The sequence below is a fragment of the Prunus avium genome, chromosome 2, assembly GCF_965620075.1.
Source record: "Prunus avium chromosome 2, drPruAviu1.hap1.1, whole genome shotgun sequence".
NCBI classification, from domain to species: domain Eukaryota; kingdom Viridiplantae; phylum Streptophyta; class Magnoliopsida; order Rosales; family Rosaceae; genus Prunus; species Prunus avium.
The window spans coordinates 38,297,923-38,367,661 of NC_142285.1; the positions used below are offsets into that span (position 1 = coordinate 38,297,923).

Below are 69,739 nucleotides of genomic sequence, written 5' to 3' on the forward strand. Positions count from 1 at the left end.
ACCTACATAGCTCGGATAAGGCCACATTCTTCATGAAAGTTGTTCCAATGGGTGTATACTATAACATATCCGAAATTCAGCCCCATTGGATAATTGTGGAGTCTGTTACCTAGCAAACACAGAGCCATGCTCAGGATGGATTTTATCAGCGCGCAAAATGAGTTAGCAATTTGTTTTGGCCTTAACTTCCTCCTCCGACCTTGGATTGGCCCAAATGATATATGGCTGGAAAGAAGACATTCTGAACTTCAAGTTTGAGTGCTTAAAGTCTTAATTTGCTTAAGGGAAGCCCAATTCGTAAGCCCTTGAAGTTGCTGGTCATGCTGACCTCAGGATGAGCTATTATTTCTGGTTGGAAGCTTGGTCATGGTGACATGAAGATGAGCTAGGGCTGCTGGTGGGATTTATTAGTGAAGTGCATCAACCATTTCAGATTTTATAATGGAAGTGTTGTATTTATTAGTGAAGTGCATCAACCATTTCAGATTTTATAATGGAAGTGTTGTATGCATTAGTGAAGTGCATCAACCATTTCAGATTTTATAAAACAAGTGTTGTATGCATTAGCCATACTTAATTCAGATTTTCAGCTTCCTTAGGCCTATATATAGTGAGGTTTCCCAAGCTTGTAAACACACCCCAAGGGGGGGGAGCTCTCAAACACTTCTCTAGAGCTCCCTTCCCTTCTCTCCCTCAAATTCTCTTAGTTTCTCTTTCTAGTTTTCAATTGTTATAATGAGATCTTTGTGCTGAAATTCTCCTTAAGTTTTTCCAAGTTCTACTTAATTTTCATTGTTATGTAAATTCTTTTCTTTAGTTTCAAGTTTGATTAGTTTCCAAGTTTCAATTATGATTTTTGTTCTTATTCATTATGCTTATAAGTTAATATGCTAGTTTGAATGATTGATCACCATTTAGGCTTGCATGTTAGCTATCTTGGTTTGAATTAAGAGTAGACACCATGCTTTAATTCGAATTGAACTATGAATAGGAAGAGTATGTATGGACATTCGACAACAGGGATTAGATACATGCTTGGTTGTTTAAATTGTTCTTCTATGCTTAATGGGTTCCTAATGCTTAATTTTAGGTTAGACAACAAATGATCAAATTAGGGAATTAGGAACACAAGATTATGACCAAACACCATGGCTTAATCATACTTTAGCTAGAATCAATCCGTTAATCTAATTGAACTTGGGAATTTATCTGCTTGAGTTAGTTATTTCTTTCTTCCTTGTTTTATTTATTTCCTTTCTTTTTCATTTCTGTTTTGTGTAGGGAAAATGAATTGAATCATTCAATCACCAATCCTCGTGGGATCGACCTCGCACTTACATACGCTATACTACCGAACGGCTCGTGCACTTGCGAGTATCACAAGTTGAGGATGCAACTGAATCCATTTTGGTGCAGCTGTATTTACGCAACAAGTTTTTGGCGCCGTTGCCGGGGATTGGCAACATAGTTTGGTTCTATTTCTTTTCCCTACTTGTTTTATTTTTATTTTTCATTTTCATGTTTTTCTAGACAATTTCAAGTTTTAAAGTTAATAACGTTAATGGACCAGTTGTGTTTGTAGTCCAACAGAAAAGGACAATTGCCCAACAAGCAAGAGAACTGGGTTTAAGTCCCAGCTTACACAACCCATTGGTGCTTGTTGCTTTGAAGCATGGAATTGGATGTGTGTTGATTTTCCTTTTCATTTTAGTTTTTATTTCCTAATCCTTTTAATTCCATTTCAAGTTTTCTATGTTTGTTTTAGCAATTTATTATAGCTCAATAATAAATGGAGAGAGATGGCAACCTCAATCATAAGAATGGGAAGTGTGGAGCAATGGGAGAAGTCGCGACCTCCAAGTGCATCCATGCTCGACCTAATCGCTTCAAGGGGGAGCATTTCAATCCTTTCTCTTCTTTGAATTATGTTTATTTCCGTCATTGTTTTTACCTTTTGGTCCGCGTTGAGTTCTTTGTTTTTCTATGCTGAATCCAACCATATAAAGAACGTAAAATTTGGACTTACGGTTGGAAAGTTATAGCCTAAAAACTGAACAGAGGTCGAAGCTGAAAAACATAGAAACGAATCTGTCCAAATGGTGATAAACGGGTGATAGAAAGTGCTGTTTGTTTTTTTTTTTTTTTTTTTTTCTTTGGTTTCTTGGTTTCTTGGTTTGTTTCTTTTAGTACAACATTTTATGTTGTTTGTTTGAATTTGTTTACACTACTTAGTTCATTTTTGTTTATGGTTTGTTGTTTCATTTTATCTTAATTTGTTTTTATTTCTTATCTTAAAAATTTTTTAAAAAAATATATAAAAAAAAAAAAAAGATTTTTCATATGAGCCGACTTATGGTAACCCCAGTGAGCACTTCCGTTAATACAGTGTCTAGGAGTTCTTTAGGCGACACCTTCGGTGTCTAAGAAGTTTGGGTTTTAAGCGGGACCATTGTGACCCCTCCAACCTTCCCGGATCCCCTGGCTGTGTTTTCTGAGGCCCTTAACTGGTCATCCGTGAGTTGCTTGTATATTCGTGTGTTTTTAAATTAAGTTTTATTTATTTATTTATTTTCTTTGTTTTCTTTTCTGTATAGTCTTTGTTTTTGTTTTGTTAAGTTAGTTTATTTATTTATTTACGTGGTATGGTTAGTTAGTTTATTTCTGAGTGTTAAAACACATTTTTGTTTCAAACGCTGCATTAAAACAAAAACAAAAACAAACAAAAAATAAAAAAACAAAAAAAACAAAAAACAAAAAACAAAAAACTTCTTCTTCTTCTTCTTCTTCTTCATCTTCATCATCATCATGGCTTGCCTCTATTTTCTCTTACCTGCAGAATCTGCAGCAGCTCGACATGGTCCTCATTTTTCCTCTGCAGTGCTTCCACGTGCTGATTGGCACAGTAGAGCCGCTTCTGCAAGTCCGCCACCATAGCCTTCAAGGAAGCTATTTCCTCGCTCATCGCGGCACACTCCCTTGTCCTCGCCAGTAATCGCATGCCCAAATTGGTAGCGGAGACCGCGTGGAGCACAGTTAAATTGTGGGACTCCTCCACCGCTGCTTTGTCAGACCTCTGTGCCACATGCAGATGATCTGTCGGTGTGAGCTTGCTGCCGATCATGCCTCCCAGCAGCACTGCTCTGTTCGGCATTGCCTCAGAAAAGTTCGGTATTGCCTCAGCAAAGTTTGAGGCCGTGCCGTGATGATATGTGGAGTTTGGGAAGACAAGGTTTGGAGGAGCCCTTATCTGGGCATTCGGAGGTGCAAGGGACAGCTCAAGGTCGAGATCATCAAGGTGAGTGCATGAGGATGCCATTTTTTTGTTTCTAGATTTTTTGATGTTTTTCCTTGAGTTTGCAGGAAGAAATGCTGGGTATCATCCGCTTGTAGAGGCGTGCTTTAAATAGACATATGCTAATGAAGGTGCCAACACCATTTCGGATTTCCCGGGCATGCTCGACCTAATCGCTTCAAGGGGGAGCACCTTTACTTTCACTTTACTTTTCTTTTTTCCGTGTTTTCTGGTGTTTTATTGTTTTGCCCGTTACTTTCATTTTCTAGAGCTTTGTGTTTTTGCCTTTCCCTTTCGACTATCATCTTTATTTTATTTTAGTTAGGGAACTGTGCTTCCATTTCCGTTTGTCGTCTTCGTTTGATTTAAGTTTGGAAAGTGTGCTTTCTTTTCCGTTTTCTTTTTCCTTCTGCAAATTTACTCTTTTATTTCCGAAACAAAATAACGAAAATACAAAAACAACAAAATAAAATAAAAACAACAATAATGCAGTAGGAAATCATTTCTTCTCGGTGCTTGGTGTCTCGACCATTGGAGCTTTGAGTTTGGCCCTCTGGCTGTCCTCTTCCGGGGCTTCACGCACAGCTTCTTGGGGCTCACCACTTGAGCTCCCAAAGATAGCAATCTTAGCTTGAGCGTAACTACTCTCGCGATCTGCTTGCTTGCGTTTACCCGGTCGGTCTAGGTCCTCCAACTGTTTTCGCATGTCGCGAGAGTACAACTCTACCATTTTTGATAGGTTTTTATTCTCGTCCCGCAATACTTCTAGCTGGTGTCGATTCACCTCCACTATCCTTGACCTCTCCCTTTTCAAGCTTTTTATAGCAGTCTGACACTCTTCAACCATACTTCGCTCCGCCGCCAACTGACCCTTTAGCACCTCTACCTCATGGGACTTCGCAAGTAGGCGATGACCCAAACTTGCGACTGTTGCCGTACTCTGCACGCTCAGTGCCAGGGCATCGCTCACGACCCGGTTGTCATCCCTTGTCCCCAGAACACGTATATCTTTAGGAGTCACTAAATTTCTAGCCACTCCAATGGCAACATCGTTGTCCAGGAGTATTGAGTCAGTTACTGTCACAGGCCCCCGTGCGGAAGCAAAGTAAGGCATCCATACTGGTGCCGCTGCTTGGCCTCGTGTCTGAGTCGGTGGAGCTAGGTTGAGATCCAACGAAAATGGGTAGTTAGAGGCCATTTGATTTCTCACTTCTTATCTTCTTTCTTTCTTTTCTCTTTTTGTGTGTTTCTGAGTTTGTGTTTTTTTACCTTTTATAGACTTAGTTTTTGCTAACCCTAGCCATTGCAGTTCTGAGTTCTGTGCGACCCTTACCGCTTATCTCTATATGTCGCCGCACCCGTTTCCCAACCCCCTTAATTGCATTTTCACCTTTCACCACCTTCAAGTGAAAAAGTCGTCGCGCCTTCCTACGAGTCTAATAATTCTAGCTTGGGGGATGTGAAAGCGGCCTCTGCACGCCGACACGTCCCTCACCTATTTTCCCCGTGACTTCCCAGGAACCAAGGCATCAAGGACCACACTTTTTCTGTTTCGTAAATACCCGCCTTCGCACTCCTGATCGGTTCATAATTGTATATCATTTTGTACCCTTCTAGCTTATGATTTGGTTATGTTTTTGAGTTAAACTTGTGCTTTTAATCCTTTTTGTGTTTATCTTTCAGTTCATTGAGCTTTAGGTAATAATGAGGGCTTTGGATAGTAAATGATGGAATCCATGCATGTTAGGGCCTAATTTGGATGAATGGATGAAGAGCTTAAAGACAAACTCAATTTTGGCTACAGTCCCCTGCCAGCCCAGTTTCGTAGGTCATATTGCAAGCTTTGTTTCAGCAACCTACATAGCTCGGATGAGGCCACATTCTTCATGCAAGTTGTTCCAATGGGTGTATACTATAACATATCCAAAATTCAGCCCCATTGGATAAATATGGAGTCTGTTACCTAGCAAACACAGAACCATGCTCAGGATGGATTTTATCAGCGCGCAAAATGAGTTAGCAATTTGTTTTGGCCTTAACTTCCTCCTCCGACCTTGGATTGGCCCAAATGATATATGGCTGGAAAGAAGACATTCTGAACTTCAAGTTTGAGTGCTTAAAGTCTTAATTTGCTTAAGGGAAGCCCAATGCGTAAGCCCTTGAAGTTGCTGGTCATGCTGACCTCAGGATGAGCTATTATTTCTGGTTGGAAGCTTGGTCATGGTGACATGAAGATGAGCTAGGGCTGCTGGTGGGATTTATTAGTGAAGTGCATCAACCATTTCAGATTTTATAATGGAAGTGTTGTATGCATTAGTGAAGTGCATCAACCATTTCAGATTTTATAAAACAAGTGTTGTATGCATTAGCCATACTTAATTCAGATTTTCAGCTTCCTTAGGCCTATATATAGTGAGGTTTCCCAAGCTTGTAAACACACCCCAAGGGGGGGAGCTCTCAAACACTTCTCTAGAGCTCCCTTCCCTTCTCTCCCTCAAATTCTCTTAGTTTTGCTTTCTAGTTCTCAATTCTAGCTTTCTTTAATGTTTTCTTAGTTGTAATTTATTTTTCTTGTAATGTACATTCTTTCTTAAGTATTCAAGTTTAATTAGTTTCCAAGTTTCAATTATGGTTTTTGTTCTTATTCATTATGCTTATAAGTTAATATGCTAGTTTGAATGATTGATCACCATTTAGGCTTGCATGTTAGCTATCTTGGTTTGAATTAAGAGTATACACCATGCTTTAATTCGAATTGAACTATGAATAGGAAGAGTATGTATGGACATTCGACAACAGGGATTAGATACATGCTTGGTTGTTTAAATTGTTCTTCTATGCTTAATGGGTTCCTAATGCTTAATTTTAGGTTAGACAACAAATGATCAAATTAGGGAATTAGGAACACAAGGTTATGACCACACACCATGGCTTAATCATACTTTAGCTAGAATCAATCCATTAATCTAAATTGAACTTGGGAACTTATTTGCTTGAGTTACTTATTTCTTTCTTCCTTGTTTTATGTTCTTTGTTTTTGTTTCTATTTTGTGTAGGGAAAATGAATTGGATCATTCAATCACCAATCCTCGTGGGATCGACCTCGCACTTACATACGCTATACTACCGAACGGCTCGTGCACTTGCGAGTATCACAAGTTGAGGATGCAACTGAATCCATTTTGGTGCAGCTGTATCTACGCAACAAGAGCTCCCTTCCCTTCTCTCCCTCAAATTCTCTTAGTTTCATTTTCTAGTTTTCAATTGTTGTAATGAAATCTTTTGTGCTAAAATTTTCCTTAAGTTTTTCTTAGTTCCACTTTACTTTTCATTATGTAAATTCTTTTCTTTAGTTTTTCAAGTTTGATTAGTTTCCAAGTTTCAATTATGGTTCATGTTCTTATTCATTATGCTTATAAGTTAATATGCTAGTTTGAATGATTGATCACCATTTAGGCTTGCATGTTAGCTATCTTGGTTTGAATTAAGAGTATACACCATGCTTTAATTCGAATTGAACTATGAATAGGAAGAGTATGTATGGACATTCGACAACAGGGATTAGATACATACTTGGTTGTTTAAAATGTTCTTCTATGCTTAATGGGTTCCTAATGCTTAATTTTAGGTTAGACAACAAATGATCAAATTAGGGAATTAGGAACACAAGGTTATGACCACACACCATGGCTTAATCATACTTTAGCTAGAATCAATCCATTAATCTAAATTGAACTTGGGAACTTATCTGCTTGAGTTAGTTATTTCTTTCTTCCTTGTTTGAATTTGTTTACAGTACTTAGTTCATTTTCGTTTATGGTTTGTTGTTTCATTTTATCTTAATTTGTTTTTGTTTCTTATCTTAAAAATTTAAAAAAAAAAAAAAAAAAAAAAATTTTTTTTTTTCATATGAGCCGACTTATGGTAACCCCAGTGAGCACTTCCGTTAATACAGTGTCTAGGAGTTCTTTAGGCGACACCTTCGGTGTCTAAGAAGTTTGGGTTTTAAGCGGGACCATTGTGACCCCTCCAACCTTCCCGGATCCCCTGGCTGTGTTTTCTGAGGCCCTTAACTGGTCATCCGTGAGTTGCTTGTATATTGTGTGTTTTTAAATTAAGTTTTTTTTTATTTTCTTTGTTTTCTTTTCTGTTGAGTCTTTGTTTTTGTTTTGTTTCTGTTTTTGTGTTGTTATGTTAGTTTATTTATTTATTTACGTGGTATGGTTAGTTAGTTTATTTCTGAGTGTTAAAACACATTTTTATTTCAAACATTGCATAAAAAAAAACAAAACAAAAAAAAAAACAAAACAAAACAAAACAAAACAAAAAAAAAAAAAAAAAAAAAAACATCATCATCATCATCTTCATCATCATCTTCTTCATCTTCTTCATCTCCATCATCATCATGGCTTGCCTCTATTTTCTCGCACTTGTAGAATCTGCAGCAGCTCCACATGGTCCTCATTTTTTCTCTGCAGTGCTTCCACGTGCTGATTGGCACAGTAGAGCCGCTTCTGCAAGTCCGCCACCATAGCCTTCAAGGAAGCTATTTCCTCGCTCATCGCGGCACACTCCCTTGTCCTCGCTAGTAGGCGCATGCCCAAATTGGTAGCGGAGACCGCGTGGAGCACAGTTAAATTGTGGGACTCCTCTACCGCTGCCTTGTCAGACCTCTGTGCCACATGCAGATGATCTGTCGGAGTGAGCTTGCTGCTAATCATGCCTCCTAGCAGCACTGCTCTGTTCGGCAGTGCCTCAGAAAAGTTCGGTATTGCCTCAGCAAAGTTTGAGGCCGTACCGTGATGATATGTGGAGTTTGGGAAGACACGGTTTGGAGGAGCCCTTATCTGGGCATTCGGAGGTGCAAGGGACAGCTCAAGGTCGAGATCATCAAGGTGAGTGCATGAGGATGCCATTTTTTTGTTTCTGGATTTTTTTGATGTTTTTCCTTGAGTTTGCAGGAAGAAATGCTGGGTATCATCCGCTTGTAGAGGCGTGCTTTAAATAGACATATGCTGATGAAGGTGCCAACACCATTTCGGATTTCCCGGGCATGCTCGACCTAATCGCTTCAAGGGGGAGCACCTTTACTTTCACTTTACTTTTCTTTTTTCCGTGTTTTCTGGTGTTTTATTGTTTTGCCCGTTACTTTCATTTTCTAGAGCTTTGTGTTTTTGCCTTTCCCTTTCGGCTATCATCTTTATTTTATTTTAGTTAGGGAACTGTGCTTCCATTTCCGTTTGTCGTCTTCGTTTGATTTAAGTTTGGAAAGTGTGCTTTCTTTTCCGTTTTCTTTTTCCTTCTGCAAATTTACTCTTTTATTTCCAAAACAAAATAAAGACAAAAACAACCAAAAAAATAAAATAAATTAAAATAAAAACATCAATAATGCAGTAGAAGTCATTTCTTCACAGTGCTCGGTGTCTCGACCATTGGAGCTTTGAGTTTGGCCCTCTGGCTGTCCTCTTCCTGGGCTTCATGCACAGCCTCTTGGGGCTCACCACTTGAGCTCCCAAAGATCGCAATCTTAGCTTGAGCGTAACTACTCTCACGATCTGCTTGCTTGCGTTTACCCGGTCGGTCTAGGTCTTCCAGCTGTTTTCGCATGTCGCGAGAGTACAACTCTACCATCTTTGATAGGTTTCTATTCTCGTCCCGCAATACTTCTAGCTGGTGTCGATTCACCTCCACTATCCTTGACCTCTCCCTTTTCAAGCTTTTTATAGCAGTCTGACACTCCTCAACCATACTTCGCTCCGCCGCCAACTGACCTTTCAGCACCTCTACCTCATGGGACTTCGCAAGTAGGCGATGACCCAAACTTGCGACTGTTGCCGTACTCTGCACGCTCAGTGCCAGGGCATCGCTCACGACCCGGTTGTCATCTCTTGTCCCCAGAACACGTATATCTTTAGGAGTCACCAGATTTCTGCCCACTCCAATGGCAACATCGTTGTCCAGGAGTATTGAGTCAGTTACTGTCACAGGCCCCCGTGCGGAAGCAAAGTAGGGCATCCATACTGGTGCCGCTGCTTGGCCTCGTGTCTGAGTCGGTGGAGCTAGGTTGAGATCCAACGAAAAGGGGTAGGAAGAGGCCATTTGATTTCTCACTCTCTTTTCTTCTTTCTTTCTTTTCTCTTTTGTGTGTTTCTGAGTTTGTGTTTTTTTACCCTTTCTTTTTACCTTTTATAGACTTAGTCTGCTAAACCCTAGCCGCTGCGGTTCTGAGTTCTGTGCGGCCCTTACTGCTTATCTCTATATGTCGCCGCACCCGTTTCCCAACCCCTTTAATTGCATTTTCACCTTTCACCACCTTCAAGTGAAAAAGTCGTCGCGCCTTCCTACGAGTCTAATAATTCTAGCTTGGGGGATGTGAAAGCGGCCTCTGCACGCCGACACGTCCCTCACCTAGTTTCCCCGTGACTTCCCAGGAACCAAGGCATCAAGGACCACACTTTTTCTGTTTCGTAAATACCCGCCTTCGCACTCCCAATTCACGTTTCATTAAATTAAAATAAATAAATAAATAAAAATAAATTAATAACATTGTGGGCTTCGGGTTTTCACCGTTGTTAGGTTTCAAAGTTTGTTAACTTCTTTTGGGTTGGGCTTTCAATCGTTTGGGTTTTGGTTTGTGTAAGACTGTTTGTTTTCTGTTTCGAGTGTTTTACTGTTTCGTTATTTTTATTTTATTTTTTATTTTTTTTATTTTGTTTGTAATTTTTATTTTGTAATTATTTTATTTCAATTCTTGTGTGTTTTGTGATTTTATATTTACTTTAGTACCTTTCATTTCTTGTTATGACATTGCTTGTTCCTAATTTTTAAACATTGAGGACAATGTTCATATCTAGGTTTGGGGGTATTGGAGTTTACCAAGTAAATTTAGTTTCTCTTATTAAAAAAAAATATATATATATTTCTTGCTTTTTTTTTCTTTTTTTTTCTATATTTTGAGTCTTGTTTTGTTTTGAGTCACTTTCCGAACACATTTGATGAGATTGTGATAAATGTTTGCATGACTTAAATGAAAATTGAATTTTATTTATTTATTTATTTATTTATTTATTTATTTATTTTATTTATTTTTGTTCCTTGTAAATTCTTCTTGTAAAAAAAAATATATATATAAAATAATTCATTAATTAATTAATTTGGCATCGTTCTAGCATGGTATGTTCGAAACCTTCTTTGCACTTGCCATTTGTTTCATAATTTTCCAATTAAAGGATTTGCATGACCCAAAGAATTGTATCAAGCATAAATTAGACTTATATAACCATATAATGTGAGCTTTTGAGCCTTGTGCTTCATTTCATGAGTGTTATGCACATACTCTTATTTTCTTGTCATCAAAGTTGTTGTTTGATCTCATTATTCATTGATTTGGTTGAACACTTAAAAGTCATTCATTCTTATGCAATTTGATTTCATGACATTTAAGAAGTGATATTAAGGCCCTCTTTGGATCGTTTGTGCCTTTCAAGCTAACCTTATGCATGCTTAAGCATGATTTTCCATTGTTAACCATTTTGAGCCTACATGTAAACCTTTTCTTTCATTTTACCAATTATATTTCCTCGCCTTAGCCCGAAAAACAAGAATTTACCTTTCTAAGGAACTCATGAGCTCTAATTCGGTTGTGTTTTTCATGCTAAGTTTGGGAAGGGATATTACATAAAGAAAAAAAAAAAAAATTCACTCAATTGGTGAAAGAAAAGAGAAAAGTTGTGATTAAGTGGTGGTTGAATGAAATTTCATTTTTGGGTTTCATTTTTGGGCCTTCAAAATAAATTGGTGTTTAAGGAAAGGAGTATGAATCATTGTAAATGAAGGTATAAAGAGTTTTGATCGCGTAAAAGAAAAAATCTAATCGTGATGATTCGAAGTCTTGTAAACAATTGTTTTATGCTCTTATATTTTGAGTTTCTTGGACTTTGTTTTATCCATACCCTTCATTTCTTACTCACCTTACACCCTTGGCCCCATTACAACCTATGCTAAAGACCTAAATTGATCTTAAATGTCATGTGGTTGAATTGCATGCATTTTATTACTTTTAAGTGTTTGGCATCCTTCTTGAGATCATATTAATGCAAGTTCTTCATCTTCCTATTTTGAGTTAACTCCTTTATGGTTTAACTCTAATCCCATGTCTATAACTGAGTGTTGCATTGTAGCCCTCTTCTGAGTGATTCATTTGTGAGAGGACAACTTTGGTGAGATTTGAAGTTGCATTTGTGCTTGGTATGATTTTTGAAATTGTGTGGAAACTAAGATTGGGGAATTTGTTGCATTTGGCTATCACACTACTACACTTTGAGCATATTATGTTTTGAACTTTGCCGCTTTGTGAATAATGTCTAAAATTGAGCTTTTATTGTCAAAACGTTTAAGTCATGTGCATGAGTCATTTCTCTTCACAAAATGTTCGGAAAGATTGTTTTGAGTTTTTATTTTGATTTTGATTTTTTTTGTTTTTTGTGTTTTGTGTTTTGTTTTTATTTTTATGTTTGTTTTTGGTTTTGGTTTTGCTTAAGAACTAACAAATCTAATAAGTTTTCTAACCATTTTGTTTTGTAGAGTTAGAAAAACGTTTGTGGGTATCGTAACTGTTAAACCCTCAGGAGACACAACTCCTCCTACTAGGGATGCCTAGAGGTTTAAAGGCTTGTCGCATTCGCTCAATGCAATCGAGTTACCTACGAAAGTGGTCTAGTTAACTTCTTGTTTTGTTTTTAACTTTGTTTTGTGTTGTTTTGCTCGAGGACTAGCAAAATCTAGGTTTGGGGGTATTTGATCGGTTCATAATTGTATATCATTTTGTACCCTTCTAGCTTATGATTTGGTTATGTTTTTGAGTTAAACTTGTGCTTTTAATCCTTTTTGTGTTTATCTTTCAGTTCATTGAGCTTTAGGTAATAATGAGGGCTTTGGATAGTAAATGATGGAATCCATGCATGTTAGGGCCTAATTTGGATGAATGGATGAAGAGCTTAAAGACAAACTCAATTTTGGCTACAGTCCCCTGCCAGCCCAGTTTCGTAGGTCATATTGCAAGCTTTGTTTCAGCAACCTACATAGCTCGGATGAGGCCACATTCTTCATGCAAGTTGTTCCAATGGGTGTATACTATAACATATCCAAAATTCAGCCCCATTGGATAAATATGGAGTCTGTTACCTAGCAAACACAGAACCATGCTCAGGATGGATTTTATCAGCGCGCAAAATGAGTTAGCAATTTGTTTTGGCCTTAACTTCCTCCTCCGACCTTGGATTGGCCCAAATGATATATGGCTGGAAAGAAGACATTCTGAACTTCAAGTTTGAGTGCTTAAAGTCTTAATTTGCTTAAGGGAAGCCCAATGCGTAAGCCCTTGAAGTTGCTGGTCATGCTGACCTCAGGATGAGCTATTATTTCTGGTTGGAAGCTTGGTCATGGTGACATGAAGATGAGCTAGGGCTGCTGGTGGGATTTATTAGTGAAGTGCATCAACCATTTCAGATTTTATAATGGAAGTGTTGTATGCATTAGTGAAGTGCATCAACCATTTCAGATTTTATAAAACAAGTGTTGTATGCATTAGCCATACTTAATTCAGATTTTCAGCTTCCTTAGGCCTATATATAGTGAGGTTTCCCAAGCTTGTAAACACACCCCAAGGGGGGGAGCTCTCAAACACTTCTCTAGAGCTCCCTTCCCTTCTCTCCCTCAAATTCTCTTAGTTTTGCTTTCTAGTTCTCAATTCTAGCTTTCTTTAATGTTTTCTTAGTTGTAATTTATTTTTCTTGTAATGTACATTCTTTCTTAAGTATTCAAGTTTAATTAGTTTCCAAGTTTCAATTATGGTTTTTGTTCTTATTCATTATGCTTATAAGTTAATATGCTAGTTTGAATGATTGATCACCATTTAGGCTTGCATGTTAGCTATCTTGGTTTGAATTAAGAGTATACACCATGCTTTAATTCGAATTGAACTATGAATAGGAAGAGTATGTATGGACATTCGACAACAGGGATTAGATACATGCTTGGTTGTTTAAATTGTTCTTCTATGCTTAATGGGTTCCTAATGCTTAATTTTAGGTTAGACAACAAATGATCAAATTAGGGAATTAGGAACACAAGGTTATGACCACACACCATGGCTTAATCATACTTTAGCTAGAATCAATCCATTAATCTAAATTGAACTTGGGAACTTATTTGCTTGAGTTACTTATTTCTTTCTTCCTTGTTTTATGTTCTTTGTTTTTGTTTCTATTTTGTGTAGGGAAAATGAATTGGATCATTCAATCACCAATCCTCGTGGGATCGACCTCGCACTTACATACGCTATACTACCGAACGGCTCGTGCACTTGCGAGTATCACAAGTTGAGGATGCAACTGAATCCATTTTGGTGCAGCTGTATCTACGCAACAACTCCCAATTCACGTTTCATTAAATTAAAATAAATAAATAAATTAATAATAACATGTGGGCTTCGGACTTCATTGTGGGCTTCGGGTTTTCACCGTTGTTAGGTTTCAAAGTGTGTTAACTTCTTTTGGGTTGGGCTTTCAATCGTTTGGGTTTTGGTTTGTGTAAGACTGTTTGTTTTCTGTTTCGAGTGTTTTACTGTTTCGTTTTTTTATTTTTTTTATTTTTATTTTTTGTTTGTAATTATTTTATTTCAATTCTTGTGTGTTTTGTGATTTTATATTTACTTTAGTACCTTTCATTTCTTGTTATGACATTGCTTGTTCCTAATTTTTAAACATTGAGGACAATGTTCATATCTAGGTTTGGGGGTATTGGAGTTTACCAAGTAAATTAAGTTTCTCTTATTAAAAAAAATATATATATATTTCTTGCTTGTTTTTTTTCTTTTTCTATATTTTGAGTCTTGTTTTGTTTTGAGTCACTTTCCGAACACATTTGATGAGATTGTGATAAATGTTTGCATGACTTAAATGAAAATTGAATTTTATTTATTTATTTATTTATTTTTTTTGTTCCTTGTAAATTCTTCTTGTAACATAAATAAAATAAAATAATTCATTAATTAATTAATTTGGCATCGTTCTAGCATGATATGTTCGAAACCTTCTTTGCACTTGCCATTTGTTTCATAATTTTCCAATTAAAGGATTTGCATGACCCAAAGAATTGTATCAAGCATAAATTAGACTTATATAACCATATAAAGTGAGCTTTTGAGCCTTGTACTTCAATTCATGAGTGTTATATACATACTCTTATTTTCTTGTCATCAAAGTTGTTGTTTGATCTCATTATTCATTGATTTGGTTAAACACTTAAACGTCATTCATTCTTATGCAATTTGATTTCATGACATTTAAGAAGTGATATTAAGGCCCTCTTTGGATCGTTTGTGCCTTTCAAGCTAACCTTATGCATGCTTAAGCATGATTTTCCATTGTTAACCATTTTGAGCCTACATGTAAACCTTTTCTTTCATTTTACCAATTATATTTCCTCGCCTTAGCCCGAAAAACAAGAATTTACCTTTCTAAGGAACTCATGAGCTCTAATTCGGATGTGTTTTTCATGCTAAGTTTGGGAAGGGATATTACATAAAGAAAAAAAAAAATTCACTCAATTGGTGAAAGAAAAGAAAAGAAAAGAGAAAAATTGTGATTAAGTGGTGGTTGAATGAAATTTCATTTTTGGGTTTCATTTTTTGGGCCTTCTAAATAAATTGGTGTTTGTTCAATTCAAGGAAAGGAGTATGAATAATTGTAAATGAAGGTATAAGGAGTTTTGATCGTTTAAAAGAAAAAATCTAATCGTGATGATTCGAAGTCTTGTAAACAATTGTTTCATGCTCTTATATTTTGAGTTTCTTGGACTTTGTTTTATCCATACCCTTCATTTCTTACTCACCTTACACCCTTGGCCCCATTACAACCTATGCTAAAGACCTAAATTGATCTTAAATGTCATGTGGTTGAATTGCATTTATTTTTCTACTTTTAAGTGTTTGGCCTCCTTCTTGAGATCATATTAATGCAAGTTCTTCATCTTCCTATTTTTGAATTAAGTACCTTATGATTTAACTCTAATCCCATGTCTATAACTGAGTGTTGCATTGTAGCCCTCTTCTGAGTGATTCATTTGTGAGAGGACAACTTTGGTGAGATTTGAAGTTGCATTTGTGCTTGGTATGATTTTTGAAATTGTGTGGAAACTAAGATTGGGGAATTTGTTGCATTTGGCTATCACACTACTACACTTTGAACATGTTATGTTTTGAACTTTGCCGCCTTGTAAATAATGTCTAAAATTGAGCTTTTAAACGTTTAAGTCATGTGCATGAGTCATTTCTCTTCAGAAAATGTTCGGAAAGATTGTTTTGAGTTCTTTTTATTTTTTTAATTGTTTTTCTTTTTGTTTTATTTTTTTGTTTTTGTTAATGTATTTATGTTTGTTTTTGTTTTTGGTTTTGCTTAAGGACTAACAAATCTAATAAGTTTTCTAACCATTTTGTTTTGTAGAGTTAGAAAAACGTTTGTGGGTATCGTATCTGTTAAACCCTCAGGAGACACAACTCCTCCTACTAGGGATGCCTAGAGGTTTAAAGGCTTGTTGCATTCGCTCAATGCAATCGAGTTACCTACGAAAGTGGTCTACTTAACTTCTTGTTTTGTTTTTAACTTTGTTTTGTGTTGTTTTGCTCGAGGACTAGCAAAATCTAGGTTTGGGGGTATTTGATCGGTTCATAATTGTATATCATTTTGTACCCTTCTAGCTTATGATTTGGTTATGTTTTTGAGTTAAACTTGTGCTTTTAATCCTTTTTGTGTTTATCTTTCAGTTCATTGAGCTTTAGGTAATAATGAGGGCTTTGGATAGTAAATGATGCAATCCATGCATGTTATGGCCTAATTTGGATGAATGGATGAAGAGCTTAAAGACAAACTCAATTTTGGCTACAGTCCCCTGCCAGCCCAGTTTCGTAGGTCATATTGCAAGCTTTGTTTCAGCAACCTACATAGCTCGGATAAGGGCACATTCTTCATGAAAGTTGTTCCAATGGGTGTATACTATAACATATCCGAAATTCAGCCCCATTGGATAATTGTGGAGTCTGTTACCTAGCAAACACAGAGCCATGCTCAGGATGGATTTTATCAGCGCGCAAAATGAGTTAGCAATTTGTTTTGGCCTTAACTTCCTCCTCCGACCTTGGATTGGCCCAAATGATATATGGCTGGAAAGAAGACATTCTGAACTTCAAGTTTGAGTGCTTAAAGTCTTAATTTGCTTAAGGGAAGCCCAATTCGTAAGCCCTTGAAGTTGCTGGTCATGCTGACCTCAGGATGAGCTATTATTTCTGGTTGGAAGCTTGGTCATGGTGACATGAAGATGAGCTAGGGCTGCTGGTGGGATTTATTAGTGAAGTGCATCAACCATTTCAGATTTTTTAATGGAAGTGTTGTATTTATTAGTGAAGTGCATCAACCATTTCAGATTTTATAAAACAAGTGTTGTATGCATTAGCCATACTTAATTCAGATTTTCAGCTTCCTTAGGCCTATATATAGTGAGGTTTCCCAAGCTTGTAAACACACCCCAAGGGGGGGGAGCTCTCAAACACTTCTCTAGAGCTCCCTTCCCTTCTCTCCCTCAAATTCTCTTAGTTTCTCTTTCTAGTTTTCAATTGTTATAATGAGATCTTTGTGCTGAAATTCTCCTTAAGTTTTTCCAAGTTCTACTTAATTTTCATTGTTATGTAAATTCTTTTCTTTAGTTTCAAGTTTGATTAGTTTCCAAGTTTCAATTATGATTTTTGTTCTTATTCATTATGCTTATAAGTTAATATGCTAGTTTGAATGATTGATCACCATTTAGGCTTGCATGTTAGCTATCTTGGTTTGAATTAAGAGTAGACACCATGCTTTAATTCGAATTGAACTATGAATAGGAAGAGTATGTATGGACATTCGACAACAGGGATTAGATACATGCTTGGTTGTTTAAATTGTTCTTCTATGCTTAATGGGTTCCTAATGCTTAATTTTAGGTTAGACAACAAATGATCAAATTAGGGAATTAGGAACACAAGATTATGACCAAACACCATGGCTTAATCATACTTTAGCTAGAATCAATCCGTTAATCTAATTGAACTTGGGAATTTATCTGCTTGAGTTAGTTATTTCTTTCTTCCTTGTTTTATTTATTTCCTTTCTTTTTCATTTCTGTTTTGTGTAGGGAAAATGAATTGAATCATTCAATCACCAATCCTCGTGGGATCGACCTCGCACTTACATACGCTATACTACCGAACGGCTCGTGCACTTGCGAGTATCACAAGTTGAGGATGCAACTGAATCCATTTTGGTGCAGCTGTATTTACGCAACATACGTACCTTGAGTATCTTATATATTGCAATGTGCCACTTTTTATTCAAAACAAAATCAGTGAGCCTTAATCAAAAGTGCAGTTTGATCCATGCAACTCAATCAATCAAGAAATATCAGTAATACAATATCCTTAAACATGATCTAAGCTTCATATTGCATGACCTTACAGAACAGCCAATTTATTTTATGATGAACACAACCTTATGGATTAAGCCAACTTTACATGATTCAATCCATCAAAAACGAATTAATACTTTTAGACATGTGGATCAGTTCAACTATACATGGTTTAATCCAAATCACCTACAGATCAATCCTTTTACATGTGAAGTTGCATTGATGCTACAAAACATTCACTTAAATGCATACAAAAAGCAACCAAGTCTCAAACATGTCCATACATAAACAAACAATTTAGCCAAGCAAGAAAGTTCCAAAATAGCTCACGTTTCCCTTTATATGATCAACCAAAATTATCTTTCCTTGAGTCATGAAAACAACTTTTATGACTATTTAAGATCACTATTAATAAATTATCATTAGCAACTTAAGCACGTGAGATTTATCAAAACCAATAAATAGGACACGTATCATGTTACAATCCATATAACAAAACAAAACCGTATATGCACCTAATGGAGTTAAGGTTCATTGTGACATTCCGAAAAGTTTTTAAAACACAAACATATCTGAATAAGCTGTCTCATAGTGCTTAAATATCTGTACATTATTGATTCACACCCGTGGGTTGAGAGTCAAACATGTTTTTAGTGATCACCAAAATAGTTGATATATGAATTTCTTTCGTATGTTAAATCCCTACATATGTGGATAGAGAGAAATTCCTATATTAATTCACATGTGTTATCTTCTGGGTCACTCTCCACCATTAATGTACGTGGATAAACTTTCCCCAGGAAGCTTTACTTAAACATTATTAACTCACACCTGTGGGTCATAAGTTAAACATGTTCCAAAACACTAGACGAATTAGGTATGAGTAAACTTCTTGTACAGGAAAATTTCTCATATGTGGATCAAGAAATTTCCTGTTAGTTTACACAAACCCTTTCTCTATGTTGTTCCATCACATCTGTCATCAATTTGTATTCTTTTCATCTATGGATGAAAATAGCACAAAAGGCTACTAGCTGTGATGCAATTATTGATCAATCTTTAGATTGGAAACTGAATCTGCAATAGTTAAGCTGCTGTGGCTCGCTTAACTAATGCAATATTTGAGATCTCCAGTCTTTGATCAATAGACTTTCAAGCATGAATAATGATAAAGAACTTTATATCATGACATGCTTAATAGAATATGTTAATGCCACGTCAAATATAAGAAATAACATGTACTTTAAAGGTTTTATTTTTTAGATTTTTATCTTTCTGGTTTAGTGCTTTAAACCTTTATGCATATATGTACACTTGCTATGCTTACTTGAAAACCTAGAAATCAGCTTGATTAAAACTACCCAACATAAGCAGCGTTTATTAGACTAAAAAGGCCTTTGTAAAATATGCAATTATTCTATATCTCTCTAGCTAGATTGCAAGCCAAGCACAAGTACTCTTGATTATGATTCCATGTTTTTCGACATCAGCCTTAGTGAAAACATGTCAAACTTGAATGAGATCTAATGCATTTAGCTTAGTGCTGGAATAAAATTACTTATATTAATTCATAAGAAAGTGAGCATGCATCCAATGTGTCAATTCTTTTAATAAGATCTGATATGCCATATATGAAATTATGCATGCCAACTATATCCATGATTGATTGACTCTCCCAAAGCAAGATGCAAGCAGCCTTTATGCTAATTTGTCCCCTTATGTTTCGTTTTCTAATTTCTAGGGATATTTGTCCAAAAGTTTAGGATCTAATCATCTTTAGAGCTGAACCAAAATAAATAGGCGACTTTACCTTTTAACGGGTCTGAATGCGGTGTTAAGCTTCATGCTAGTGTTGCCTATTATTCAGAACTTGAATTTCTGGATCAAACTCAATACCTTCCATGAAATCTGATAACTAAATCACTGGTTTCAGCTCAACATGCCTGCTTGTTGTCTTCTCCTCCCCAACGGAGCCATCTCTGTCGGTGCCACTATGGGTGTTGTCAATCCATTCTCTGACAGCCACGGCTTTTGGATATCGGGTCTGAGAGCAAAGCTTCTTGCTGTTGTCATTTGAATTACCATTATCGATAGCAGTCTAGTGATTTTGGGAGAGTTTTGAGAATCAGAAGCTAGGGTTTCAGAGGGAGGTGGTGCAGACGGGTCCTTGTAATCTAAGACTAGATTTTCTGGAGGGGAAGGGTGTACACCATTCACTATCGGTTACTTTCATGAATTAATCAAAATATCCAACGCCTTTGGCAGAAAAAGATTGGAGAAAACTTTTGGTTCTAAGATATGCAGCCTAGGCTCTGATACCACATGTAAACTATAATGACTACACATGATAGAACACACATCAAGAATATACAAGAGGCACTTGTATTTATATGCATCTACCTAAGAGTCTTGCCCATCAAGAAACTCTTAAGAAATCCTTATTGCATTAGGTTTATAACTTCTAATCCACAATTAAATAGGAATCCTTTTAGCTCTTATATTAGCCTTAAAACACTAACTTAAATAGAGCTGCCAGTTTAGTTGCACTTAAACTCCTAATTGATATCAAGTCTTTAGAATCCTTTGATGATTATAAGACCACACTTTAATGGGTTAGACATCTAAACGCCTAACACTTTCATCTTGCAACCCTAAACAGCTTTCTGCGAGATCAACCACTTTTCTTGGCTATCTCCAAATTTTCCTCCTTGATTATTTTACCATCAAGAATTTGATCCCAGCGACTCTCTTCCACTGAACGAGCAAATATATATATAAATTTAGTCCATGGCCAAGCGTTTGGGAGGCGAACAAATTTATGAGAAGAAGACTTGGGTGGAAGACTAGAAGTCTGGCAGCCAACAACTTTCGCATTTCTTTTATTTATAATCCAAGCCTTGAATTAAAAATGTTTTTCATGAGGACTTGCAAAATGAAATTTGCATTGGTTGGGGAGGAAAAGGAGAAGACTTAGAAGTAGATCTCGTCTCGATGCTTGCTAGCTTTAACATATTTTATTAAAGCCTGGAATTAAAAATATTTTTCATAAGAACTAGCTAGCACTGCAATTTATAAAATCACACATCTTGCCAAAATGAAATTTGCTTTCATTTCGGAGACGAAGTCAACAAAGACTAGGGATGCGCACGGTCCGGTTTGGACCGGTTTTTGCTTCAAATTAGAACCAAATTTGATACTATTTATTCGGTTTGGTTTGGTTCAATTTTAACAAAAAAATTCAAAAACTACTCAATTTGGGTTAAACCGATTCCGGTTCAGTTCCTATTCAATTCGGTTTTGAACTGGATTATTAAAATTATTATTTTCAAATTATTTTTTAATACAAATTTCAACTGAAATTTTATTTTATTTGACTTGAAAATTAATAAATTATTTAATTTCATATAAAAATAAATATTAAAGCTAGAAAGGAGAGATGTTTTGAAATTGAACTTGGATAAATATTAGTTATGAGATTAAAAATATAGCATTGAATATAAATAAATATTGAAATTATATATTTTTTAATTTGACCAGTTCGGTTTGGCCCAATTTGGTTTTTAAAGATATAAAATCGGATCCAAAATCGGTCCAAACCGGTCCGATTCGGTTTTTGACCGATTGTTGACTTTTTTGTCAACTCAGTTTTTTTGGGTGCAGTTCGGCTCCGGATTTTCGGTTTTTGACTTTTTTGTCAACTCGGTTTTATTCTCAATGCTAACATAACATTTTTTTAAAAAATCCAAGTCAAGAATTAAAATGTTTTAGTTATTTATTGCAACTAGCTGGAATTAAAAGCAAACCAAAAGGTAGAGAATAATGAAATATTTAAAATACCAGATAATGTCATTGATTAATGCAAATCTTAAGAATTGAAATTATTAATTAAATAAAGAGAATATGATAAATTCACATTTTTTCATATTAACGTAATAACTAGTTTTTATTATACTCCATGACTAATATCTAGTTCGCTAAATAAAATTTGCCTTTTTTTATATGAATAAATAAAAGTTCAGGGGGAGCTTGAAATAAAATTTGCTTTTGTTTAACAGTTTGCGGCATTCTCTTCTCAACTTCTCGTGCGCGGTAAAAATTGGCACGCGGGGTTAGTGGAAATTATGGTCTTGTAAATTGTATGTTCCAATCTTCTAGTTACTACCGGGGGGTCATCTATATAATTATTCTATTACTTCAAAAATAACAGTATAACAAAAGGTAATTTTATTTGGACCCATCAATTCTATTATTGGTCACCAAGGTGCCAGGAACTTAGTGATCACCAACCGTTAGATCTAATCCAATGGTGATTAAGGATCGTCACCTCTATTTGAGAAAAAATAATAATTTTATACTAAAAACATTGGCTAAAAGTTCAATTATACTGAAAAATAATGAAGGATTCTCCTTCTTTAATCGTATTCAATCTCCAGAAACGCCTTCCTTCGCCTCCCTTCTTTCTTTTTGGGCTAGGGTTTTCTCTCTTATTAAAACAGTTATTCTTGTTTTATTCTGAACAATTATCCAGAAAACCATAGTGTAGTGAAGTTGAAAAGGAAAGGAAAATCATTATAAAAAAAATAGTTACAACACATTAAAGGATTCTTTGCCAGATTGAGTTCAAGAGGAAGAACAGATTCTTAAAGGAAATAAGAAAAAGCAAAACTTGAACTTGAGGAGGGAGAGAAAGAGGGTTCAGCCGTGCCCTTGGGTCAGCTTTAATTTCTTTTCGCTATAATTGAACCCAGGCCAGTGTTTTTTTAAAGTAAAATTATTTTTTCTTAAATTGAGGCCTGAATCATTATGTACCGTTGGATCATATCTAAAGGCAGGTGACCACTAAGTTCCCTGCACCTTGATGAACGGAACTGATTAATCTAATTATATTTAATATTGAAAGAAATTTCACATTCTAACCACATGACAGACATTGACAACAGTTAAGTGTTATGCTGCATAAAAAATTAAAAAATAAAGTTAAAGTGTTCTGACATACTTTTGTTTCACGAGGTACTCACTACAGTTGAAACAAAATACATCGTTAGGAACAAAGCCAAATCAGCAACAAAATGCCTCTCGCGCTAATCGAAGTAGTTGCAAAATTAACTATTGGTTGGAAAGACGAAGGAAATGGTTACAAAAAGACTTGGGTTGGGGACAAGATAAGACTAGAAGTCTAGATCTAATGTGAATTCTAAAGTTAAAAATGTTTGTTTATGACTACTAGTAGTTACTACTGCAATTAATTGAAACAACTTGCCAAAATGTTGATAACTAAGGTGTTTGCAAAGGGTTATTATTTGGATTTTATCTTTCATTTGGATGAATGAATTGAAAATTACGCACAATTCTAAAATGATGGAATTTAAATCTTTGTCGTTTGAATTTCTGACAATTAATAACTTTAGTGTTTAGATTTATATATGTCGAATTTTGTAAATGACAAACAATTATAGAGACAATATAAATGATCAAATGACACCTCTTTTTATGGAAATCTCTAACTCAAATCCTAACAAATTTTTTGACAATAGTAGAATCATATTGTAACAAATTTTCAATATCGGGATACTTCATTATTAAAATTAAAAACATTGGGATAAATATGTACAACTTTAAGATACTAAACTGAAATTTATCCCAAAAATAATATTAACATAATAATATTGATAGCCTCGAGCAATAATTAATTCTACCAACTAATACAATTGCTCACTGACATTTTTCGTTGTCAAAATAGCTCACTCGCTTGCTGCCAAAAAAAAGAAAAGAGTCTCTCCTTTAGTGCCCGTGGATGGAGCCCAGGCGCATTCAAGAAGATTCAAAACGAGGCTGAAGACAGCCCCCAACAGCATCTACACTACATATATCTACCATTCTACTATAACTTTCACTATTTTTTATATATATTTTCTTTGGTCTTATTATAAATTTATAACTTGACTTCAGTTGTAGAGAATTTAAGATTTAAAAGGGATTTGCTCCATCATTGCAAATTCCAGACAACTGAAGCAGCTGTAGAGAAGATGGAAGAGAAAGATGAAGCAACTGCAGTTGCAGACAACCGGAAAGACAAAGCTGCAAGGTTAGTTTCTATATATACGTATGCATGCAAATTTCACATTCTTGTGAACTGTGAAGAAAGTTGTTGAAGTACGTATTAAACTTTTTCTTCTGTCTCTCTTAAATCTGGATAAGAATTTTGTTACTTGGGTTCCTTTCCTTAAATGTTCTGCTCAATCCGACAGGCGGTGGAATTTTCTTTGTGTTCTGCCCAGCAGTAGCTATGATCCAAATTTAAATGCAGCAAGGTTGAACAACATATTTATATCATCATGTGTGCTTGGCGTTTTACTGGATCCTTTGTTCCTCTACATTCCCATGCTCAACCAAGATATCAAGTGTATGAAGTTGGACAACACCTTAATGATTGCAGCTCTTGTCTCACGATCGTTCACTGATCTATTCTATATAGGCAGAATTATTTTTCAAGTTTGCAGAATTATTTTGCAAGTTTGTAGATTTAAAACCTGCCCAGCTTTTATGAATCTATTTCTTCCGGAAAGTTCCTCCTCCGAGTTAACTGAATTAAGGAATGAATACTTGCCAAAGTCAAGTATAGCTAAGAAGATATGGCAGTCGTCTATCATAGTTGACATTTTAGCTATTCTTCCTCTTCCGCAGGTATGGACAAAAGCCCTCGCTTTGATCTGGACTAGTACTCTAGATCGAGTTAATTGCTTTTCCAATCTCACTGTTTCTGTTTTTTTTCCTTTTTTTCTCTTTTTGTTTGGTAATTCACAGTTTTTTGTTTGCATGCAGTGCTATTTCAATATATAAGAGATTTTGCTCCAAATAGTCGATATTAACATTGCTATGTTTCCAGGTGGTAATTCTCTTTTTCTTTCTGAAAATGAGGGGAGGATCTTTCGGGAAGCATATTATGAACATTCTTATTATGGTGCAATATGTACCCCGAGTTCTTCGCATCTATCTATCATGCAAAAAAGCTAAAAAACCTTTCAAAGGACATATGGCATTATGGGTTAAAGGCTTACTCAATTTTTTTCTTTACATTCTGGCTAGTCATGTAAGTTTCACTTTTATTATAATTTATTTTAATTTCAAAAAGTTATTTTACTTTACATAAGGAAAATACTTGTCTCTTTTTCATGCAAGTAAGAACTTCTATTTTCCTGCTAATCACAATCTGACATGTATGCAAACAAAATATCTTTTTGTATATTTTATGAATTATTTTTGCATATATGTCAAACTATGTTTGATAATAATGTCTCATTGTTGAGAAAGAGGCAAACAATGTCCTTAAATTTAAATAAATATTAAACTAGCATTGCATGATATCTTAAATAACTCTATTTTGAGTGATGAATTAAGGGGTCCACTACGAATTTTAATTCAACAAACCATTTATTTAAGTTTTTATTTGAGGGAACATTGTAACAACAACACCACCAATAGAAGGTGCATATATGCTTTGTATCAAATTATACTTGTGTTGATGCATGATTTTTGCTCAACCAATGAGGACGAGTCAGATCAAGTCAACTCTTCTTCAAGAAATGAACTTAGATGGGTTCTGTACTTCTGTATGCTTTCTTGGCCTTACTTGGAGTGGCCAAGTAAGATGATAGCTTCAACTTGCTTCTGAAAGGAAACAAGAAATGGTCACTAAAGAGGTGGTGGTGGAGCCACCAAACGCCCTCTAATTCTTAAGTTAGGTTTTTTCCATCAAATCTAGAGAAAGTTCATATTACATTTTTAGGTGAAAAGTACTCTCCCTTTCATACAAGGAAAGCTGGGTCTTACTTTGGTTATCTTTCGATGTTGGACTCGCCTAAGACGTGATATCTTCGGAGTAGTCTCACCATTTTTGTGAAAGCATGCGTCAATAGAATATTCTGTGATCCTTAAGTGGGCGCACTAGGCTCGGTCTTGTATACCTCTTTTGGTCCTGGTCGGCCTTCATTGCCTTTTTGTCTAGCCTCTTCAAACGCAGGCAAGGTGCTTTGAGCTTTAGCCATCTGAGTCCAATTACCTCCTCAGATATTTTGAGCTTTATTTCTTACACACTTTTTGACAGTGTTATGAAATTTGGCATCAACAACTTGCAAACACAAACGATCCTAATAACTTCTGTGAGAACCAATCTTGTGAGGCGAATCCTCACAAAATTTGTCAGCATCAATTTTTTTTAACAAATTTGAAATTTTATTCTCATGAAAACTTATTAGCATCATTTAAAATTTTCTCAAAAGTTCATTCTAACTAGCTTGTTGGTTTCTTTAGGTACTTGGAGCTTTTTGGTACTTTTTTGCTGTGCAGCGACTAATAACTTGTTGGGAACACGCATGTCGATATGAAAATGGATGTGGCGCTAGTACTTTTGATTGCCGTGATCACCATACGTTGAGAAATATTACGGTTCTAAATGATTTATGCCCTATAAATCCACAAAATCCAACTCTCTTTGATTTTGGTATATATCTAAATATCCTTCAGTCAGGTGTTTTGTGGTCAACAAACTATCCCCTGAAGTATTTGAACAGTTTTTGTTGGGGCCTGCGAAATTTGAGGTTTGTAAATGTGAGACCCTTTGATATTAAAGATTGAGTTATAATTACAAATAAATAAAAATCTAAATTTGCAATCTAGAGAATTTTGTTATTTAAAAATAAATAAAAAAGCAAATAGTAATCAACTAGCCTTTGAAGTGCTGGTAGTTCTCTCTACTTGGTTGTAATAAAGTATCTTTGTCGAAAAAAGTACTCTTTGCATAGTATTTTGTTTAATTACCCAAAGAAAGTTATTAATAAGTACATAATCATAATGTGTTCCATGTAAAGATGAATACAATTAACTTTTTTCTTTCCTTCTAGGATGGTTGTAATTTATATGCCCTACATGGACAAAATGCTGGGTCCGAAACTAGAGAAATGATCTTAGATTTCCGTACATTGAACACATTATAGTCATTCTATAATGAGGGTAAATTGATTAGCCGTTAGATTAAATTGGTTAGTTTGATTCAACAGTAAGATAGGACCTCATTAATTAAAAACCTTAGACAAGTTCACTATAGAATTCTTGTATCTTTATAACTTTTGATTTGTTTATCTTATGTATTGTGATCCATTTCATTTTTGCAGTTCTCTTGCTTCAAATCTCCAGCCGAGTTTCAATACATGGGAAATCCTCTTTGTGGCCTTTATATCTATAATCGGCTTGCTACTATTTGTATATCTCATTGGAAATTTGCAGGTTGGTGCGCTGAATATCTGTATATAAAAAGTTATCCTTAAGCTTACAGCGATCCTGATATATGTTTATTTATTTTTCTCATTTGAGTACCCATCTATATATATCTATGTGTCTTTTTTTTTTTGGGTCAATGTGTGTATATATAAATTAGAATCAATGAACTGAACCTCTTGTTGTGAAATAGACCTATGTGCAGTTAGATACTGAAAGGTTAGAGTCGCACAGACGCAAGATGAAAATTGAAACGAAGATGAAAGTAAAGGGCCAAGAAGTAGAATCATGGTTATCTAAAAATGGCATCCCCCTGCATAATATGCCGGAGATCATGGACAAGGTACGACAAGAACTTGAAGAAAACTGGGATATTGATGTGGTTCAGGAAATCCTCTCTGTTCTTACCCCCAAATATATCAAAAGTTGCACCCCGTTCAGAAGGCTGCAGAAGGTAGGTTCAGAAGCTAGTTTATACAATATATATGCCTACATATTTGTTTTCAACGATCCGAACCATCTATATTCTAAGCCTACATTCATGGATCATCATTGTATTTCCAATACGTATTAATGGTTTTTTTTTATATAATATATTTTTGTTATTTCCAATATGTACTAATGTTAAAAATGTGTGTATATATATATATTAGATTTTTAATTGCTGATTATTTTTCTAAAATATTGTATCTGTTTCTAGGTGCCACTACTTAAAGACATGGACGAAGGAGTTTTGAGAGAAATCTCTGAGAAGCTTAAGCCCAAGAAGTACACTCCTGAACAAATCATTATTAAGAAGGATCAAACACTTGAAATGATGTTTTTCATCGTGGACGGACGTGTAACTATTGAAAAGGAAAATTCTCAGTTGCAATTAGGCGCAGGATATCTTTATGGAGAGGAACTTCTAGTTTCGCCGTTGTGGACTTCCTCTGGTGATGCAAAACCCATAAACGAGTCTGTTCGGGCCATTGATGATGTTCAAGCCCTTGTTCTCTCTGCCACAGACATGGCGACCTTGGGCTTTAGTTCCAGGCGGTCTATCAACGATTTGCGCATGGTGGTAACTATTCTTCAGAAAGTAAGCTCCTCTCTATTTAGAAGACGTATATACAATGACGTTACTTATTTGATTTATATAATGTTCTCTTTATGTTTGAGAAATTAATAATGTGTCAAATCCTAGGTGCCAAAACTTGAAACTATGGATAAACAAGTATTGAAAGCAATGTCTCATCATCTTTCTTCGGTTAGCTATAAACGCGACGACTATATTGTTCGAGAGAACCAACCAATTAGTATGATGTTCTTCGTTACGAGGGGAGAGGTAACAAAAAATGAGAACCCTCCCGAAGCAAATTTTATTGGAGAAGAACTTCTTGAGTGGGTACTGGATGAGTCTTTTCCTAACATATTACCCTTGTCGACCTGCACTGTTAAAGTAGTCTCAGATGATGCTGAAGTCCTCATACTGAAGTCCAAGAGCTTGAAGAGTGTAGTCTCTAGGTTCATGTCGCATTTCCGCAATTTTGCCTCTCCCTCAGATGTCCGGTTGACTTGGCTAAAGAAAGTAAGTTGCTCCATCTGCAGTACTATATATATATCAAGCAAAGTAATTAGAACTTAATGAAGAAGACACATCCAATTAAAACCATTATATATCATCCTAGCTAGCCAGTACTAACTTTTAGAAGATGCTTTATATTTTTCTTAACTGACAATGTCACATCTATATAATTTTAGGTGGAAATCTTTCAACAAATGGAGGAACAAGTGTTGGAAGCAATATCCAAGTGCCTTAAGCCCATGAACTTCAATGTTGCCAAGCGCCATATTCTTCAAGAGAAAAAACCACTTAAAATGATGTTCTTCGTCATGCGAGGAGTTGTATCAATTGAAAGCGATAGTGCTGTGGACGTGAACGTTAAAAAAACCTGTGAAATAGGAAGTTTCTACGGTGAAGAACTTGTACATTGGGTTACAACTTGGGTATCACACAAGCCCTTTCCTGCCAAACTACCTCTATCACCTGGTTCTGCGCTATGCGGCGTGCTTGGTGGTTCTGTCGAAATCCTTGCTCTCAAAGCCGACGACTTGAAGAGTGTAGTCTCTGATCAATTCAGGTCGAAATTCAGCATGGAAACCGCCCTCGCTACAGATTCTGATCAGCCTCGAGAACCATTGACCATCCTAAAGAATGTAAGTTCCTCTGGATGAAGAGAACTAGACCTATAATATATCCTATATATTTTAATCATAATTCTAATTTCTCCTTTGCCTTAAATAAATATGGTCTCCAATAATATCATAGGTGGAAAGCCTTGAGGCTATGGATGAGGAAGTGTTGAAAGAAATATGCGACCATCTTACCAAAAAAACGTATAAAGATGAGTACATTATTCTGAAGGACAAACAAATGGAAATGATGTTCTTCATCGTCGGTGGAGTTGTGTCAGTGACAAACGAGAGCTCGAAACATTACATCAGAGAAGGAGAACGTCCAAATCACAGTGGAGATGAACTTATACAACATTGGATGCGATCTAAATGTACGGAAGCTAACGTTCCTGCCGAATTGCCCCCCTCTCCTTTTAGTTTTTGGGCCATCGGTGAAGTTGAAGTTCTGGTTCTTAAGGCCGAAGACTTGGCAAGGGTTCAGCCTGGTGATCGAATTGGTTAGTATTATTATGTATGTGCAACTAATTATTATTATTTTTAATATTTTTTTTGGTGAGGTGTGCATATAATAAAGGCATGTGTGTAGTAATAAGATGTTATTTTCCCACCCGCGGCTACACGCATGCTTATGTACATACGTACTTTCGTTGTCTGATTGCTAGTATTTGATGATCTTGGTGCCAGGTTCTTGAAGAAATGGCAAGGAAAGAGTGATGGCACGATTACTTTTCCAAGGACAGGTTTGGTTTGCAATTAAACAAATCTGGTGAAGGCATGTGTGTGTGTATTTTTGTATGCAGCCCCGCCTTAGTTGTGACCTTTGTTGGAAAAGATAGGACGGTGGGGTAATTGGTTGTACATTATTGTGTGGAGATGTTGTGTACGTACTTTCTTTTTTTGACTGAATTTTCCTCTGGGGATTGTTTATTAAAAAAGAATTATTATTTTAAATTTTTGGTCGAAAATCATATCATTAAAAAGAAGCCCAGGAAAAAGGCTAAACAAGGAACAAAAGCTGCTATAAAATTACTAAATATATATTTTTTTAAGAGGGGTATCAAATTACTAATTAGGGAAGAAGACCAGAACTCTAGAAGCCAACTTTAACATTTTTTATTATTTATTTATCCAAGACTTAGGCTTGAATTCCATATGTTTTTCATGAACCTTGCCAAAATCGAAATTCTCATTACATCACTAGCTTGCTAGCTAGCAACAAGACAATCAATTACATCGGCCATCATCGTACGAATTCGACATTAATTTCGATTTGATTTTGCATCCCACTAGAACTAGTAGAATTAAACAATTCATCATGTTAACGTCTGATATGAAGAAGTTGAGCGTTTGAAGGTGACCCAAGCAACTGGTCGGTCTCTTTGGGAGACGTTGAGGGAAAGAAATTCAACTTAGCCAGTCCCTTAGCAGCTGAATAATCCCATGCCATAACCTCGAGCTTCTCTCATGGAGGGCCTTTCATCTTGCAACCCTAAACAGCTTTTTGCGAGATCAACCACTTTCTTGGCTGTCTCCAATTTTTCCTCCTTGATTATTTTACCATCAAGCGTGTAGAGTTCCAGAGCCTAGATCTAGTCTCGATGCTAGGTTTAACATATTTTATTAAAGCCTGGAATTAAAAATGTTTTTCATGAGAACTAGAAAGCACTGCAATTTGCCAAAACTAAATTTGTTTTGTGTTGGGAGACGAACGAATCTCGTCAACAAGACTTGGGGACATGACCAGATTCTGTTCTCAATGTTAACATAACTTTATTTTTTAAAATTTTTTTTTATCCAGTCTAGAATTAAAATGTTTTTTCTAATCACCCTCCCTCAGTATCGCTTGTATCAAAATATTTAAAACTCTAATCCGCCTCTCCTATTAGTTTAAAAAACGTAGCTCTAAGAATCACATTATAACAACAATAAAGTACAGTATTCTTTATCTCAAAAAAAAAAAAAAAAGTACAGTATTCTGACATACTTTTATTTAACGAGGCACCCACTTAAATTGAAACAAAATACAATTAATTACATCGTTAGGAACAAACCAATTAGCAACAATGCCTCTCGCGCCAATTGAGTAGTTGCAAAATTAAAGTTATTTACACTAACATCCCTTGAGTTTTTTTTCGGTGTTTTCATAAAACTCCTTGATGTTTCAAACATTACACAAATACTCCTTGAAGTTTCAAATTATTTTCACAAAACTCTTTTTCGTTGATTGTTCGCCGAAAAAATGATTATTTCATAAATGAAAAGTTATGGAAATGACAAAATTAACCTCAATGAATGTATGTGCAATCTAATCTCAAAGGCTAACTTTGTCTGTTGGATAATTTATATATATAAAATCATCAATTTTTGGACGAAAAATCAATGGAAAGAGGTTTTGTGAAAAATTTAAAACCTCATAGAATTTTGTGACAGAGATTAGTGCATTTAGCGCACCGAAAATGGCACTAGGTGTTGGTGTAAAAAAACTCTGCAAAATTAACTAATGGTAATAAACTATTTGCTTAGGTTGGAAAGACGAAGGAATTTATTACAAAAAGATACTTGGTGACCAGACTAGAAGTTAAGAATGTTTCCATGACAAGAGTTAAGAATGTTTGTTTACGACAACTAGCGATTTATTAGTACTGCATTCCAACAACTTGCCAAGATGTTGATAATTAAGAAAAAAGACACTTGTCTAATGAAATTTTAATCAATATAAATATAAACTATATACATAAAATGTGGACTGCATATATATCTGTGTACGAACGATGTGTTGTGTACTTTAAGGTTCTCCTGAATCAATCTTCACGTGACGACCCACACGTTACAATGTACAAACGGCAACATGAAGATTGATATAATTTGGGTGTTTACACGTGATTTATTATTTAGTAAATTGAGCTTAGACCCATAAAATTCATTTGTAATCACCTACAACCCTTTCCTTTATTTTTCTATTTAAAATACCCAATTTTTTCAAGTAAAATCCGCTAACTAGGATCCAAGTAAGCAAGTTACCTAATCTAGCTTAAAATCTGATTTATTCTATTTTTCGGATTCCAAAACTACCCGTATTTACAAGTTAACGTGTTATGTGGAGGTGTAACTAATGACACACGTTGAATTTGGAAAGATCTTGAAATGGTTGTAATGGATGTAGGAATTAATTTAGAAACTTATTTGAAATTAAATATTAAAATCAACATTAACATATTAGAAACGTTTTGGTTTATTTTATGACAAAAAAAAAACGTTTGGTTTATTAAATAAATTTGTGTTGTTGTTTTCCTTTTATGAATTATACTACTAGTAATCTATTTTATTATAGTTTTATGAATAATAGTGTACATTCTAATTATGTTGAAAAATATTTTGATAATCTATTTATTGTTTGTTTTATGAAAAACTTTTTTTTAAAATGAACCTATTTTTTCTCTAAATAATGTATCTATTTTTTTTCTCTAAATTATGTACGCTTTTTTCTCTGAATAAAGTACCTATTATTTGTTTTATGAAAAACAATTTTTTTAAATGAACCTATTTTCTCTCTCCAAATAATGTACCTATTTTGTTCCTCTAATAATATACCTAGTAAAACAATGTACGTATTTTTTTAAATGAACCTATTTTTCCTCTCCAAATAATGTACCTATACACATTTATAGGTATATTGAAAAATAATTTACCTATGGGTAAATAATGTACCTATATTTTCTATAAATTATTGTGTACCTATTTTTAATTTATGAAAAATGTACGGAAATTTCAATTACAAAGTAACTGACTTAGTTTTTTTTTTAAAAAAAAAAAAAATTGGTAAATAATATACCTATATTTTATTTAAATAATATATTTATATTTTATATGTATATATTTATATTTATATTTTTTTATAGGTACATTATTGGATATGTAATTTACAGATATTTTTTTTGGTTTGCAATTTTAGGGGGCGGTATGTGAGAGGGAATGACAACCAAAAGAAATGGGGTGATTGATATGCTATTAATAGGGAGTGTTAATTACAATTATGACAGTTAATGAAATGCTTGAAATAAATTATAAATAAAATATGAAGTTTGGTGGCAACGATGTAAAAATACATGAATACTACGACCTCTTATATCCTACTAGTCATTTAAATTTGAAATTGGGTTTTACACATAGATTTATAGAATGATTGGTATATGTCTAGGAAATAGAAAATGTAGGGATCTATATTGGACAAGCCCTTTATTATTTTTATGGTACTACTTCGATTAGATAAGCTACTTTATTTTATTTTATTTATTATTTTTAAGGTAGGTAGATTTATTTGATAAAACGAGGTAGATAGATTTTCTGGTTTATTATTTTTAAAGGTATAATAATCAAATAGCAATTTGATTGAAATCCAATTAGCACTATGAAGATTTAATCAAATAGCAATTTGGGTGTTCTAGAGATGCACATGCCATGTACTTCTTTATATAGGAAGCACTTCCAAGTACTTTTCAGAAAGCACTTCGATTCCTTAGGAAAATTTAAATATTTTTATAATAAAAACGCTTATGAGCAGAAGTGCTTCCTAAAGAAGCAGTCCCAAACGAGCCCATAGTCTTTGTTTAAAACTATAAGTTTGGCAAGATAATTGTATCTCCAATCAGACGTGCTTGCTAGAAGTTCTTTTCTCTTTTCATATTGCTAGACATCTCTATATTTTATTAAGAGTTGGATAGGGAGATTATGGTTGAAGTTGAAGTTTTTAACTTCTCTAAATTTTAGTTAAGAAGCTCGTTTAAGGAGCTCTTTGGAGATGCTCTCTAATACATATATATGAATGTGTTGTACCGTATGTAAACTTGAATTGGATCAGTTCTTAGATTCGGTACGTTTGCAAACTAGAATTAGATACACGTCCTCCTCACATTACGACCCACGTTAACTAAGTTGACTCAAATTGAAACAAACAAGCTAATATTTGTTAAGAGTTTTTACAATACATCACTAGCAGCAAATCAATTAAGGGTTTGCAGTGTCTACCCTAAAAAAAAGGGACTCAAATTGAAACAAGCTACAATTTTCATTACATCACAAGATAGCTGGCAACAAGACAATGAATTATATATCGGCCATCATCATACGAGTTCGACATTAATTTCGATTTGATTTTGCAAGCTGCTGTCCTCGTATAACTCTGCACGGCCAAAAGATTCATCATGTTCACGTCTGACATGAAGAAGTTGAGCGTTTGAAGGTGACCCAAGCAACTCATCGGTCTCTTTGGGAGATGGAGAGAAATTCAACTTAGCCAGTCCCTTAGCAGCTGAATAATCCCACGCCATAACCTCGAGCTTCATGGCTACTTCTCTCATGGAAGGCCTTTCATTTTGCAACCCTAAACAGCTTTTTGCGAGATCAACCACTTTCTTGGCTGTCTCCAAATTTTCCTCCTTGATTATTTTACCATCAAGAATTTGATCCCAGCGACCCTCTTCCACTGAACGAGCAAATAACTTTGCTAGGCCTCTCTGTCCCTTAGGCTTTTCACCACAAAATGCCTTCTGGCTTGTCAGTAGCTCAACTAGGACCACTCCAAAGCTATAGACGTCATTCTTTGTTGACAACTTTTTTGATTTTTTACTTTCAGGGTCTAAGTATCCGGCTAAACCTCGCAGGGTACCTTGTATTTGAGTTTGATCTTGAGGAATCACTTTTGCCTCTCTAAAGTTGGCCAATCTTGCCCTGTAATTCTTATCTAATAGTATTCTTTTCGAATTCACATTTAGATGTACGATTGATTTATTCTTGGAAGTAGAGGAGGAGGAGTGCAAGTATTCTAGTGCTGCTGAGATTTCTACTGCTATCTTCATTCGCATTTGGAATGAGAGCGTTGATGATCCTTCGCTTTTTCCATGAATATGCTCGTAAAGAGTGCCATTGTTGATGAACTCGCAAACTAGGATTTCTCCTCCCAGATCTGCACAATAACCTAAGAGCCTCACAATATGTCTGTGTTTAATCTGAGAAAGAATAGTCACCTCTTTAACAAAGATTTCAGAGACAATTCTACTAGGTACGTCTAACTTGAACTTCTTTATGGACACCACGCTTTTATCTTGTAGAACTCCTCTGTAAACTATTCCTTTGCCTCCTCTACCAATGATTCTACCGTCATAGAAATAATCTGTCGCCCTAGAAATTTCTCGTGCAGAAAACTTTCTGGGTGCTAACTTGGAAGGTGCATTATTATTATGTATAGCCAATATGTGTTGTGATGTTGCAATGCGTTTTAGCAACTCAATTATCTTGCACATACTAAGTATCAAAAGAATTCCAACCAGTATAATAAAGAAGCTTATACAGATACCTGCAAAAGGGGAATACACACAAACTCACACTCACACACAGATACCTGCTAATCATATGCAATTAAGTAGCTAACTTGTAAGTGGTACATACCCAATGAAATTTTCATGGAAGTGTTCATGCTTTTGACGAAACCCGTCAAGCCGGCCGGCATTTTGTTTCTGTACCCTTTTCCAGATCCAGAGTAAATTAACCCACCTTCCATTGTTGTAGGGCCTTGAAGCGAAGATCAAAGTTTATCTTTTGGTTAATAATAGGAGCGAAGACAAGCACAAAAGATTAGTGACTTTTTATGCGATAATTATTATTAATTACTAGCCTCTTGGGCAAGGTAATCGATTTTTTATTTTTTTATTTTTCCATATACTTTTGTTAACAGTAATATCATGTCTCTTGGGCAGGGCTCCAATATCTTTAATAACTGCATGTGACTCCATCATCCTATGCCAACACGCAAAACCTCAAACTTTGGATGACTCTATGACTGGTAGCTAGGGCTTCAAGGAGCATCCCAATATTTGATCATAACATCAAGACAAAACTTAAGTATTGGTTTTGTTTTTTGGGTTAACTACCAAAAACCCCCCAAATTGTGGGGTTATTTTTAAATACATACCCATTTTGTAAGACATTTCAACTTCATACTCAAACTTCCAAAAACTCCAACCCCGACTTACCCAGCCAATACCAGCTGACCCACACAACTACCCTGGCTGCACAAAACAACCAACCAAACCACCACTAAACTCTGCTCCCACTGCAGCGCACCCATGGATATAGGGAACATGAGGAGCCGCATCGTCTTGGCTGGAAATTCTGGGGGCATATCGTTGTCTATTGGAAATTCTGGGGCCATAGCGTGTCAAAAGTGGGACCTATTTTTTAATGATATGGACTTTCACGCGGACCAAAAATGTCTTATAAGATGGGTATGATCATCTTGGAAGTGACCTCATAGTTTGGGGTTTTTTCTATAGTTGACCCTTGGTTTTTTTCATAAAATTTACTGACCTTAATTTCTCTTAGTAGGAGATGTCAAATACCAAACATCACATTTTAATTTGATGGCTAATGTGGCAATTTGATATCTTAGAGCATCTCCAACCGATATGTCAAAAGTGCCACATAGATATTTAACGGCTAGAAATAACATCTCACATTACTCCAACTGAATTGTCAAAGCTGATGTGGAATGAAGGAGCAAGATGTCAAATGAATATTTTATTATTGTTTAAAGACAACTGGCTGTAACTTTCATTTATTATTTTCCTTTTTTATTTTTTTTCCTTTTTCCTCTTTCCAGTTTATTCCTACCGTTGAACAATTATTTTTAAACGCACAACCATTTCCTCCTATCGTACATATATTTTTTGTTTATCACCTCTTTCATTTCATTTTCGTCAAAAGCTATATATATATATATATATATATATATATATATATATATATTAAAAAAAGAACTTGTGCTCAAGCATAGCTCTTCTTTTATACCAAAAAAAATTCTTTTCCTTTACAGTGAATTGAGGCACCAACCAAAGTGGTTACAAATGCAAGAATCAGTGAGTAAGAGGCATGAAAACCAATCTAACTTCACTAGTTTCTCATCATCTTCTACTCAAAGAACTCCCATAGATATTATTCTCAACTTAGAATGAAAATTCTTCGAGGTGGTGAATTGTGAATTATATTTCAATGAATTGATTGTCGTGTAGTACTTTCTTTGTCAATTAATTGATTGTCTTTTAGTATTTTCTTTTCTTTTTAATTAAAAATATAAAAATTATATTCTAAGAAGTAGTAAATAAATCAACACTGAAATGTAATAAAATAATAATTTAATTTGACATATCGGGTGGAGTGTAAAACTGTGTAAGATGTCAAATTGCCACATCAACCATCAAATTTAAATTTGATGTTTGGTATTTGACATCTCCCTTGGAGATGCTCTTACACAGCTTTACACTCCACCCAATATGTCAAATTAAATTATTATTTTATTACATTTTAGTGTTGATTTATTTTTAATTAAAAAGAAAAGAAAAAAATAATAATAATAAAATATTCATTTGACATCTTGGTTTTGGGATGTCAAAAATAACATCTTGACCTCCATCCTTCATTCCACATCAACTTTAACACATCGGTTGGAGTGATGTGAGATGTTATTTCTAGCTGTTAAATGTTTATGTGACACTTTTGACACATCGATTGGAGATACTCTTAGCTGCTTGATTGATCACTCCATTCCTTAAATCAATAAAGATTTATTGAGAGAGAGAGAGAGAGAGAGAGAGAGAGAGAGAGAGAGAGAGAGAGTGAGTGAGTTGAGTTGAGTTCTAGATTTGGTTTCAGTTAATTCAAAGGGTAATTACTCTGCTGGATCTTCATCTGCAATGCAAATATCCAGAATGCTAGCCAGGCTCAGTTTCAGCCAACCCTAGCCTAAGCCAATCCCCCACCTCTCTTGCTCCACATTGTAGAGTAGAAAACCTCCGAATCATGACGAGTATTTTCTTGAACAATTATCCGTTGTAAGGCATATGCCGAAAACAGGACTTCAGGTCTATTATTTAGGAAGGAAATAGTCGAGGGGATACAATATTATATCTAAATAAGTTTGAGTTATGGCTAACCTCGAACTAACTTTAGCTGTAGAGGAAGAAGAAGAAGATGAAGAAACTTCACTTGTGCAGGACTCGGATGAAGAAGAGCAAGTTACTGACAGGTTTCTTCTTTAATTTCCAACGACATTTTCTTTTGTTTTCTCTGTTCACAGCATGAACAGAGTTTCCAAGATTAGTCATGCTATAGCTTCCACGAATGGCTGGCTCCTTAATTAACTGTTTGTTTCTAATTTCTTCCATTTGATAGGTGTACTCTTACATGGTCATCAATGTTGACAATCCTTTGTTTGGGATGCTTTTCGGCAGTGGCAATAATTCCTGCAGTTTTTATTAATATTACAGGGTTACTAATAGAGATAACTGTTAAACTTATTTATTACCTTATAATGGAAATTCCTGGAGGCATATATTTTCTGTTCCAACGGATGAACTGGAGAAAGATATTTGTAATATCATGTGTGATTTCTGTTATTGTCGACCCATTGTTCCTCTACATTCCTATCATCAACCAGGATCTCAAGTGCATCGACATGGACAAAGCATTGAATAAGACAGCTTTTGCTTTGAGAGCAGTCGCAGATTTCTCTTACTTTGTCAACTTACTTGTTCGACTTAAAATATGTGAGAAACTTTTCGCCTCAAATTTATTAATTCCATTTCAGAAACTTTAATTTTTATTGATGCATGAAACTTCTTTTTTCTCAACAATAGCAAAGACCATTTGGCAGTCATGCATCCTAATTGACATTTTAGCTCTTCTTCCACTTCCACAGGTAATTAAGAGAATCCTTTTCATATCCTTCTCACTCACACTAACTAATTAATTTGATTTGACTGCTGGTATAACTTAAACATTGTATTTTGTCACTCACAGGTGGTAATTATCCTTTTCTTTTCTAAAGCGAAGGGCTGGAGATCTTTGAACATACCGATGCTTATGAATTCTCTTGCTATGGTGCAATATGTGCCACGGATTCTTCGAATTTACTTCTCATGTAAGGAACTTAAAGAGAGTTTCAATGAACGTATTGGACTATGGATTAAAAGTGTACTCAATTTCCTTATGTACATCCTTGCTAGTCATGTAAGTTTCAGTCTCTTCATCGTAATTTATGTAAAGGTTGATGCATCATTTTTCTTTTTTATTTCTTGATCAAAAGCTTAGGTTCTTAAATGAATCAACCTTACAGGTCCAGATACCGAAGTATATATATTTGACAATTCATTCTAATGAACTATAATTTGTCAATTCTTTAGGTACTCGGAGCTTTTTGGTACTTTTTTGCTATTCAAAGAATGAAGACTTGCTGGCAACTTGCATGTCGAACTGAAATTGGATGTGAACCTCATAGTTTTATTTGTGATGACCTGTTCAGAAATACCACATTTCTAAATGACTTATGTCCAATAAACCCACAAAATGAAACGCTCTTTGATTTTGGTATATTTGTTGACGTCCTTAAATCTGGTATATCCAAGTCAACAAATCATCCACAAAAATTCTCCAATTGTTTCTGGTGGGGCTTGCGAAATTTGAGGTTTGTACATTTGAAGCTCATTGGTCTTGCATATATCTTGCCATAGCTTATACTCACAAATAAAATACACTAAACTTTTCTGTTAAAAATTTCAACTGTCATTTCAAAACTCTGTTTTTCCCCAGATTCTAATTCTCTGTCTTGCTTGTGCCCAGTGTATACATAGCATCTGGTCTGAGTTCTTAATCATGAACACATTGAATTTAAAAGCAGAGATTTGTATCTTATATTTGCGATCCATATTCATATTTTCAGCTCTCTTGGTTCGAACCTCCAGCCCAGTATCACTACATGGGAGAACCTCTTTGCGGCTTTTGTTTCTATTATTGGCCTGCTACTATTTATATATCTCATTGGAAATTTGCAGGTTGGTGTCAAGTATTTATATCTTAATTTTTCTTTAATTAATCTAACAAAGCTCCTCATCTTTGTTCTCATTTGAGCATCCATGCTAGTGTTGGAGGGACAAATCACTCATTGCCATTTTTCACTTTGGTCTGAATATAATTTATTGCTAGTTACTTTGTCAAAAGGAGGAGAAATGTTTTAGCGTTATAGACATATGGTCACTGTTATGTGGTAATACTAATCCACATGTTACAATATGAATGAATTAGTAAGATTACGTGGCGGTGCCGAAGGCAAGCTGTGAAGGTCCCTTTTTCCGAAAAATTTCATCTCCTATTGTTCATCATAGACTAAGGTCCACTTTAATATGTTTTCTTTCCTAGCTGAACAAGCCTGAAACTCTAACTTCTAGGTTCAGTTCATTACCCTCATATAACAACATTATATGTACATTATGCATTATTAGCTCGTAGTAACGTTACTTATAAATATTAGAATAAATACTCACGAACTGAACGTAGCTACGTTGTCTTGGATTAATAGATGTACATGCAGTTCGACGCTGCAAGAGAAGAGGCAAGTAAAGAACGTGTTAATCAAGAGATGAAAACAGAACGGAGGTTGAAAGAGAAAGATAGAGAGATAGCATTCTGGTTATCTGAGAATGTCAACATCCCTCAAAATGAGAAGGAAAAGGTAAAGTCACAGATCATGAGAACGGTGAAACACGAACTTGAGGAACTCAGGGGTGGTGACGTGGAGGAGATCCTCTCTATTCTTCCCTCTGAACTTCAAAGCTATCTCAATTCCCATATGATGTGGAAAAAGTTACAGAGAGTAAGTTCCTATGTGATGCATGCTATCTTGCTAAATTAATTTAATTTTCCTCGCATTATCTTTTCTTACATGCATATATGTATATATCTATTGAATTAATTTACGCAGGTTCCAAAGCTTGACTCACTGGATGAACAAGTATTGAAAGCGATCTGGAAGCATTCTAAGACTGTGAAATATGCTGCAAAGACCGATATTATTAAAGCGAATGAACCGATTGATAAGATGTTCTTCATCATAGAAGGAATTGTAAAGATTGAAAGTAGTAAGGATCTTTCTTCTGCGCAGCTTGAAGCAGGAGGTTTCTTTGGAGAAGAACTTGTAGATTGGGCAACAATTGCTGTATTTCCTAACTTATTACCCTTGTCGACCAGTAGCGCCAAGGCCACCAAAGATGTCAAAGCCCGTGTTCTCCTGGCCAGCGACTTGTGTGATGTAGTCAGTCTTTTCCGGGACCATTTCCGTAAGAGGAAGCGCCCCCCACCGGACCTCGTTGGGTTTAACTGCACACCGGCACCTCCCCCACCTCACCGGACAGTGTCAGGTTTAGCTGCCTATAGACGTTGGTAAATCTGCGCCCTACTCTGCACTAATCACATATTGAACCAGCTCATGTAAATAAATCCTTTTCCTGTTTTTTCTGTTGCATTAATAATGCACCAAAAATTCTACCGTATAACAAGCAGACGATGGACAAAAGCAACATTATTTGCAGAAATTCTAAAGTAGCCTTGTCTCCCTAGGTTTTTGACTCCGCTGAAGAACGTTAAAGTCACTACAATATTTGTTGGCTGTATATGATAGCTGAAGCCAACTGGAATTGTTGAGCTGGCAGTGGTTAGTTCAGTTGCTGACCAACGTGTATAGTTAGTTAGTTAGTTTCTAATATTGTTAGATGGTTAGGCTGTTAAGCAACAGTTTGAGAAGTTCGTTAAGAGCTTAAGAACAAGTGTATAAATACTCTAAGAAACCTTGTAAGGACTTATAAGGATCGCATTATTAGAACTTGAGCGTCTAACTTAAAACTAATTGGCAAGATCTTTTAAACGCTATTGCAAAACTTCCATCCTCCAATGCGGGACACTATCAACATACATGATGCTATTCTCCATTATTATTATTTAGTCAATCAACAATTGCATGTTGCACATGAAATTTATTATATATTTCTAGTCACATGATGTAACTAGGACGATGAATGCAGATTACGTTTCCAATCTTATTTGCCCTTTGTCTTCTTTTGTGTACCTAGGATTCGTAAGATGTCTGCCAATAGTTTCCTAGTCGCCCACATTCATGGAAGTCTAAATAGATATGGTTTTTGACATAATTGCACAATATCAACACTAGAAAATCAAAATCCGGACTCATACATTTATGACCAAACATTCAAAAGATAATAATTTGACACACTTTTCGTTAGGAACAAACCAATCAATTATCGGCTTCAACACTAATTTGGATTTGATTTAGCATGCCGCTGTGGTATGCCCCTGCACTTGCTAAAACATAGAGAATATTGAGAGTAGAGAGTGGAAAGTGTAGAGAGAATGAGAGTTGTAGAATATTTTCTGATTTTCACTTATGTTTCATTACTTATAATCAACACATATATATACAAGTTCCTAAGACATTAGTCAAGACCCCAAGTTAGGCAACCAACCAAGTTAGGCAACCAAACTAATTAGGCAACCAAACTAGTCAAGCCCCCCAAATATTGTAGGTGCCAAACATTAATTGACTACATAATTAACACATTAATTTACTACATAATTAACACATTAATTGACTAAACATTGTAGGCTACCAACCATTGTAGGTGCCAAACTAATCCTCATTAATTGACTATTGCTAACACTCCCCCTCAAGTTGGTGCATAGATATCATCAATGACCAACTTGCCAAAAGAGAGACTGTCGTTATTAATATTTCCGCATCAAGCTTCTTCTTAATAGAATGTCGATCTACTTCAACATGCCCCCTCACGTGGGACCACTACATGGTGGGCCACACGTGGAGCAAAGGCCACATCGAAGTTAATCATTTCGGTCTGTCGGTGGCAACACCAAATCCAAGTGCAGCCGGTTGGTCGGTAGATCACATAAACCATGCGAACAAGGCAAAGGCAAAACAAAGAACACAGAAACCCTGTGAACACGGCAAAGGTAAGGTAAAGGACACAGAAACCCTGTGGACACGGCAAGGACACAGAAACCCTGTGAACACGGCAAAGGACACAGAAACCCTGTGAACACGGCAAGGACACAGAAACCCTGTGAACACGGCAAGGACACAGAAACCAAACCCTAAAATAGGGAAAGGCACGTCAAGGTAAAACCAAACCCTAAAAAGAAAGGGTAAGGCAAGGTAAGGCAAATAAAGGCCAAGCAAAGGCAAGGTGGCAAGGCATGGCAAAGAAAGCCCAGATAAGGCAACAAAACCCTAAAGATAAGGTAAGGCATGACAAAGGTAAGGGCAAGGAAAACCAAACCCAAGCAAAGGCAAAGGCAACCAAACCCTAAAAAATAGGGTAAGGCAAGGTAAAGAAAGTCAAGAGCAAAGGCAAGGTCAACGGGCGTGACACAGCGGAAACACACCAGCAAAGGCAAAAACACGGTAGAAGCAACAACAACATTGTCCTCAACAAGAGACAACAACATTGGCAGCAGCAAGAGCAACACTGGCACCAGCAAGACAAGGCAGGGCAAACAACTGTGGCAGTAGCAACATCAGAGACAACTTCTCTTCACTCCCCATCTCCCCCTGAAGAGAAGGGGTCAATGGAGCCATATGATCAGTGGTACTGGCACCAGTGAGAGAAATCTAAGACACTGGCACCAGCAAAGGATATAGTAGGCAGCAACAACAATACTAGCAGCGTCACAAATACTTCCATTATTGCAGACACAACTTCTCTTCACTCCTCATCTCCCCCTGAAGAGAAGGGGTTGTCAGAACCATAAGAGCAGTGGAACTTGAGAAACAGAAGCTGACTGAAGCTCAAATGTAGAAGAATCAGTCATGGCAGATAGGTAACTGAATTGCAGGCAGCGGAATAGATGAGCAGCAGTGTCACTCCCCCTCAAATCCGACGACGTATGAGAGTCGAGATTTGGAGAAAGCAACACCGGTAATGACAATAAAGTTGCAGCACCCAAATAAAGTTGCATCTATCTCCCCCTCAAATCTGACACTGGTAGAGGGTCGAGATTTGAAAGAAGAGAAAATGAAATAATAGTAAAGAGATTCAAACATGGCAGTCTCGTGGCAGAAACAAATGCAAGGAAAGGTGGAATGGAGATGGGCAGCTGACAACTGGAGGAAAGGAATAAAAGATGGAGAGGAGTCTGCAACAACCCAAAAAGAAAGAAGAAATAAAAATGAAGAAGGTGGATGACGTGTATGCACACATAGAGAGAAAGGGATGAATATTGTATAGATAGGGTAGGTGATGTGGACAAGTGTAAGAGGTGTTGAAACGGAAGAGGCATATGGTGCAAAACAAGTCCAATAAAATAAAGGGAAAAGGAAGCCAAGTTATTGGCGTGAAAGAGAAGAGGTAGCAAAGAAAAGATTTTCATATATATATATGGGTAGACAGAAAACTTTGATACCCACCAAAACATTGGGCAGAAATGTGGTGTGCATGAGAACGAAGAGATGAGGAGAAAACACCCGTGGGTAACACAGAGAAAAGTGAAAGGCAACAAGGGAGAAGAAATATATCAGACAAAAATGGGATGGAAATAGAGTGGAAGAAATAATTTAAGGAAATAAAGGGGAATAAAGTAAGAAGTATGTGATAGGTGGTGAGAAAAGAAACCATAAATAAGAAAACACAAGATGTTGGCGTGAGAGAGAGAAATAGTCAAATTGGAAAGGGAAAAAAAAAGGTAGACAAGATAGAAATAAGACAAGAAAATAAAACACCATTGGGCCTACAAGTTGGCAAAAGCAAATAAAATCATAAAATCAATAAAGAAAAGAAGAGCAAATAGGGAAGAGAAATCCCAATGAGAGAAACTCAAACACAGAGAAGAGCTTATACGGGAGCTAAACAATGAGAGGGGTTGGAAAGAGAGAGTTGAAAGGAGAGCTCGTTAGAGAGCAAAGAGATGATGCAAACACCAGAGTGGCTATGCAAAGGGAACAGCAGCAGTAGTGTAGCTCGGCATGACAGAGACAAGGCCGAGTAGGAAAAGGCTCAGCAAGCGGTGACGAGGCTCGCGGAGGAAAGGAAATGGCTCGGTGAGCGATGACGAGGCTCACGGAGGAAAGAGATCATGGTGATCAAGGAACGTACTGCCCATAGGAAACAAATTAGGCCATCGTGGCCAAGGGACTTATTGCCCATACAGATAAAAGAGAGGAAATTTAATGGAAACAAGAGAATTTACAGCAACATGAAAAAACGCCAACGACTCTCAATTTGATAGAGGATCTTAAGGATTAGCCATTAGGCTCTGATACCATGCTAAAACATAGAGAATATTGAGAGTAGAGAGTGGAAAGTGTAGAGAGAATGAGAGTTGTAGAATATTTTCTGATTTTCACTTATGTTTCATTACTTATAATCAACACATATATATACAAGTTCCTAAGACATTAGTCAAGACCCCAAGTTAGGCAACCAACCAAGTTAGGCAACCAAACTAATTAGGCAACCAAACTAGTCAAGCCCCCCAAATATTGTAGGTGCCAAACATTAATTGACTACATAATTAACACATTAATTTACTACATAATTAACACATTAATTGACTAAACATTGTAGGCTACCAACCATTGTAGGTGCCAAACTAATCCTCATTAATTGACTATTGCTAACAGCACTGCTGTCATATAACTCTGCAGCGGTTACAATCCCACAAGAACCAAAAAATTCATCAAATCCACGTCTAACCTCAAGAACTTGAGCTTGTGAAGGTGAACCAAGCAAGTTGTCAGTTTTTTTGGGAGATTGAGAAAAATTCAACTTAGCCATTCCCGTAGCAGCTGAATAATGCCATTCCATAAATCGCAATACCTCAAGCTTCGTGGCTACTTCTTTCATGGAAGGCCTTTCATTTCGTGACCCTAAACAGCGTTTTGCCAGACCAGCAACTTTTTTGGCTGTCCCAAGATTTTCCCCCTTGATTATTTCACCATCAAGAATTTGATCCAAGCGACTCTCTTCCACCGAGCGAAGAAAGAAGCTTGCAAGGTGTTTGTCTGCCTCATGCCTCTCTTCACAAAACGCCTTCTGGCTTGTTACTAGCTCCACTAGGACAACGCCAAAGCTATAGATGTCATTCTTTTCTGACAACGTGTTTGTACTTTCAGGGTCTAAGTATCCGGATAAGCCTCGCACGGTACCTTCTACATGAGTTTTACCATGAAGAATTCTTGCATTTCTAAAGTAGGCCAATCTTGCCGTGTAATTCTCATCCAATAGTATTCTTTTCGAATTCACGTTTAGATGTATGATTGGTGAATTGGAAGTGGAGGAGGAGTGCATGTATGCTAGCGCCGCAGCGATTTCTGCTGCTATCTTCATTCGTAGTTCGAATGAGAGTGTTGACGATCCTTCGTTTTTTTCGTGAATGTGCTTGTAAAGAGTGTCATTGTTGATGAAATCGTAAACCAAGGTTTGTTGTCTCGAATCAATACAGTAACCTAAGAGCCTCACCACATGCCTGTGGTTGATCCGAGAAAGAAAACTTACGTCTATAACAAACTTGTTACGGGTAGATTCTTCGGACTTGAACTTCTTTACGGCAACCACTCTCTCATCTGATAGAATTCCTTTGTACACTTTTCCATGCTCTCCGGTAGCAATGATTCTGCCATCATCGTAATTGGATGTGGCCTCTTCCAGCTCTTCTTCAGTAAACTTTCTGGTTGCTAACTTAACAGATCCATTATATTTAACCAATTCCTTTTCTAATTGCGCATTTGCAAAGTAATCTTTTATCTGTTTTACATACCCTGATATTTTCAGGGCTATGCAATGTCTCAAAAGCAGTCCAACCAGCAAAACAAAGAAGCTTATACTGAAACCTGCACGTAATTGAAAACCGGCCACAAACATTTGAGGCTTTTTTTTACAATTTATTTATGTGTTGAGTGTGAAGTAGCTAGTACATATAGTATATATACGTACCCAGTGAAATTTTCAGAGGAGTCATGTTCTTTGATGTAATTTCCAGGTAAATTTAGGCACGTTCCAATATTGCCGGGTTCGAAGCCTTGCACTGATCAGCGATATCTGGCAAGTGACGCAAAATTACAACCCAGTAATCCCACAAAATTAGCTAGAGCTGCACAATAAGCACCTCTTAGTTCCTCCTAAATAGCGAGAGGAATTAATGGTATCCGTTTAATTTATTAATTACTGCTTAGTTAGTTATGAGGAAAGAAAAGCATGCTAACCTGAATAGAGACATATGCAGGGAAGAAGACTGGCATGCGTGGCTCATGGCTTCACTGGGAAATGCCTTCTTCTTCTGTCTGCTCCAATGTTTCGTCTATCAATTATTTCCTTCAGATGCAGGGGAACATATCTCACGTGGTGTAAAATTACAATAATGCACTGCCCTATAAGCCCACTTGGAAATAAAATATATCACTAAGCGAAGGATCAAAGTCTTTTTATTTTTTGGTAAAGAGGAGCAAAGTCAAGCGCAAGCAGAAAGATAATTAAAGGCTCTGATTAGTCTTTCTTTATTTATGCGAGATTAGTCTTTCTTTATTTTGGCAAAAATTTCTCTTACATTTGAATATTATTAGAGAAAGACTTGAAACAAGACTAATTATGATTAGAGAAAGACTTGAGACAAGACTTATATAATATTAGAGAAAGACTTAAGAATATTATTAATCACCGCAATTTAAAGATTCATAAGAGCAATTCCAGCAGCAAGGCTGGGGCGCGGGCTGGGGGGTTTTGGGCCAAAAAAGCGATTCCATCAACAGAGGCTGGCCCAGGCAACAGGTGGACCCCAGCAGACTGGGCTGGCCCATGGGGGAGGCTGGCCCGAGTTTTGGATGACATCAGCGCGATACAGTGCTGCCCATAGCTAGTAGCCACGTGGCGTCGTCTGGGCTCTCCGATTGGATTTTTTCCTCCAATCCAACGACAGCGAATTTTTGTGCAATAAAATAATTATAAAAAAAACCCAAAAATTAATGAATTTTTTTTCTATAAATACCAACCAATACTCTTCACTTTTAACACCAAATCCTCATACATTTTCGTCTCCTTCAACTATTATTCACTTTCTATAATATTTTTTTCACTTTCAAGTTTTATTTTTCCGAAATCTTATCCGATTTTTTTTTCTGATTATGAGATATGAATTTTATAATAAAGATTGACACGTACGAACCCAAAACTCTAATTCGAAAATATTATCCAAATTAATTGTTTAGGTAAACAAATTTGTGAAAAAAAATAAAAAAAATGCATAGTGTTTGCCTTTTGCCATGGCAACTGCTGGAAACACACATTGCTTTTTGCAAGGGCAGTCACTATTCACGTGAATAGTAGCTGCCCTAGGGCAAGGGGCTAACTGCTGGAAGTGCGCTAAGGAGAAAGATAATCAATGGCTCTAATTATTTCACATGCCCAGCGAGATTGCCAAATCGAGATTAGTCTTTCTTTATTTATGCGAGATTAGTCTTTCTTTATTTAGGCAAAAATTTCTCTCAGACTTGAATATTATTAGAGACAGACTTGAGACAAGATTAATTATGATTAGAGAAAGACTTGAGACAAGACTTATATAATATTAGAGAAAGACTTGAGACAAGACTAATTATGATTAGAGAAAGACTTGAGACAAGACTTATATAATATTAGAGAGACTTAAGAATATTATTAATCACCGCAATTTAAAGATTCATAACTTTTCAATATGAAATCTTCATTTATATTATAGTAAGAGCACATGATAAAATCTAGTCTAATCGCCTACTAGGCCTACAAATGTGTTTACCATACTTCAACTTGAATTGAGTTCTTTCCAGATTTGGTCTTAAATTAAGGGGGATTTAGTGCATCTTCATTTGCAAATTCCCGAGCCTTATTCAAACCTGAAGCCCCCGAATTCATGCCCCATTGTAGAAACCCTCCTTAGTCCTATTTTTGGTTATATCCTTGAACAAAAACAGGAATTCAGGTCTCTTAGTAAATAAGTTTGAGTTATGGCTAACCCTGAAGTAACTTTAGTTGTGGAGAACCCAGAAGAGAAAGCTGAAGTAACTTCACTTGTGGAGAAATCCGAAGAAAAAGCTGAAGTAATTCCACTTGTGGAGAAATCGGAAGAGAAAACTAAAGTTACTTCACTTGTGGAGAACCCGGATGTAGAGCAAGGTATTGCAAGGTTAGTTCTTTAATTTCTCCAGGCAGGCATAAAAAATAGATCGATCGAACAATGAATTTGTATGTTCAGTGGCTGTTCAAACTAATCCATGCATGCATAAAACTAATCCATCTCTATTTTCAATGAAACATTGCTTTGTATTGTCTTCCAGAAAGTCAGATTCAAATTCAAAAAGCACATCATCAATGTCGGAAAATAGCAAAGGAACAATCCTTTGTGTTGGATGCTGTATAATAGTGGGACTTGTTGTAGCTATTTTTGCTCTTATAACGGGAGCAATAGAGTCGATTTTTTTACTTATGGAATTGCCGTTCCACTGGATTTATCCAAAGTGGAAAAAGATATTTGTAATATCATGTGTGTTTGCTGTTTTACTGGATCCACTGTTCCTCTACATTCCCATCATCAAGGAGGACATGAAGTGCATACAGATGGACAAAAGGTTGAACAAGACGGCGTTTGCACTACGATCGGTCACAGATTTCTCTTACTTCGTCGACATTATTGTTCAATTTTATGAATGTGAGAACTTTTGGCTTCAGTTGATTAAATTCATTTCAGAAAACTACTCCAACTTTAAATTCTTATATGGAACTTTGTTTTTCCCAACAATAGTTCAGACGATTTGGCTTTCATACATACTAATTGACATTTTAGCTATTCTTCCACTCCCACAGGTAATCTCTCTCTCTTTCTCTCTCTCTCTCTCTCTCTCTCTCTCTCTCTCTCAATATATATATCTTAATTGATTTAATTTTCCTTACGGTAATTTGAATTGACTGCTGGTATTGTCCCCAGGTAGTAATTCTCATTTTATTTTCTAAAGGGAGGGGATCTTTGAACACAAGGAAGCTTATGAACTCCCTTGCTCTGTTGCAATACGTGCCACGGGTGCTTCGAATCTACTTCTCATGTAAGGAACTTAAAGGGAGTCCAGATGGAAATATTAAACTATGGATTAAAGGTGTACTCAATTTCTTTTTGTACATCCTTGCTAGTCATGTAAGTTTCACTCTCATCTCACCATATCATCAAATTCTTCTTGTTTGATTTATAGCTTATGTTCTTATCTAAATGAACCAACTTGATAATGGTGGAAACTCATGCATCATGATGACAATACAAAATTTGACAGTAATTACCATGTTTTCACATTTTTTAGGATTTTCTTTACAGTTCGATTTAATTAACTAACTTGTTGATTCTTCAGGTACTTGGGGCCTTTTGGTACTTTTTTGCTATTCAACGAATGACAACTTGCTGGAAAATTGCATGTCGAACAGGCAATAGATGTGAATCTAATACTAATTTTGTCTGCGAGGATAATCAGTTCAGAAATACCACACTTTTAAATGACTTATGCCCCATAAATTCACCAAATGTAACGCTCTTTGATTTTGGTATATTTGTTGATGTCCTTCAATCTGGTATATCGGAGTCAACAAATCATCCACAAAAGTTCTCCAACTGTTTTTGGTGGGGTCTGCGCAATTTGAGGTTTGTACATATGAAATCCCTTGATCTTACGTCCAAATTTGTCTCTTATATTTGCTCCTTTTCATTTTTTTTCAGTTCTCTTGGCTCAAACCTCCAGCCTAGTATCAGTACATGGGAAAACCTCTTTGCGGCTTTTATTTCTGTAATTGGCTTGCTACTATTTTTATATCTTATTGGAAATTTGCAGGTTGGTGCTAAAAACTTGTCTTTAAGCTTAATCTCCTCGATAATGAACTGAGCCTTAATTAGCTGTTGTTTTGGATTAATAGACATACATGCAGTCAGACGCTGCAAGAGTAGAGGCACGCAAGCACAAGATTAAATTTGAAAAGAAGTTGGACAAGAAAGGAACCGAGATAGAAAAATGGTTATCCAAGAATGTCATCATCCCTGAAAGTGCCAAGGATAATTTAAAGTCGAAGATCATGAAAAAGGTCAAGCAAGAACTTGAGCAAGACAGGGATGTCGACGTGGAGAAGATCCTCTCCATTCTTCCCTCCGAACTTCAAACCTATATCAATTCTCGTATGATATGGAAAAAGCTCAAGGCAGTAAGTCTCCAGATTTTATCTTCTTCTTTTTATTCTTTTTTCATTGTATGGTTAAATTTAAATGTGTTTAATTAATGTATAGGTGCCAAAGCTTCAGTCTATGGATGAAGAAGTGTTAAAAGCAATGTCCAAGCATATGACACTTAAGAAATATGCTGCAAATAGCTACATTATAAAAGAGAATGAACCACTTGGAATGATGTTGTTGATCGTGGACGGAGTTGTAAAGGTTGAAAGTAGCAGTAGCAGCAATGAAGTTTCTAGTAGGTTGCTAGAAACAGGGCATTTCTATGGAGAAGAACTTCTGGATTGGGTAAAGGTTTCTTTGTTTCCTTCCTTGTTACCCCTTTCCACCAGTGCCGCTCTGGCCGTCAATGATGTGGAAGCCCGCCTTCTCATGGCCAGCGACTTGTGTGCCGTAGCCGCTTTTTACTGTGAGCATTTCAGTGAGAGCACTTTCAGGCCCCCGCCAGTCGATGTTCGGTTTAACCGCCTAGGTCTTGCTAATCTGCCATATGAATCTACACTGCATATTCAAGGGTAGCTGAATAACAAGATTTTTGGGATCATTCCTGTAAAAATCACTTATGCTCGTAGGCGCTTTTATTAGTATGTAATTATGTGCTTCGTGAAAGAGAAGTTAGCATGTGCTTCTCCTTTTAAATTTTCTGCAAAAAGCTTTCAAATTTTGTTTTTAATTGTCTAAAAGCATTTTTAGGCATGTCAAAAAGAAGTTATAAACAAATCATATAAAGAATTTGAACTTTCATAATAAAAGATGTATATATGCAGAAAAGTTGGATGCGGAGATTGTGTCCTTCCCTTTTATTCGTTCTGAGTATCAATTAGCTGATGTTCTTACAAAAGCTGTTTCTACAAGTATCTTTCTCAACTCGCTTGACAAGTTGGGCATGCGTGACGTCTTTGCTTCAACTTGAGAGGGAGTGTTAGCGAGATATCCCTATTCTATTATGATATTATTTTATTTATTTCCTTTTGTATAAATATTATATAATTAGGATACTACTTGTTTTCCTAGTTTAACTCTACTAGGGTTTGTAACCTTGTATTATAAATACCTACTTTCGGAGAATGAAATACATCTGAAAATATTCTACCATATTGTTTGACTCCTTTGTGTATATATATTATATTATATTAAGTGTTTTCTATGAACATTCCAACTAAAAATGTTAAAATTTGGACACACTGACGCAAATGTTGGCGGGTAGCTCCCTACCAAGTTCGTCGTCAGCGAGTGAGTGGAAGATCTCTTTGCTTCACGTGGGTGCTCGGCTTTCTCGTGGGGCTCGCTTGGGTTTTGGTTTTTTTTCCGTCAATGGGCTTGAAACTTAGGTGCCCCAAAACAGGGCCATTGGACATGGTTTTTAGGCTTCAGTGTGTAAGTGCTAAGTCCGTGATGGTTGTTGAGGTCAATAAATTGTTTTTAAAATAAATGTCACTAGATCAATTTCCAAAATAATGAAGTAAAATTCGTAACCAAACAAAAAAATTGAAGTAAAATTGTTTTCAAAATGAAAGTCAAGAAATTTGTTTGAATTTTCGGATGCAATTGCAATTATGATGTTTTAGTCAAATAACAATTGGCATGCTACAAATTTTCTGGGGAGTCATTGTTGAGGTCTTTGTTGAGGTCTTTGTTAATTACAAATTTTCTGGTCTTTCATTTGTGTTTTTAGAATCACTAGTGGGAAGTCAATTGGGTCTAGTCCGGTGGAAAATGACCTTGCCTTTCAGATAAGATGTCTCAAATTCGAATCCCCGTGGCATCGTTTTTGTATTAATTTTTGTTGTGTTAGGTTTACATATTTTTCCCAAAGAAATGAATCTAAAAGTTTTGAAATTCCAAAAAGAAAGGAATTCATTAAATATAAACCGTTGGATCATAAAGTACAATTAATCCCAAGGGAGATTCCAAAAACATCACTTTATTTCACAGACATAAACGACAAACACACCACATTGAAATTTTGTGGACTTTAGGATGAATTGTCAGCCGTAGATTCTTTTCCGAGTTATTTAGCACTAGATTACTACTACTCATACGGGGCCCATCAACTGATTTTTGGGCGACTAAATCCTACTTGCGCTCCTACTTGCGCGTCTCCGCTGGGATGCCCCAAACTTTGGCAGCCTCTCTCTCCTTCCTCCTCCACAAGCGGGGCCAACTCCTGCACATCTTAATAAAAGATATGCAAATACCCGGTAAACAAATTTTCTTTATATTTTTTTGCATCTCCGGCCAGTTTTCTAAATTTACAAGCATTTACACCTCTGCATTGAAGGTGTTGCCGGCAGCTCCAGGTGTAAATCTGGCATACACCTCCCTTTACACCCCACCATTAATTGGATGCAGATGCTCTCACTATGTTCGCCCGCTAGATATGATATTATGTTCCACACCACACTCTTAATATTGCTTGGAATGATTGGCCCTTGAGTTTGGGGGTATTCTTGACCTGTAAAAGGCAAGTCATTTCAAAAAATCATGTTAGTCGTCGTTATTAGCAAAACTTGTGTATCACGTGAATGTTATTATTTACCGTAAAATTGCTTTCAAAATGAAAGCCTATGAGTTTGTTTTGTTCTTCTACTCGGATTCCTTGGTATTAATATGCATGTATAGGAAGAGTTTTAATTTAAAGTTGGTAAATAAACTAAATTTGATCTTAAAAAGAAAAGGACTTGGGGACAAAGACTATAAAAAGTCTACATAGGTGAATTCATTTTAACTCCTCTTTTCTTTGCCAATTCCAAGCCCAGTATTAAAAGTTGCTTTTGAATTATGACAACCAACTTTTCACCCACCAACTGAGTTTCTACATTAGAATTATTGCACAAGTAATTGTTTTTGTTGCCAAAAAAACACAAAAACAAAGAATTAACTTCTACTAATAATTCTCTTCAAGAGGATTTCTTCTTGCTGTAACGGGAAAAGTTGGAGTTATGGCCAAAGACGATGTAGCTGAAATTGTTGAGAAGTCGGAAGAGAAAGCTGCTGCACCTGCACGGTTTGGTTTCTCTAACTTAAAACTACATATGCATTTTCTTCTTCCCTTAATATTAATTAATATTTTGTATCAAACGCATGACTTATATCTATGGCTATATTTGTTTTTTTTTTTTTTTGTTCTCCAGTAATCATGATTCAAACTCAGAGGCTACAGTGGAAAATTCAGCCGTGAAAGATGAAGATGGATCAAGTAGAAATGGGTGGGTCTTTCCTTCAAAAGGGGAGAGTCATGATCCTGAAGAGCAAATCCTTCAAAAGTGGAAGAAGATATTTGTAGCATCATGTCTGCTTGCTATTTTACTGGATCCATTGTTTCTCTACGTTCCAATGATGAAAGATGATATCAAGTGCCTGCAGTCTGACAGAAACTTGAAGATTGTTGCTCTTCTTTTGAGATCAGTCACTGATCTTTTCTATATATTTGACATCATTTTTCAAATTTATAGATCTGATTACTTTTTAGGTTTAATTAATGAATATCGTCGCATAGAGCGCAGCAACTACTCAAAAAAACAATTTTGTCGGGAACATGTTGTGCCAAAAATAGCTAAGACAATCGGGGAGTCATGTAATATCTTAATTGATATTTTGGCTATTCTTCCGCTTCCTCAGGTAATAGAAGCCCTTTGTCGAAATTAATTGCTTGTTTTACCAATCTCCCTATTTTTGTTTATCATGCAAAGCGAATTTGATCTTATTATATTTAGGCTTAAATGTTAATTTGCCCTCTAAACTTGTACCTAATTTTCGTTTTACCCCATATATTTTTTTAAAGAAAATTAAGAACATGAACCCTTTTTTTCGCCAACAGAGAGAGAGAGAGAGAGAGAGAGAGAGAGAGATATTCAATTTTTCAGTTTTTAAATTTATTTTTAACATAAGAAATGACTTTTTTGCCCTCATATTTAACGGCAAATTGGATGAAATGTTGCGGATTTAGACGGCAGGGGGGAAATTGGCGGAAAAAAAAAGTTTATATCCTTCATTTTCTATAAATAAATAAAATAAAATAAAAAGGGTAAATCGAAAGTTAGGTACAAGTTCGGGGGCAAATCAAGAGTTAACCCTTATATTTGTTATAAAAGCATAAGAAATGTGCATGTGTTCCATATATCTTAGCCAATGATTCACTACTTTACTCATGATAATTAGATTTTAATTGTTCGTATTATTAATGTATGTTGTCCAGGTTGCAATTCTCATTTTCTTTCCAGAAATGAGGGACTTGAGATCTTTCAACACAATAAGGATGGTTATCATGAATCTTTTTATTTTGTTGCAATATGTGCCACGAGTGTTTCGCATCTACTTGTCATGTGAGGAACTTAAAAAGACTCCAAAAAAACAGAATGGAGAGACTGCCAAATGGGTTAAATGTGTCCTCAATCTCTTTATGTACGTCATTGCTAGTCATGTAAGTTTCAATATTTTATCATAATTTATTTTAAATTCATATAACACTTGCTTGCTTGATTTAGATAAATAAAAGGCTTATGTAGCATTGTTTGGTTTATGTACATCATTGCTAGTCATGTAAGTTTCAATATTTTATCGTAATTTATTTTAATGTCATAACACTTGCTTGCTTGATTTAGATAAATAAAAAGCTTATGTAGCATTAATTGTTTGGTTGGATTTCTTGCTAAAAGTAGTCTTAAATCAATTGACCTTTATGAAGGGTGAATATGATAAACAATGGGGCAAAACGATCGATATACTACATATTCCTGACTTATATTTGCAGAAACAAGAATGTGTCATAACATTAAGTTCTTCTTTCAAGTTAGTGTATGGTTTTTTTTTTCCTTTCTTTTTGTTACAGGGGAGGAATCAACTTCTAGTCATAGGCGTAAATATTTTCACATGCTAGTCATGAAAATCTAATGTATATTTAAATTTTTTTTTTAACTTGTAATTTCCTAACTCGAGTGAAGTTAATTTTTCGCTATTCAACGAATGGGCATTTGTTGGCATAATGCATGTCGAAAAGTAAATGGATGTAACGCTAGTACCTTTGGATGTCATGACCATCACACATTTAGAAATATGACATTTCTAAATTATTTGTGCCCTATAAGTCCGATGAATACAACGCTCTTCGATTTTGGTATATATATTACACTCCTTCAATCTGGTATAACGGGGTCAACAAATTATTTTGAAAAGCTCTCCAATTGTTTTTGGTGGGGCCTGCAAAATTTGAGGTTTGTGTATTTTTATGTATCGTTTGTTTGGTCGGAGATTGATTTGCTTATTTTGAATCATTGAATTTATAACTTGAAACTTTTGGCCAATACCTATTTTCTTTAGAGGCATTTGTTGAATGAAAAGCAAATTTTCAATTTTGTATTAAATATATTTAATAATTTCATTTCTGCAGTTCTTTTGGTTCAAACCTCGAGCCCAGTATCAATGGATGGGAAAACCTCTTCGCGGCTTTTATATCTATTATTGGCTTGCTTTTATTCTTATATCTCATTGGAAATTTGCAGGTTAGGGTTGAGTCTTATTTTTATTTTTTTAAAATTTACATGGATTTTTTTTTTTTTTTTTTTTTGCGGCTAATTTTTTTTAATATTTTTTTATCACTAATTCCTAGCTAATGACTGAACTGCCATGTTGTGGCATATATAGGCATACCTGCAGTTTGATACCACAAGAAGAGAGACCCACAGACACAAGATGAAAGTGAAACAGAAGATGAAAGAGAAAGGTCAAGAGATTGAGCTGTGGTTATTTGGAATCCCCGGAGGGTTGAAGGAGGATATAAAATCGCAGATCATGGACAACGTTGAACAAGAACTTGAAGAAGACAGGGATGCTAATTTGGACTATATTCTCTCTACTCTTCCCGAGGAGAGGCAAAGCTGTATTAAAATTGGTAACCCTGTCACTAGGTTGAAGCAAGTAAGTTCCTCCAAATCCATGATTCTAATTACTTATTAGCCTTTCCATATATAGAACTTTAATTCTTCCGAATTAATGAATTCTCATCCATCCTAGAACTAGTCATTTTTTTTTAGTTCTGCTAAATGAACCCTAAAATTAACTGAGTATACCCTACTACCAAACTATTTATTGAATTACTAATTTACCCTAATATAAAATGACCAAAAAAGATATATTGAATTGTGAAACAAACATAATTTTAATAAGTAAACCCTACTCACCATATCCAACCCTAATCAAACGTAGAGAAGTTTTCATATTACTTGATGCCGATCGACGGCGAACAACGTAGCGAGCATTGACAGTGGCGCAAAGAGGTGTCGTTGAATGTTCGTTCCTTTGCCCCTTCCTTTGCCGACCAACAGCCCTCCATTGCTGCCCAACAACTCCTCTATTAGAGATGAAGGTTAAAGAAATTATTAAGAGACCAAATCTGAAAGTGGAAGACTATCTAACTATTCATAACAATCATTGAAGATATTAGTTTGATCTAAAGTTCAAATATAAGAAGGCATTTGGGAATTAGTTTTCATTTGAATCAAGTTTGCAGTAGCTATTAGACCCATATGGCTTTCTGTCGAACCATTTTGACCAAATTCGTTATTTGAAGAGTAAATCAAAACCCCATTGAGATGAGGGGAAAAAAAAAGAAATTTGAAGAACAAATAAAAACCCAGGTTTGTTCAAATTGACTCCTTTTAATGTGAAGAACAAAAGCTTTAGAAGAAATTAAAATATAACACGGCAAATGAGATGTGATATAGTGTATTAGGGTGTACCAAGGGTATTTTGTGTAGTTAAATATGATGTACTTAGTTAATTTTACATTTTGATTTAAATATTAGGGTATACTTAGATTATAGGGTGTACTCAGTTAATTTTAGGATTCGTTTAGCATCACTCTTTTTTTTAGGAAGACTAATAATTATGTAGAAGATTTTTAATTTCTCTCCTTAATAATATATTTATTAATTAATTCTAAGGTGCCAATATTTCAAGACATGGATGAAAGCGTGTTGAAAGCAATCCGTCGGTATCTTGAGCCAAATAAGTACACTAAAAACGATATCATTACTCAAGAGGGTAAACCACTTGAAATGATGCTCTACATTGTGGACGGATTTGTAAACATTGAAGAGAGAGATGGTTCTAATAGCTTGCAACGAGGAGAAGTATATGGAGAAGAACTTCTAGATTGGCCATTGTCAAACTCATTTCCCGACGTATTACCGTCAGCAACGTTGTCTGCTACGGCAGTAGGTGATGTTGTAGCCCTTGCTGTCACGTATAGCAACTTAAGGAATGTGGTCTTTGAATTCGGAAGGCAATATTTCTTTGGGATGATTAAATGTCAAAAGTTTTCTGATGTAAGTAAAATCATCAGAAAAGGAATCTCTACAAGCGTTTACAAAGGGGTGCTACCAGATAAAACAGTGGTTGAGGTAAAGAGGTACAGAGTAGATTGTTCCTGGGAAGATTATCCATATTTGGTTAAACTGGTGGCTGTTGCTTCTCGTACCAACCACATAAATTTGGTGAGGCTCTTAGGTTGTTGTTTGGAAAAAAAAAAAACAATTGCACTGGTTTCTGAGTACATTCCGAATGGCACTCTTTTTGAACATATTCATGGAAAAGAAGGCAAAGCATCATCACCACTTTCATTGGAGTTACGAATGAAGATAGCATCAGAAACTGCAGGAGCCCTAGCTTACTTGCGCTCATTAACTACCGCGCCAATCTTACCCTCTTTTGTGTCGACAAGTAGTATACTTTGGGATGATAATTGCACTGCAAAGTTGTGCAGCTTTGGACTTAGATTTGTGCCCAACAATAGCCGGTTTTCATTGTTATCTATAAGGCAAGGATGCTTCGACCCTGAATCAAAGACACTACTAGAAAAGCTTGATGTCTATGGCATTGGAGTTGTCCTAGCGGAGCTACTGACCGGTCCGAATGCAATTTCTTCATCAGGGGATCGTGACTTGACGAAGCTCGCAAGCTTATTTCTATTGCTAGTGGAAGAGGATCGCTTGAATGAAATTCTCGATGGTAAAATAATAGTGAAGGAAGGAGATTTTGAGACAGCCAAAAAAGTGGCCCATCTGGCAACAAGATGTTTAAGGTATGAAAAGGAGGAAATGCCTTCCATGAAAGAAGTAGTCGCGGAGCTTGAGGGAATATTGCACAATCTTAGGGCAGAGCAAGGTGGAGAAGCTAGTTTCTCTTGATCTCCCAAAAGAAACCAACCACATTGTAACCAAAAAAGGGAAAAAGAAGGTAAAGGTACATTTGTTAGATATAGATGACTAAGATATGTGTGTCGCCTACTTGCAACAACATTGGTCGGTAAATCAAACTAATCTCGGGTATTTTTTGGAATTTTGAATGTTTCACTATTTGAGACATTACCTTTGTATATATATATATATATTATATTATTAAGTTTTTTCTATCAACATTTCAACTAAAAATATTAAAATTTGGAAGGAATTCCGAAAACAACATTTATTTCAAAAGTTTAAATTTGAGTAAAATGTGGGGAAAAAAATTGTTTTAATTAAAAAAGTGATGGGGTCATCATTAGACCTGCGAGCCCATGGGCCGATGGGGGCCAGGCTTGGATTTGGGTGTCTAAAATTTGGCCCGACCCATAAGCCCGGCCTGTTTGAGCCCAAGAAAGCCCAGCCAGTGGGATCACATACTCATAAATAAATATAAAAAATCCCAAGTTAAATGAAAGATGGAGAAAATTATTATCTATTATCATTGTAAGAACTATTAAAAAAAAATTGAAGTAGGGGATAAAATATGATTTTATTAATATGGTGGTTGTATAACTATATCTTCATATTTATGGAAACAAAAAAGAGAACTATGAAGTTATGAACATAGAAAAAAAAAATGGAGACATAAACATATAGACAAATGTAAATAGAGAACTATGAAAAAAAGGAAACATAGAAAAAATATATAAGAAATGTTGGCGCTAAAACTGGGCATGTAGTAAGTAGGCCAACTTAAAGATGAGGTGGATGCTGAAGGTGAGGACCCTCAGTATGTAAGAGCATTCGGTAAGTAAATTGACATGCATACAAAAGACAAATGTACGTGGTTCACCCGAATGATGGGCTACGTCCACGGAGAAGTATGTTTTCATTATGATAATGTGTGTATACATTGTACATAGGGTTATACCCAAGGGGAAGAGGAAGAATACCGAAGGTTGAAGGCAGATGCTGAGGCCGAAGGCTGAGGATCTGGCTGATGGCCGATGATCCGTGGGCTTGTAAATGGGCTCATGGGTAAACCCATGGGGCCCCAGTAGCCTGCCCAACTCCTCTTTTCTTTCTCCCCCTCCTTTGAAGGAGAGGGGTCTTCTTTTATAGGGAAGGGAGAGTCCCCTTCTCTTGTGTTTTGTCGATGTGGGACTCCCTTCCCTTTGCTTGGATTAGCTTGGAAATGCTTGGCCAAATATTGTACAAACAAGAAAGAATAAAGAATTGACACAAAAAATCAATTTTAAAAAAAGACAAAATAAAGTAGGCTCATTTTGGCCCGGCCCTTTGGGCTTAACCCAGTTCCGCCCAATAGGCTCTTTCATGCCCAACCTATGAACAAGACTTGGGCTTTGAATTTTCTAAACATTATTTTCTCTTTCCTTTCTAAAACCTGACCTAACCCAATACAAACCCATAAAATTTGGGCCGGACTAGCTAGGCTCGGCTCCTTAACGAGGCCTACACATTGGGAGGAAAGCCTTTGATTTGAAAGAGAGGAGAAAAAAAGGCGTTAGATTAGATTTTTAAAAAGAAAAAGCTGCATTTGCTTCGCAGCCACTGACGCAAATGTTGCCCTCCCAAGTCGCCCGTCGTCAGCGAGTACAGGAAGATGTTTTTGCTTCACGTGGGTGCTTGGCTTTCTCGTGGGGTACGCAGGAGCCGACATCACCGGATGTTGACAAATGAGCCACCCCGTTACAGACCAGTCTTTCGCTGGCCATCTATTTTACAAATTTTTTCATATTAAATTCATCTAAAAGAGCAAAAGTAGCTTTTCTAATAGGGAGATTCACTAATATACCAAATATAGGAGCCCAAATTATAAAAATACCCTATATGAAATGGACTTTAGAAACACACCCAAAGCCCATTTATAACATAACAAAAAGGCTTTTAACTTCTTTTAAATTACAAAACTGCCATTGATTTCTCAAAACAAACCCAACCCCAAAACATATAAACAAGCCCAAAATACTCAATAGGACATCAAAGTAATTTAATAATCAAAATTAAATTCAATATGGCTAATTGTCATTTTTTGAGTTTTTTTTGGGTTTGTTTATAGAAATTAAATGGTGTAGGGTTTATTTATAGTTTTAGTGCTAAGAATGGGTATTTGACTAAATATCTCGTGGTTTTAACTGTTCTGACGGCAAGTCATTGTTAGATCAAAATTACTAATGGGCAATTCTCCTAAATAATGTGACCAAAATTGATTTCAAAATGAAAACCTAGCTAGAACTTAGTTTTGTGCTTCTTGGATGCCTTGGTATTTAGATGTTTGTGTCATCCGCAAGTTATGAAGAGTTTGTAAGTTAACGATTTTTTGAGGTGATGATTTTCCCACTTCTTTTTTATCCACTTACATTCTATTTTATATTTTTTTAATACTTTTTTATTATAACATACAAGAAGTATAGGTGCACAAAAGGAAAATAGGAAAATCAAATCCTCTTTTTTGTTCAACTTTAAGTTAACGTCTGATTAGTGAGAATAGCGAAAATATTAAATAAATAAAAAAGACTTGGGGACAAGACTAGGTCAATTCAGTTTTTTTTTTTATGTTTCTTTTTCTTTTTTGTCTGATATGTCAATTCTGAACTTTAGATTTTTCCCATCCAACTGAGTATATATTATATTATATTATATATTGAATGTTTCACTATTTGAGACATTATCTTTGTGTATATATTATATTATATTATATTGAGTTTTTTCATGAACATTTCAATTAAAAATATTAAAATTTGGAAGGAATTCCGAAAACAACATTTATTTCATAAGTTTAAATTTGAGTAAAATGAATTGGATATTTATAGGGAAAAAAATTGTTTTAATTAAAAAAGTGATTGGAAAAATAATTTTTTTTTTGGTTACATTGGGAGAAAGCCTTTGATTTGAAAGAGAGAGAAAAAAAAAAAAAAAAAGGCGTTAGATTTGAAAACAAACTGCATTTACTACGCAGCTGGGCCCCACACTGACGCAAAATGTTGGCGTATGAGGCTTAGTCCAAATAGCAATTGGCATGCTACGTATGAGGTTTAGTCAAATAGCAATTATGAAGTTTTGGACAAATAGCAATTGCCACTGTCGTGTCGTATTCCGCGTGCATGGAATTTCAAGATATACCGCGTGCATGGAATTTTCCATAAAATAATAGAGACGACGGGGTGTTGACTCTAATAGTCTTTCCTTTCTTCCACATTTTCCCTTCAATTGCAAGAGTGCTACTGCACGGTTTGGTTTCTTTAACTTCAAAACTATTTATATGCATTTTCTTGTTCCCTTTAAATAAATGTGGTATGAAACACATGTGATAAGGTCTAATGTGGTAAGGTCTCATGTCCCTACTGAGCTGTGGTTGCTCATCCCTCACTCTGTTTAATTTTTCAGATGAACTAGAGGGCAAGTCAAGGACTAAACCAGTTGAGGCTGAATTAGATGAGAGTGATAGAGTTTTATTTATTAATTGTAAGTTGTAAGATTTTGGAGCTATTTTTATAAGAAAATTTTATTTTATGTTTCGGCTTCTTTTTATTTTACTTTTTATTTTCTCATGCACCGAGCGCGGGGTTTCCGCCTACCCCCAGATCCAGGGCGTGACAGAATGGTATCAGAGCTCTAGGGATTAGATACCCTTGGGAACACTGTGGTTTAAACATTTGTGTTAGATAAACTTGAATTCATGAGTGACAAAGATTTTTAGGAGTAGATTGTCTTGGGTAAGATACTATAAATTTCGAGGACGAAATTTCTTTAAGGAGGGTAGATTGTGAGAGTCCGTATTTAAAAATTTTAACAGTATTTATTAAAGAGGAATAAACATTATTATATATAAGTAATTATCTTGGATATATATTGTTTTACGTTTATAGTAGTAATTATAAGCATTTTATTTTATTAATTATTTTTATATTTTTATATGTTGAATTGAATAAGAGGCTTTGTTTTAATATATATATATATATATATGTGTGTGTGTGTGTGTATTATTATTGTCTTAGAATGTGTTTTAAAACATTATAATTCTTGGTGTAGAGTTATTGATGTGGGTCATAGAGAGAAATATTTACTAATTGAAGGTGATAGGTTTTCCTTTGCTTTGAGTTTGAGGTGCAAGTCAATTGTGCAAGTCATCTTTTAAACTTGCAAGCTATTGGGATATTAATGAAAGATATAGTTGAGTCATTATTCTACTAGTACGTGTCTTCATAATATACATTCTCATCTTGTAATGACTTGAAGTGGAAGGAAAATTACTTGGGCACCAAGATTAAAACGTGCTGACTACTTAAGTGATGATAGAATGTTTATTCTAGTATAAATAGAAAGCTTACATTTACAAGTTGTTTACTACTACATATAGAGATAACATGTATACAATGTGATAGTTGTTAGAGAGGACTAAAGAGAGATGCAAGGAAAATATGTTATTGGAGGAGATAGAGAGTTTTGCTTGTGGTTTACTAAATTGGATTTATGCTTTGAAATCGAGGTAGGGATTTCTTGGAGGGCCTTTACGGGGATTGATCTAATTAAATTTCGTGAGCACTTGCATGATATTATTATTTGATAGGCATAACAATATCACGTCATGGAAATTAGTTGGAGATGTTGGTTGGAGAAAATAATGACGGAAAAGAGGGTAATGGAAATAGTCTTTTGTGTAGTTGAGTCTAACTCTTGGCAGGTACCAGGTATCAGGGATCCCACAGTGCACATATTTTTATTCGGTGATTCGGGATTGGCGAAAGGGAGTTAGACAAGATGACTAACAAAAGGGAAATTATGGGATGATTGAAATGAGTGTTAGTTCATATAAATGGACATTCGGGACCAAGTGGTATAAGCATGGTATGGGACGTGCATGTCTGCTTGTCCAGTTATATGAATTAACGGGATTAGATGAAGAGCATTCATGCATTATTATTATTAATGTGATATTTGGTTGTGTGATTGCATGTCACTTAATTTAGTTATATCAATCTACTGTGGTAAGGTCTTATGTCCCTACTGAGCTGTGGTTGCTCATCCCTCACCCTGTTTAATTTTTTAGATGAACTAGAGGGCAAATCAAGGACTAAACCAACTGAAGCTGAATTAGATGAGAGTGATAGAGTTTTATTTATTAATTGTAAAGTTGTAAGAATTTGGAGCTATTTTTATAAGAAAAGTTTATTTTATGTTTCGGCTTCTTTTTATTTTATTTTACTTTTTATTTTCTCACGCACCGGGCGCGGGGTTTCCGCCTACCCCCGGGTCCGAGGCGTGACAGAGAGAGAGAGAGAGTGGAGCTTCGAGTATTTTTCTCGGGTTTTAGAAGTACCTTAAGATTTCAGAGGATGGATCCTTAGCCCACCACTAGCAACATCGATATTGTCCCCAACTTAACCACATGTTTAGCAGGTGTAGGGTTTTATACAAAAGGCATCGATGTTATTAGGAGTGGAACCATTTATTATATAGGACTTCCTATTTTGTTAAGTTTCTGATGTGGGACTCGTGCATTCTTCAACACTCCTCCTCACGTGGGACCACTTTTAGTGGGCCACACGTGCAACCTATTCCACATTGATCACTTTTTTAAAAAATAAATAAATAAATAATTTGGGGTTTGTTTGATTTTGATTCAATTTGGAGTTTTTTGTTTGATTTGGGTTTAATCGGGCCCAATCAACTGACCCGCTCTGATACCATGTACTTATAGACTCCTTGCATGCTAGGGTTTTGCAAAGAATAAACTCTATTTGGAAGAAGTTTATTCTTTCCCCAAATTGTAGAGATTGAGTCCATAATCAAATCTCCTAATTTGATGATGATATCTCCAAATTAGGATAATATCTTAATTAGTGATATTATCTCTTTAAATAAAGATAATATCCCTATTTTTAGTGTCAATTATCTTGCCAAATAAATGACTTAATTAATTCTTCTTGTCCATGTGGCGTCTTGTGATTGGAAGCCAAAATATTTGCTCCCACAATTAATACATTAGACAATGTATATTTTATTTCCCAAATTTACCCTTATTAAATACATTGGACAAACTAACTTTTGTTTCCACCTTGTTAAAAAATTAAAGGAGAATTTTAACATCTTCCACAAAATTAACGTCAATGTTTACTCTCTTTTTGGTGAGGGAAGGAGGAATGGGTTTTTGGGTATGGAATCGAAAGAAGAGAGAGAGCGAGAGGTACAGTGCACGGTGGGGTTTTGGATTGGAGAGGAATGGTGATGATTGAGTAGGGATGGGAGCCGTTGTTTTGGCCAAGGGAGGGGGCTGGGTTTTTGGGTCAGAGAGAGAGAGAGATGGTGTAATGGGTTTGGGTTTTCATTTGTTTTTTCTGTATTGTTTTTTAATCTTTTAACTTTTTTAATCAATTAGAATGTTCATTAATTTAAAAAAAGATTTATCTGTATTTTTTTAAAAATTTCATAATTTTTAACGGTTTTATTGTAAAACTTATTTTTGGAAGCAAAAAATGTTTTTTTAAGGGAAGTATACTAGGGTTTTTATTTTCAAATATTTATTTAATTGAATTTTTAGTGTTTATTTTTTAAATTTAATTGTTTAAGTTAAATTGTAAATTGAAAGAAATATTAAGTTAATACATTTAATAAGGGGAAATTTGGGAACAAGAGATATATTGTCAAATGCATTAATGACATTGTTTTAAGTGTAGAGAAAATGACATATGTAATGAGGTGTAGGGAGAAGGTTCAAAAAAGAAGATTAGAGAGCATATTTAGGGTTTATCACTTAGGACTTAGCCACTACCTTGTGCATGGAATTTTCCATCGAATAATAGAGACGACCGGATGTTGACTCTAATAGTCTTTCCTTTCTTCCACATTTTCCCTTCAATTGCAAGAGTCCAATGACCAGGACCCTTCGCTAATGAGAGAAACAATGCAAGCTGTATGTCACTATGTTGGCCAGATATCCCAATATATATTATGTTCTACACTTTTTTCATATTTCTGCCACTCTCAGGCTTGTCCAAATTCCCCCCTTTCTTGCTCCTCCTATGATTTATGTGTTTAGTTGATCCTCTACGCATAATTTCTGTATCCCGAAATCTGGAGTTATGGCCAACCCCGATATAAGTTCAGCTGTGGAGAAGCCGGAAGAGAAAGCTGCTGCACGGTTTGATTTCTTTAACTTCAAAACTATTTATATGCATTTTCTTGTTCCCTTTAAATAAATGTGGTATGAAACACATGACTTGTATATCTGCGGTGGCTGTTCCACCTTGTAGAAAGCCTTTTATATTTATGCATATTAATTTGAGGGATATCTTAGTTTTATATGTTGCTTTGGGAACAACTTAATTTTTGGGTCTCCTTTATACAATTGTTTCCCAACTTAAAATGACTCCTTAACTTGTTCCTTCTTCTATCTGATAGGACCAATTTTACATTAATTTGTTGTTATTTTTTTTATCCAGTAATCGGGAGTCTTTCCTTCAAAAGTGGATGAAGATATTTGTAGCATCATGTTTGCTGTTGTACTGGATCCATTGTTTCTCTACGTTCCTATGATGAAAGATGATATCAAGTGCCTACAATCTGACAAAAACTTGAAGATAGCCGCTCTTCTCTTAAGATCGTTCACTGATCTTTTCTATATATTTGACATTATTGTTCAAGTTTATACATCTCACAACTTTGTTTCTAAATATGCATATCGTTGCAGAATCCGCTGTAACATAACATTTTGGAGCAAATCTTTGGTACCGATAGCTAAGACAATGTGGGGGTCATATGTTATCTTAATTGACATTTTGGCTATTCTTCCGCTTCCACAAGTAAGAGAAGCCATCCCTGTCTTGGAATTATTGTTTTCATAGACGATAAAACATATGAAATTAAGACAACTTAATATCTTAATTAATGATTTACTATTTTACTTAGCATAATTAGATTTTAACTCTTTGTATTATTAATGTTATCCAGGTCGCAATTCTCATTTTCTTTTCAAAAATGAGGGACTTGAGATCTTTGAACACAATAATGATGGTTATCATGAACCTTTTTGTTCTATTACAATATGTGCCACGACTTCTTCGCATCTACCTCTCATGTAAGGAATTTAAAACGACTCTTAAAGGAGATATTAGAGAGACTCCCATGTGGATTAAAGGTGTCTTGAATTTCTTTATGTACATCCTTGCTAGTCATGTAAGTTTCAATATTAATATTTTGTCATGACTTATTTATTTATTTTTAAATTCCACCACTCTTGCTTATCATCTTATTATTATTATTTTTAAAGAAAATATCTGCTTTTTAAAAAAAGAGGAAATGTCCTTTTTTTTTTAAACACAAAAGGTTTAGATAGAAAAAAAAAAATTCTAAACTTGACGTTAAAAAAAAGTGACATTTCCTCTTTTTTTATAAAAACAGACATTTTCTTTATATAAAAAAAAATTGACGTTAAAAAAAATTAATAAGATGGTAAGAAAGTTGTGAAATTTTTTTGGATAAATTGAATACATATAATAATGGTAAACTTGGAAAGCAAAAGTTAGCTTGTATAATATATTAATGACATTGTTTTAAGTTTAAGGAGAATGACACATGTCAAACAAGAAAGGGAGAAGGTCCAAAGGAAAAGGTTAGAGAGAAGGTTGCTAGCATTCCTCATGGCTACATACACCAATTCGATCAACTACGAACTTGCCTTTCACTGTTGCATCAGGACTTCTTATAAACAAATTACATAGATAATTGCTGGATCCGAATGATAAATGATCTATTATCCACAGAAATCCAAATTCGTAATCTTAAAAGAGATTAAAATTTTGATCAAATTGTTATCAAAACGACTAGAACTAGAAGTTTGGTTAAATTGTCAACTGCAGTCGCGATCGTGAAGTTAACATAAAATAGAAAACTGCATGTTGCACATGAGGTTTATTATTAATTTATTATACTATTATTATTATTATTATTTCATTTTAAGGTTTTGATCAAGTAGCAACCAGCAAATCTGTAATGTCTGGAATCTTTTTTTTTTTTTTTTTTTTTTTTTTTTTTTTTTTTTTTTTTTTGTCTTTCATTTGTGTCTAGATGACTTGGGCTTGGTTCGGGATTGCTGCGCTTCTTTTTAAAGTTTTTGAACATTTGATGTTTTTGGTAAAACAAGAATAGTATGTTTTTTTCAAAATTACGGGTTTCTCACGGTAGTTTTTCGAAGCAGGTGAGAAGATGCTTCTAAAAACTGCTGCGTAGATAAGCATGCGGGGGGTTTAATGAATTTTTCATATTACCCATAACGCTCTTACTACTTTTCAAAATGAAAGTCTAGATACCGCGTGCATGGAATGTTCAAAAGTCTAGATACCGCGTGCATGGAATTTTCAAAAGTCTAGATACCGCGTGTATGGAATTTTCCATAATAGTCTAATAGTCTAATAGTCTTTCCTTTCTTCCACATTTGCCTTCAATTGCAAGAGTCCAATGACCAGGACCCTTCGCTAATGAGAGAAACAAAGTACGTGCTCGATAATTGTACAGTGACGGGCCTGGCATTGCATTAAAGAAAACAAAAAAGAGGCCAGTCTTCACGTGGTCTAGTGGGCTTCACCACTGTGCTCCATGAATTTTAGACTCCTCTGTATTCAGGGGCCAGCCTTGGATGTTGACCGACCGTACCAGTCTTTCCAAGCTAGGCCATTATTTTTAAGCTGTATATGTCACTATGTTGGCCAGATATCCCAATATATTATGTTCTACACTTTTTTTCATATTTCTGCCACTCTCAGGCTTGTCCAAATTCCCCCCTTTCTTGCTCCTCCTATGATTTATGTGTTTAGTTGATCCCATACGCATAATTTCTGTATCCCGAACTTGGAGTTATGGCCAACCCCGATATAAGTTTAGTTGTGGAGATGCCGGAAGAAAGAGCTACTGCACGGTTTGATTTCTTTAACTTCAAAACTATGTATATGCATTTTCTTGTTCCCTTTAAATAAATGTGGTATGAAACACATGACTTGTATATCTGCGGTGGCTGTTCCACCTTGTAGAAAGCCTTTTATATTTCTGCATATTAATTTGAGGGATATCTTAGTTTTATATGTTGCTTTGGGAACAACTTAATTTTTGGGTCTCCTTTATACAATTGTTT

General features: G+C 35.6%; 8 protein-coding genes and 1 long non-coding RNA gene across 14 annotated transcripts in view; 7 read left to right on the top strand and 2 right to left on the bottom strand.

The window, feature by feature from the left end:
* LOC110761081 (putative cyclic nucleotide-gated ion channel 6) overlaps nt 1–245 on the top strand; it is a 13,393-nt gene extending 13,148 nt beyond the window's left edge. Inside the window, exon 13 of one of the 2 annotated variants that reach the window (XR_015833632.1) lies at nt 1–245. This exon is cut by the window's left edge and continues 171 nt beyond it. The gene's annotated coding sequence lies outside the window, so the exon portion shown is untranslated. The other variant, XR_015833631.1, reaches the window with a different exon arrangement.
* Nucleotides 246–23,811: 23,566 nt separating this feature from the next.
* Nucleotides 23,812–30,132, top strand: LOC110745654 (cyclic nucleotide-gated ion channel 1-like). The gene is made up of 11 exons (XM_088248692.1): nt 23,812–23,870; nt 24,034–24,469; nt 24,672–24,875; nt 26,096–26,382; nt 26,956–27,067; nt 27,252–27,524; nt 27,759–28,139; nt 28,245–28,628; nt 28,802–29,257; nt 29,370–29,733; nt 29,921–30,132. The coding sequence occupies exons 1-11, from the start codon at nt 23,812–23,814 to the stop codon at nt 29,926–29,928; spliced, it is 2,964 nt and encodes a 987-aa protein (XP_088104818.1). The 3' UTR covers nt 29,929–30,132.
* A 4,224-nt stretch (nt 30,133–34,356) lies between these two features.
* Nucleotides 34,357–35,792, bottom strand: LOC110745653 (wall-associated receptor kinase 1-like). The gene is made up of 2 exons (XM_021945776.2): nt 35,681–35,792; nt 34,357–35,588 (listed from the first exon to the last, which is right to left on the bottom strand). The coding sequence occupies exons 1-2, from the start codon at nt 35,790–35,792 to the stop codon at nt 34,357–34,359; spliced, it is 1,344 nt and encodes a 447-aa protein (XP_021801468.2).
* A 2,039-nt stretch (nt 35,793–37,831) lies between these two features.
* Nucleotides 37,832–41,869, top strand: LOC110747283 (cyclic nucleotide-gated ion channel 1-like). The gene is made up of 8 exons (XM_088248297.1): nt 37,832–38,312; nt 38,459–38,832; nt 38,923–38,984; nt 39,086–39,295; nt 39,469–39,749; nt 40,005–40,116; nt 40,641–40,934; nt 41,043–41,869. The coding sequence occupies exons 1-8, from the start codon at nt 38,212–38,214 to the stop codon at nt 41,502–41,504; spliced, it is 1,896 nt and encodes a 631-aa protein (XP_088104423.1). The 5' UTR covers nt 37,832–38,211; the 3' UTR covers nt 41,505–41,869.
* A 1,842-nt stretch (nt 41,870–43,711) lies between these two features.
* LOC110747285 (wall-associated receptor kinase 3-like) lies at nt 43,712–47,313 on the bottom strand. Its single transcript, XM_088248693.1, has 3 exons — nt 47,077–47,313; nt 45,718–46,973; nt 43,712–43,765 (listed from the first exon to the last, which is right to left on the bottom strand). The coding sequence occupies exons 1-3, from the start codon at nt 47,099–47,101 to the stop codon at nt 43,712–43,714; spliced, it is 1,335 nt and encodes a 444-aa protein (XP_088104819.1). The 5' UTR covers nt 47,102–47,313.
* Nucleotides 47,314–48,832: 1,519 nt separating this feature from the next.
* LOC110745652 (cyclic nucleotide-gated ion channel 1-like) lies at nt 48,833–52,286 on the top strand. 4 transcript variants are annotated; one of them, XM_021945775.2, is made up of 8 exons: nt 48,833–49,297; nt 49,449–49,819; nt 49,913–49,974; nt 50,096–50,299; nt 50,508–50,794; nt 50,870–50,981; nt 51,064–51,345; nt 51,428–52,284. In XM_021945775.2, exons 1-8 carry the CDS (start codon nt 49,119–49,121, stop codon nt 51,887–51,889), a joined length of 1,959 nt encoding a protein of 652 aa, XP_021801467.1. In that variant the 5' UTR covers nt 48,833–49,118; the 3' UTR covers nt 51,890–52,284. The 4 variants fall into 4 exon arrangements, with proteins under 4 accessions (XP_021801467.1, XP_088104415.1, XP_088104416.1 ...); XM_088248289.1 differs by having other exon boundaries at nt 50,508–50,981; nt 51,428–52,286; XM_088248291.1 differs by having other exon boundaries at nt 49,219–49,297; nt 49,708–49,819; nt 50,508–50,981; nt 51,428–52,285.
* Nucleotides 52,287–53,991: 1,705 nt separating this feature from the next.
* On the top strand, nt 53,992–59,730 carry LOC110745651 (cyclic nucleotide-gated ion channel 1-like). Its single transcript, XM_088248694.1, has 7 exons — nt 53,992–54,377; nt 54,505–54,991; nt 55,569–55,793; nt 56,321–56,583; nt 56,760–56,871; nt 57,014–57,286; nt 58,312–59,730. Exons 1-7 carry the CDS (start codon nt 54,313–54,315, stop codon nt 59,554–59,556), a joined length of 2,670 nt encoding a protein of 889 aa, XP_088104820.1. The 5' UTR covers nt 53,992–54,312; the 3' UTR covers nt 59,557–59,730.
* Nucleotides 59,731–66,537: 6,807 nt separating this feature from the next.
* Nucleotides 66,538–67,838, top strand: LOC148296985 (uncharacterized). Its single transcript, XR_015833645.1, has 3 exons — nt 66,538–66,754; nt 67,056–67,415; nt 67,564–67,838. It is a non-coding gene; the product is annotated as an uncharacterized LOC148296985 (long non-coding RNA).
* A 1,360-nt stretch (nt 67,839–69,198) lies between these two features.
* Nucleotides 69,199–69,739, top strand: part of LOC110771165 (putative cyclic nucleotide-gated ion channel 7) — an 8,371-nt gene continuing 7,830 nt past the window's right edge. The window contains exon 1 of one of the 2 annotated variants that reach the window (XM_088248282.1): nt 69,199–69,526. In XM_088248282.1, the coding sequence (XP_088104408.1) occupies nt 69,468–69,526 (59 nt within the window). In that variant the 5' untranslated portion in view covers nt 69,199–69,467. The remainder of the gene's footprint in view (nt 69,527–69,739) is intronic. The other variant, XM_088248283.1, reaches the window with a different exon arrangement.

Excerpts from the sequence above, each read along its gene's own strand:
- LOC110745654 (XM_088248692.1), top strand. The coding sequence starts at position 23,812 with ATGGAAGAGAAAGATGAAGCAACTGCAGTTGCAGACAACCGGAAAGAC. Across the intron at positions 24,470-24,671 it reads CTATTCTTCCTCTTCCGCAG|GTGGTAATTCTCTTTTTCTT; the intron begins GTATGGACAAAA and ends CTATGTTTCCAG. Across the intron at positions 27,068-27,251 it reads ATCTCATTGGAAATTTGCAG|ACCTATGTGCAGTTAGATAC; the intron begins GTTGGTGCGCTG and ends GTTGTGAAATAG.
- LOC110745653 (XM_021945776.2), bottom strand. The coding sequence starts at position 35,792 with ATGGAAGGTGGGTTAATTTACTCTGGATCTGGAAAAGGGTACAGAAAC. Across the intron at positions 35,589-35,680 it reads TTCCATGAAAATTTCATTGG|GTATCTGTATAAGCTTCTTT; the intron begins GTATGTACCACT and ends CCCCTTTTGCAG.
- LOC110747283 (XM_088248297.1), top strand. The coding sequence starts at position 38,212 with ATGGCTAACCTCGAACTAACTTTAGCTGTAGAGGAAGAAGAAGAAGAT. Across the intron at positions 39,750-40,004 it reads TGGGGCTTGCGAAATTTGAG|CTCTCTTGGTTCGAACCTCC; the intron begins GTTTGTACATTT and ends TCATATTTTCAG. Across the intron at positions 40,117-40,640 it reads ATCTCATTGGAAATTTGCAG|ATGTACATGCAGTTCGACGC; the intron begins GTTGGTGTCAAG and ends TTGGATTAATAG.
- LOC110747285 (XM_088248693.1), bottom strand. The coding sequence starts at position 47,101 with ATGACTCCTCTGAAAATTTCACTGG. Across the intron at positions 46,974-47,076 it reads TCCTCTGAAAATTTCACTGG|GTTTCAGTATAAGCTTCTTT; the intron begins GTACGTATATAT and ends AATTACGTGCAG. Across the intron at positions 43,766-45,717 it reads TTAGTTTGGCACCTACAATG|TGTCTTAGATTTCTCTCACT; the intron begins GTTGGTAGCCTA and ends TGCTGGTGCCAG.
- LOC110745652 (XM_088248289.1), top strand. The coding sequence starts at position 49,119 with ATGGCTAACCCTGAAGTAACTTTAGTTGTGGAGAACCCAGAAGAGAAA. Across the intron at positions 49,298-49,448 it reads GTAGAGCAAGGTATTGCAAG|AAAGTCAGATTCAAATTCAA; the intron begins GTTAGTTCTTTA and ends ATTGTCTTCCAG. Across the intron at positions 49,820-49,912 it reads TATTGTTCAATTTTATGAAT|TTCAGACGATTTGGCTTTCA; the intron begins GTGAGAACTTTT and ends TCCCAACAATAG.
- LOC110745651 (XM_088248694.1), top strand. The coding sequence starts at position 54,313 with ATGGCCAAAGACGATGTAGCTGAAATTGTTGAGAAGTCGGAAGAGAAA. Across the intron at positions 56,584-56,759 it reads TGGGGCCTGCAAAATTTGAG|TTCTTTTGGTTCAAACCTCG; the intron begins GTTTGTGTATTT and ends TCATTTCTGCAG. Across the intron at positions 56,872-57,013 it reads ATCTCATTGGAAATTTGCAG|GCATACCTGCAGTTTGATAC; the intron begins GTTAGGGTTGAG and ends TGGCATATATAG.